The sequence below is a fragment of the Marmota flaviventris genome, chromosome 6, assembly GCF_047511675.1.
Source record: "Marmota flaviventris isolate mMarFla1 chromosome 6, mMarFla1.hap1, whole genome shotgun sequence".
Lineage (NCBI taxonomy): Eukaryota > Metazoa > Chordata > Mammalia > Rodentia > Sciuridae > Marmota > Marmota flaviventris.
Genome location: NC_092503.1, coordinates 150,264,138 through 150,336,226, shown reverse-complemented (window position 1 = coordinate 150,336,226; position 72,089 = coordinate 150,264,138). Strand labels below are relative to the sequence as shown.

The 72,089-nt window shown below is 40.6% G+C and overlaps 1 protein-coding gene across 1 annotated transcript; it reads right to left on the bottom strand.

Moving 5' to 3' along the window:
* Nucleotides 1-29,719: 29,719 nt before the first annotated feature.
* Nucleotides 29,720-49,354, bottom strand: Stmnd1 (stathmin domain containing 1). Its single transcript, XM_027948082.3, has 5 exons — nucleotides 49,274-49,354; nucleotides 42,324-42,504; nucleotides 37,757-37,908; nucleotides 30,705-30,836; nucleotides 29,720-30,004 (listed from the first exon to the last, which is right to left on the bottom strand). The coding sequence occupies exons 1-5, from the start codon at nucleotides 49,352-49,354 to the stop codon at nucleotides 29,720-29,722; spliced, it is 831 nt and encodes a 276-aa protein (XP_027803883.3).
* Between the last annotated feature and the right edge of the window lie 22,735 nt (nucleotides 49,355-72,089).

Here is a 72,089-nt window from a genome sequence, read left to right as displayed (position 1 = left end):
CAATCATAAATATATATGCCCCAAACAATGGTGCTGCTATGTTCATCAAACAAACTCTTCTCAAGTTACAAAACAAAGCAGTATATAATGTCCATCTTTATCCATTTTGATTAACCTTGGCTTGAAGTCTACTTTATTTGATATGAGTATGGAAACCCCTACTTGTTTCCGCAGTCCATATAAGTGATATGATTTTTCCCAACCTTTCACCTTCAGTCTGTGTATGTCTTTTCCTATCAGATGAGTCTCCTGGAGGCAGCATATTGTTGAGTCTTTTTTCTAAAGTCCAATCTGCTAGCCTATGTCTTTTGATTGGTGAGTTTAAGCCATTAACATTTAGGGTTACTATTGAGACATGATTTGTATTTCCAGCCATATTTGTTTATTTTTGTTATTTTACTTGAATTGGTTTTCCTCTTTGATTAGTTTTGCCTTTAGTGTACTACTTCCCTCTGCTGATTTTCATTGCTGTTTTTCATTTCCTCTTCATAAAATATTTTGCCAAGGATGTTTTGTAGTACCAGTTTTCTAGCTAAAAATTCTTTTAACTTTTGTTTATCATGGAAGGTTGTTATTTTATCTTCAAATCTAAAGCTTAATTTTGCTGGATACAAGATTCTTGGTTGGCACTCATTATCTTTCAGAGCTTGATATATGTTGTTCCAGGATCTTCTACTTTCAGGGTCAGTGTTGAAAAATCTGCCATTATCTTAATTGGTTTTCCTTTATATGTAACCTGATTCCTTTCTATTGTGGCTTTTAAAATTCTCTCCTTATTTTGTATGTTGGGCATTTTCATTATAATATGCCTTGGTGTGGGTCGGTTGTGATTTTGTACATTTGGCATCCGGTAAGGATTCTTGAATTTGGATTTCCAATTCATTCTTTATGTTTGGAAAGTTTTCTGATATTATTTTATTGAATAGATTGTTCATTCCTTTGGTTTGGACCCCTATGCCTTCCTCTATCCCAGTGACTCTTAAATTTGCTCTTTTAATGCTTCCCATATTTCTTGAATGTTCTGCTTGTGGTTTCTTATCATTTTTGCTATGTGGTCTATGTTCTTTTCAAGATGATTTATTTGATCTTCATTGTTTGATGTCCTATCTTCTAAGTGGTCTCCTCTGTTGGTAATGCTTTCATTTGAGTTTTTAATTTGGTCTATTATTTCTTTCATTGCAAGGATTTCTTTCTTTTTTTTTTTTTTAATAGAACCTCTATCTCCCTGTTGAGGTGATCTTTTGCTTCTTGGATTTGTTTATGTAGCTCATTGTCAAAGTGATCTTTCACTGCCTGTATTTGTTCTCTTACATCTTCTTTGAGATCCCAAAACATTTTAACCATGTATATCCTGAAATCCTTTTCTCTATTTTTTTCTGCTATAGCTGCCAATGCTTCTAATGATGTGTTGTCTTGATTTGTTTGTGGTACTTTCTTCCCTTGTCTTTTCATGTTGCTCGTGTGTCTTCCTTTCCAGCTCTGTGGATCTGGTGTGTTATTGTTTTTACCCTATAGATTTGTAGTGCTCTTGTAGGGTTCCAAGATCTCTCCTTTGTGGGAAAGAACAATGTTAACAGATCCCAATATCAACAATACATCAACTATGAACAAATTGTTGTTATTAAGACATATACAGTTTAGTCTCAATGTCCACAAATGTTGGATTCAATTATTATTTAAAATATAATCAGTATTTTCATAAGAAGGTTAACAGTTTCTGGTGGTGGACAATGAACTGGGGGTCAGGCATAGGGCAATATGTTGAGGGGAGAAGATGTGAGGGTATAGAATTAATATATCTTAGGAAATGTGAAGGAGAAATCTAGTGAAGAGGGTTAGTAGCAGGAGAATATATAGGAGGTAATTTGGGGTAGACAATTATGTGGGAAGATAGTAGAATTTGGGGTAGACAATTATTTGGGAAGATAGTAGAAACAGATACACATATGTTTTTTGAAAAATACAGGATGTTAAAATAATATAATTTGGAGGGTGAGGGAAGAAGAAAGAGAAAAAAGGAAAGAAAGAAAGAAAAAAGAGAAGAAAAAGAAAAAAAGCAGGGGCTATGCAATTCCTCTGTATTATATTATGCAGGTGACTCAGCCTTCAAAGTCCTATTTCATGCAAGTTCTTGGTTTTACGTATGTTGGGGATGTGAGGGCCAAAGAATAGAAGAAAAAGTAGAGAAAATAAAAATACTCTTAGAGATCCGTTTCTTTCTCTTCTCACCCAGTAGGTGTTTCTGCCCTCAGGATGGTGTAGGTGACCAGGGTGTGAAAATGGATCTGGTGTGGAGCATTGGAAAGTGGAGAGTGCCACCCACCAGTTCCAGCAGGGAAATAGTGCCTCACAGGTCTTTTTTTGTGACCACTCATCTGACTTGAGCCCCCATTATCATCTTCCTCTCTAGCCTGGATCTCTCTGTTATGCTCCAGCTTTAATCCCCTCCCCTCTCTTATTTTTCAGGTCCCAACTGCGGGACTTCTCACCCCCAGGCTCACACCAGATGGGTGGCATCAGTTTTCACTGCACTCCTGTCCAACTGAGAGCTGTTCTCGTGTTGGGTGGCCACTGTGCTGAGTTAACGCCATTGGGGAGGGGGAGGAATTGGAAATCAGGTACCTGCTCAAATGGTGATCTGATCTGATGGCCACGCCCACCACAAAATGGTGAGGAAGGTTTTCCAAGATGGAGTCAGTCTGCTTCCAGCACTGGGGTGTCTGGTGATGTGGGGGGAGCCGGGTGATGGCATTGTGTTGTGGGTAGGTAGCAGCTGAGTGACCTGCGTGGGAGAGGAGTGAAGTCTTGGCGATCTGCAGATGTGTTGAGAGGTGATTCTGCTAAGGTGCTCACCGAGTCTTGCGTGGACTGGAACTTCGGACTTTGGGTGCTGCTCCAACATCAGCGTCCTATTCAAACACTGATGCCCGGAGCCCTGCACGGGGTCACAGCTCTGGTGATTTCTGAAGAGAGCAGCTGTATAGGGGTCCTCTAAAACTCTCAGAGATGCAGTATTCTGACTAGGTGAGATCTGGATCACAGAGCAACACAGAATGCTGCCTCCCTCTGGTCTGCCATCTTGAAGTCCAATTTCCATATGTCAAACCAACCTTGCATTCCTGGGATGAACCCCACTTGATCATGGTGTACTATCTTTTTATTATGTTTTGTATGTCATTTGCCAGGATTTTATTGAGAATTTTTGCATCTATGTTCATCACGGATATTGGTCTGAACTTTTCTTTCCTTGATGTGTCTGTGTGGCTTGGAAATGACAGTGATCCTAGCTTCATAGGATGAGTTTGAAAGGGTTCCCTCCTTTTCTATTTTATGGAAGAATTTGAGAAGTATTTGTATTAATTCTTCTTTGAAGTTCTTGTAGAACTTGGCTGAGAATCTGTCTGATCCTGTGTTGTTAGGCTTTTGATAGTGTCTTCTATTTCAGATCTATTGAAATAGATCCGTTTAAATTGTGTATGTCCTATTGATTCAGTTTGGGCAGATCATATGTCTCTAGAAATTTTTTGATGTCATCAAGATTTTCTATTATATTGGAATATAAATTTTCAAACTAGATTCTAATTATCTTCTGTATTTCAATAGTGTCTGTAGTGATATTTCCTTTTTCATTGTGAATTTTAGTAATTTGAGTTTTCTCTCTCTTTTTCATTAGTGTGGCTAAGACTTCATCAATTTTCTTTATTGTTTCAAAGAACCAGCTTTTTGTTTTGTCAATTTTTTCAATTGTTTCTTTTGTTTTGATTTCATGGATTTCAGCCCTGATTTTAATTATTTCCTGTCTTCTATTACTTTTGGTGCTGATTTGTTCTTCTATTTCTAGGGCTTTGAGATATAATGTCAATATTTGTTGACTTTTTGTTCTTTTAACAAATAAGCTCAATGCAATGAAATTTTCTCTTAGCACTGCCTTTATGGTGTCCTAGAGATTTTGGTATATTATATCAGAATTCTCATTTACCTCTAGAAATTTTTTTTAATCTCCTCCCATGATGTCTTCTAACATGTTTTTGTAACTATAGGTTTGTAATGTAATTTGAAGTCAGGTATTGTGATGACTACAGCATTTTTTGTTTGTTTGTTTGTTTAGAATTGCTTTGGCTATTCTGGGTCTTTAGTCTTTAAAACTAATTTTAAGTCCATATTTCTATTTCTATGAAGAATATCATTTGTATTTTGGTGGGGATTGTATTGAATTTGTATATTGATTTTTGGTAATAGGGCCTTTTCAACAACGAAAATTCTACCTATCCATGAACATGGGAGGTCTTTCCATCTTCTATAATTTCTTTCTTCAATATTCTATAATTTTCATTTTCTAACCTTCTTGGTTAGATTCTTGGAACTCTTTGTCTGTTTTTAAGCTTCTGTGAATGGGCTTACTTTCCTTCTTTCTTTCTCAACAACTTCATAATTGGTGTATAGACAAGTTATTTATTTTTGTATGTTGATTTTTTTAAAAATCCTGTATGGACTCCCTTTCAAAACATTCAAAATGTGCTTTGCTATCCAAACCTTGTATCTTCCTGCCTTCCAGATGTGAGCTGCCTGAGGGCAGGAGTCACACTGCATGGGGCTTTGTATCCTGAGTGCCTAGCATAGGGCCCCTTAGGATGGTAAATTTAAAGCAGTGGCTCTCTACCTTGACTGCACATTGGGAAACCTCAGGTGAGCTTTCAAAATGCCCAGGTTCCATCCTCAGAGACTAATTTAATTGGTGTATAGAACATTGTGGGTATTGGGGATTTTAAAAGTTCCCTGGATGATTCTAATGTGCAGTCAGTGTTGGAAACACTTATTTCAGTACCAGTTTGCCAAGTGCAGAATGGCAGTATCACTTCTCTGAGACTTTCAAGGGCAGCAAGGAGGAGGAAGTGGGTGATGCAGAGGCACTTGGGGATTAGCCTGTGCCCACAGGGCAATGTGCACCTCCTCTGCACAGTGGCCTGGCATGGCAGAAAAGCATCATGGGAATTTTTTTGGTGCTGTTAGTCACAAATAGTTGAAATGAGTAGAAGAATGCATTTGAGGACATTAGAAAATTCCATAACTTAGGCTGGGTGTGGTGATACATGCTGGCAATCTCAGTTATTTGGGAGGCTAAGGCAGGAATATTGCAAGTTTTAGATCATCCTGAGCAACATAGCAAAGATCTCAAAACAAACACCCCTCCAGTAAAAGACAAAATCAAAAATGAAAAAGAAAAGGGAAATTCCAGAACTTAACTTCACCTCTGCCATGAGTTTCCAAATTATCATTTAAACAAACAATTCATAAAAGAGAAATTAATAAATTAATAATAAATACTATATGGAAATGTTTTACTTTATAAAAAAAATCATGAGCAAATTAGCATTTCCTGCCTCTTGATTATAATAAAATTATTTTAAGATATTCAGAGTTTACAGGGATCAATTGGAAATGATTTAAATTGATTGAATCTATTTTGCAAATCACTTGGGCAGCGTAGATCAAGGACTATAAAAATGTTCTTATCCTTTGCTTCTATAATTCCCTTTCTAAGGGAACCATTCTCAACATGGGAAAATCTACCAGGATATTCATCATGGTTGTCTCTAATAGCATAGTGTCAGAAGTGAAATATGATATTCCATGCTTGTATAATCAGATCAAAATGCATACTACTGTCATGTACAACTAAAAAGAACCAATAAAAAAGTGAGATTTTTCTGAATGTGGTAGCACGCACCTGTAATCCCAGCTTTAAAAACATGAGAAAGTTTAAAAAACACAAAATGCATCCACTGCAATCACATGAAAATGGATAAAAATGAAAATTGTGTTTTACATAGAAATATTTATGCTCTGGTGTTAAAAACACCATGATAGAACATTCTTCAGAAATCATGATGTCTATTGGATATTTCAATTCCAAAAAAAGTATTCCTCTCCTGGAAGGGTAGCTACCCTGACTTCACAGATTTGCTTGTGTGCTTGTTGGCCTACAATAGCTCACTTTGGGTTCTAGTCTTTATAAACTGTTCTTGAAAATAGCCATGATCCTTTCCATCAGACTTTTTTAATGGATAAGATGGTAAATTTAATTTTCATATGTATTTTACTAAAATTTTAAAAAAAAGTTTACTGCTAAGAGCCATAGCCGAGCAGGAATGACACATGGCATTTTTGGTTGAAAGGTGATGGCAGCAAGCCATTGAGATGATAATGATTATGTTAAGATCTGTATTCAATTGGATATTAGACCCCTGCTGTCTGCCTAGGGCCTGCTACTTTGGAGCTCTCCCGGGGACTCCCAGAGAGTTCCCATTGGTTGGGGAAGTGCGGTAGGAGGGATTTCTGGAGGAGGGATTTCCTGTTGGTGTGTGTGTCCCGGGAGAAGGCCTTGTGGCGGGGGAGGGGGTTCTTGGGAGTTTTGGAAATAAAGTTTGTTCCTGCTTGAGTGGCTCCTGATTTTGTGCCCAGCCAGACTGCGGCAGTTTACAATAGATAAACTACTTCAAACAGTACTTGAAGTATGTTCAACATTCAGCCATTGCTGAGCATTATTGTCTAATATAAGAGCTATTTCTATAGCTGAGGCTCGTAAGGCTCTGAGTGAGGTAGAAAGAGAAGATTGACTTAGGAAGTCAGTTTACTACAGTGCTGTTCAAAGAGCGGTCAAGGGGCTTGTGGCCATCTGTGATCAGCTTGCTCTTCATCCGTGATAAAGCAAGGACATATAAAGAGACTAATCACTTAGAAAAAGTTAAAGCAATGTAAAAGCATGGGAGGAGTCTAATAATAAAGAAACATGTATTTTGTATGCTTTTTCATTAGACATTTTAAAAAATCTTTGTTATCTACCTGTCTTGAATCTCTTATAGGAGTCAAATATCAATGGAAGGGGGAGGCAGTTAAATCCAGCAGAAATTCTCTCTGTACATTGAACATGAGAGAAATAGGAAACACACTCAACTTATCTTTAAGGTGATCTATTCCTGGAGTCCTGTCCCTTCAAATTGAAATTTCCTGATGTTATTAACAAAGAATCTTGCCAGCCACCTTAAAAAGCAGTTCAAGGGTGTGGCCTATTACACACAGCTCAGAATCTCCAACCTGAGTAAAGTGAAAATAGTTAAATGGGAAAGTTGGTTTCAGAAGAAGAATTGCTCTAAAGTGAATAAGAATTATTTTGAAAATTCCCCTGTGAAAATTCCAGAACATACATGGGTCCTGAAGCTTTGGCATAGACTTGGGTACAAAAGCAAAGCTGTTGTTTGATAGGGGAACACGGTTCATTTTCCTGCTAATGAACCCAGTTGACACTTTTGGACAGCAGACTGTTACAGCCAGGCCACAGTCAATTAATCAACTCTTGTTGAGAGAAGTGCAAGTTAAATTATGGTGGAATACTGGTAGCTGGTACTAACTTAATAAAAGTTGCAAGACTGTTATTTAAAAAGTTATTTAGTCCAAAGCATTTCCTATATTATAGCCTGAAGGATATAAGTCAGGCTGACCCCATAGGATTTTTTTTTTCAGTCAAAGAGGATGGAAATGATTTCCAAGCAGGTAAGCAGCGATCCCAAGAATGAGGTTATAAAAGGTAGCTATTTGGACCTTTAGACTATTTTATTTTCATTAAAAGAAAACATATACATGAATGTATGTATGTGTGCATGTGTTTATTTACCACCTTAACCATTTTTCAATGTGCTGTAGTATTAAGTATGGGTATATTCATTTGTGGTTCAGGAGATGTCTAGAACTTTTTCATCTTGCAGTTCATGGAATATCCTTTGAACCTTCCAGTTCCTCCTCCCCTCAGCCCCCATCACCTATCATGCTACTTTCTATATCTATGAGTTTGACTCCTGTAGGTAGGTACCTCATACAAGTGAAATCCTATGGTTTTTATCTTTTTTTGGTACCTGGGATTGAACTCTGGGGCTCTTAACCACTGAGCCACATCCCCAGCTCTTTTTAAAAAAAAAAAAAAAAAAAATATATATATATATATATATATATATATTTTTTTTTTTTTTTTTTTTTTTTTTTTTGAAACAGGGCCTTAATAAGTTGCTTAGGGCCTCACTAAGTGCCTGAGGCTGGCTTTGAAATTGCACTCCTCCTGCCTCTGCCTCCTGAGTCACTGGGTTTACATGTGACCGACCAGTATTTTCCTTTTTTGTGACTGGCTTATTTTACTTAGCATATTGCCCTTAAGGGTCATCCAAGTCATACTATCTGACAAATTTTCAAGTCATCTGATTAAAGACTGGGCAAACGATTTAAACAGAGACTTCTCAAAAGAAGAAATATCAATGGCCAACAAAAATTTGAAGAGCTGCTCAGTATCACCAGGTGTTGGGGTTAACAGTGGTCCGTGTCCAGGAAGGCCTGCTCCTGGCGATGCGATGAGAAGGACTCAGGGAATCAGGGAAGGGAAGGAAACAGACCCCTTGTTTCATCTCCAACCATCAGGGTGAGAACCAAAGCAGAGGGACCTTCATTGTGGAGTAGAAGAATGTCTTCACAGTGACTCAAGAAATCAACCTGCGCAGTGGGAACGCAGCCTATCCCTGCGGCTCCCATCCTGTCCTGGCTTGCCCTGCCAAAGAGTGGGTGAGTAATAAAATGCCCAAAGTGTTCCCATTGAGGACTCCAAATTCTTTCTTTGGAATTGGAAAACTGTATGCTGGGGGCTTTTGCAATCCTGGGGTTGAACATTATCCATCAGGCCAATGAAAATCAGAGCTCCGTTGAGATTCCATCCCAGTTACAATGGCTACTACACAAAACTAAACCAAAAACAAGCCAACAAAAACAAATCCTGGCAAAGATGAGGAGAAAAAGAGATTCTTTCATACTATAGATGCAAGTTCAAAGCGAGCCTCAGTATAAAAGGAATTCTTTTATATGAAGTTAGTATAGCCAATATGAAGAATAGTATGTAGAGTCCTAAAAAAATCTAAAAATAGAACTACCGTATGATCCAGCAACTGCACTCCTGGGTATAAATCCTAAGAAATGAAGTTGGTATGTTGAAGTGACAATCTACACTCCTGTGTTTATTGCCACACTGTTCAGAGTAGTCAAGATGTGGAATTAGTCTCATTGTCTATCAACAAATAAATGGATAAAGAAAATGTGGCATATATATATATATATACAGTAGAATATTATTCAGCCATCAAGAAGAATAAAATTGTCATCACAGCAAAATGGATAGAACAGGAGGACATTGGGTCAAGTGCCAGAAACAAAAATAAATATTGCATGGTCTCTCCCAAATGTGGGAGATAAAAAATATTGACCTGAAAGTAGAATAGTGATTATCAGAGGCAGGGAAAGGTGACGTGGTGCCGCAGTCTGGCTGGGCATAAATCACGAGCCACTGAAGCAGGAACAAACTTTATTTCTGAACTCCACCAGCACACTTTACACACGCTCCCCGGGAATTCTCCTGAATGCCACCCACGTGGCTCCTCCAGGAACCACCAACCGGAAATCCCTCCTCCGGCACTTCCCCAACCAATGGGAACTCTCCAGGGAATCCCCGCGAGAACTCCAAAGTAGCAGGCCGAGGCGGACAGCAGGGGTCTAATATACAATTGAATACACAGCTTAACATAACCATCATCATCTCAATGGCTTGCTGGGGTCACCTCTCAACCACTCGGTTCTGGCAAAAATGCCATGCATCAGTCATTCCCACTCGGCTATGGCTCTCAGCAACGTGGGAAGGTTGGATTTGATGAATGCTCACCATATGCGTGGATGGAAATATCACACTGAACCCAAGTCATACGTACAATTGATATATATTAATAAAAAAATTATTAATAAAAAATTTAAAGAGAATTTCTCTTTTTTTGGTTGTTTTCTTTAGACAACAATTGTCCTCAATGATTCCATCTCACAATAATAAAAAATTTAAAAAAATAATCCCTTCTCTTGTCTCAGATCAACCCTCAGACTTCAGCTTTCCTCTTTTTACTCATTAACATAATAAAGCCCCACTCAGTCCTTTACTGTCTGAGATCTGGTTTCTAACTTGCCAGTCTCCTAAAATGATTCTTTGAAGAGTATTAGACTCTCCTCAAATAATGATCAAAAACAAAGAGGTTTCCTCTGCAGCCGGTGCCCTGATGGGAGACGCCCTCCATCGCTCCTGGCTTAGCTTCTGTTTTCTTCTGGACTGGGTTTGCCGCCCACCTTTGCATGTGCTTTTCTTCTCCCTTTTTTCTTTTATTTTGCTCATGTAGTTTTCTTTTGCCCTGGAACACTTGCAGGGCTGACAGCATCTACTCGTGCTTTGCGAGGCAGCTCTGGTTGCTCTTGGTGTGGAGAATTCCGCTTGACCTGTTCCTGGCCTTACTGAGACCAGTTAGTGCATGGTGCCTGTTGGGTTTTAAGGCCAAGAGTTGCTTTCAGTTCACTTTTATGGAGGTTGGTGTTGTGACGAAGACAGAGCCAAGAGTTAAGCTTGGGCTAGAGTCTGAACCCAGAGGACAAGAGCTCCGAAATTTCCTTGAGACTCTGTCACTTGTTGTAGAGCTCACTTGGAGGGATGCGTCCAGCCCCCAAGAGGCTGGGCCATTACCCCAGCTCAGGACCATGTCTTGAGGGGGAGAGGCACTGGGTGGCTTTTGTAGTATCTTTCAGGGGCCCTGGAGAGAAGGACTTCTACTGGGGAGCTTTCCTGCAGTTTCCCCAGGGAAGCCTGTGCACACCTCAGTCCTCTTCCCTGCAAGTCGGAAGACATGAGTGAGAGGGCTCAAGATGTCTTGCTCTTCCCTTTTTTTCCTGATAGGGCTTCGGAGGAAGAGAAGGCAGCAGGAACTGTGTTAGATGAAATGCTCCAGAAAGTGCCAGTCCTTCTCTTGATACCTCAAATTCTTCTCTTTTCTTGCTTCATTGCAACGGGTAAGTTTTTATGGTTTTTCTCTTAACGTCTGGAAGTCCAACTGAATCCTCCTCATTACTAGCTTTAATGATGTTTTGTCTGTACTTCCTCCTCCCTTAAGCATTTTTTTTCATTCTTATAAATCAATTTCTTTTTTTATAAAGGTTTTTTAATTTATGCTTTCATGTATGCATAACAGTAGCATGCATACATAGAAATTTGTCATATTATACATACAAGGAGTATGCCATATTCCCCTTAAATGTCTTGATATGGCTGACTCTGCCCTTATTTGACCCGAGTTACAAGATATGTTTTTTTATCCTTGACCCTGGGTTTCTGTCTTGTTCTGACTCTTCACAAAAACAAAGGTTGTTGGGCTAGTCACCGTTCTCACTGCTAGTCGCATATGGAATCACCAAGGGAGGATTTTAGAGAAACTTCCCTCCCAGGAATTCTAATTTATTTACTCTGAGGTGGAGCCTGAGAATCCCTGTGTTTTAGTAAACCACCCCCCCCCCAATTTAATGAGATTGGAGAGCTGCAGGCCCCTGGGTAGGGACAGCCCCTCCGAGCTCTGATGACGAAGAAGGCTGATGTCTTAGCCGAGAAGGCTCCAGAAATCCCCCAAGGCAAGGAGTGGAACAATGTTAACAAAAGGAACGATTCCCAGAGTGAAAAACTCAGAAGAAAACAGAGAAGGGGAAGAGGGAGAGGGGCCCCAAACAAAGGAGCCCATTGGTAAATGGAGCGTGGGGTGAAGCGGTTGCATTCTTTGGAAGCCACCTGGGCAATTTTGGTAACTAATGAGATTTCAGAACGATTGATCGGGTGTCTCGCTTGTCTCCTGCCAAACACAAGGTTTCAGAAAGTTCTCCATCCTGTCTACCCAGATCCATGCTCCTCGTATGGATCTTCTCTCCTCAGGTTGGAGCTGTTTGGAAGGGTCTGCAGAGCTTCCCTCTGCCTTTTCTGGGTTCACCCCCCACCTCTGGTCCCAGAGCAGTGGGATTCGCAATCTTATTGACTTATTTTTATTTATCTTAATTAGGTACATGGGACAGCAGGATGCATTTTGATTCATTGTGCACAATTGCAGCACAACCTCACCTCTCTCCAGTTGTGCACGATGTAGTGTGGCACCCTGTGTGCAGTCATGCATGTACCTAGGGTAATGATGTCCATCTCATTCCAACACCTTTCCTACCCCCAGTCTTTAGTGCACATCAGAATCACCTGGAGAACCTTTGTTTCAACAGATTCCCAGGCCCTGGGAGTAGAGTTTCTGACCCTGAAGCCTGGGGAGGGTGGGGTGGGGTGAGAATTTGCATTTCTATCTGGGTTCCAGTTGATGCTGCTCCTGTAGGTCTGGGGCCACCCTTCAAGAAACACTGTGATTGTCCCCCAAACAGACAGGTGCTTCACCCGTTGCCTGAAACCCTGGAACATGTACCGGCTGGAGCGCCTACGCCTCTGCAGGAGTGTCCCTCCCCTCTGCACCCCGACAGGCCCACCCGACATATCCTCCTTCTCCCACCTGCTGTGTTCTTTCGCACCTCCAGGCTCCCAGGCACAATTCTCTCCCTGGAGTCTTTGCTCCTGTTTCTATATTGGGCCGACTCCCACTCATCAGTCAAGATTCTACTTAAATGTCACTTTCTCCATGAAACCTCCACAGAACCTTTCAGAAACACAGAGCCTGTCTCTTCTCTGCACTCCAATTTAGAGCCTGTTCTCAATGCATTTCCATTTCCTGTTTGCATATCTTTTTCCTGCCCTAGGAGATCCTGAGTCCTCATAAATAACACAAGGTTTTGTTCTCTTCATCTCGGCCTTCTCTGCACCCCCAGGACCCACCACAGTGTCCAGCATGGAACACGTGCTAAAGAAGACTTAATTTCATGAAAGATTGGTTCATCGAGGGCAAACTACATAAGCAAAGAGTTGGGGGACTTTTTCCTTAAAAAGGTACAACCACTCTTTATATGGTGTTGGGGCTTTTCAGTTTAGCTGAAGCTAGAAATTGTTTTTAGTACTGGACATTATGGAAAAGATGAAGATGTTAAAAAATATTTTCCTTAGACCACTGTCCTCTACCCAAGAATGATGCCATCATCCCCATTTCCTACACAAGCCCCCCAAAACTACTTAGCAGTTGAAATCTGATCTGTAGGAAAGAGAGTTTGAGTGTAGTCCCATCCTTCTGGGCAAATAAACTGCAAATTATTTCACCTGAAAAACAGCCAGAGGAATGACTTCAAAAACTCTTCATCTCAGAAAAACAAGACATAGTGTAGTCTGGAGGAGAAAGACAGAGTCATTCCTTTTTAATTAGGATGAAGGCAAGCTTTTTAAGGGTTAAAGACACTTGAGTGGTCACAGGAGACATTTAGCATGGCTCAAAAAGCCTAAGTTAAAGCCAGTCATTTGGAATTTTCTAGATGATTGTGAGGTTAGTTCTTTTTATCTGTCCCTATGTGGTATTTACAAAGCACATCTTCTGGGTTTGGCCTTAGAACTTCAGCCGTTAAGAGTCGTACATTCAGAAAAAAGCTGGCTAGCACAGGAGTGTTGGCAAAGCGTATGTTAAATGATTTACAAAAGCGTCTGAGCTGGTTTATTCTTAGGTTTAATCTTCTCTTTCGGTAAAACATTGGCCAAGGACTTGGAGGTCTGCCTGTGCTTGTCCCTCAGAGGAGCAAAGTGCTGTGGGTCACAAGTGACAGGTGATCCTTGTGCATTGAGGAATCTGCTGAGATTCAGCGGCTGGTTGGGTGTGGAATAATCCTTCATTTATTCCTTCACTCAACTAGTTGGCCTCAAGGGCCAGACCTGTACGGGATGCTGAGCTTGGCTCTGGGGATATAGCAAAGAGCAAAAGTCACCAGTCACTGTCCCCAGGGGTCCTGCACTCTGACTGGGGTGAGCCAGGCAATAAACCAGTGTGAACCACTATGGAGAAGACCAGGCTGGAGGAGTCTACAGGGAGATGAGCACAGGGAGATGGTGCTTTAGATCAGGGGCCGAGGGAGGGACCAGCTGAGGGACCGTGGTGGACCGGACAAGTGCTCAGTGCTGAGGAAGTGAGAGGTCAGACTGATCCACTCAAAGAACACGTGAGAGACTCGGGACAGCTTCAAGGTTTGGGGCCTGAACCGTGAGGAGGATGAGGCTGTCATTCGCTGAGATAGAAAAGTCTTTGTGGGGGGTGGAGCAAAAGATCGCTGTTTGGCACAAGTGGAGCTTGGGCATAGGGGAAGACCTATTGGGGACCATCCTCACGTGAGTGGCCTTTCAACCAGCACACTGGGGAGGCCAGCAAAGATGAGCAGGTGGAGGGAAAAGACGCCCAGTGGGAAAGGTCAGGGCGTTAGGAGGAAGGGCAGGGGAATGTGGTCTCCTGGAGGCAAAGTGAAGGGAGAATTTTGAGAAATAGGGATGGTCAGCCATGTCCAAATCCACGGTTGATCAAGCATCATAAGGATGGAAAATTGTCCCATTGTCCCACTGATTTCACCTTAATAAGAGCGGTTTTAATGAGACAGCAGGGGGAGACCATCACTGAGCTGCGTTAGAGGGACAACACACAGGAGGAAAGAAATGGGAACCATTGGCCTGGACTCCTTCAGTGCAGTCAGCGGTCAGACACAGGCTGGGACCAGGAAGGAACGTTTGGGTAAAAAGGAAAACAGGTGTTCAGGTAAGTGCAGATGTTCCAGAAGAAAGAAAGAAGAGCTACTGACATGAAGCCTGGGAGCCTATTGGACCCGGGGAGTCACGATTAATGTGAGATGAGTCAGCATGGGAAAGCACTTTGGGGGTCACCAGAGGAGAGGCAGTGAACTAGGGGACAAGGGCTGGGAAAGCATCGTCCATGTGGACATTGAAATCACCAAGAATTAGGACAGATAGAAGTGTCGGAGAGTGTACAGTGATCCAGAAGGTCTAACATGCAAATTGGTTATTACGTAATCAAGGAGAGAGACGCAAAATGCCACAAACCCAACGGATTTTGAGTCTGTTTTTAAGAGGGATAGTGATTTTCATTCACTGTCCTTTGGTGCCACCTGCTGGACGTCGATCAAAGCAGACAACCAAGAAAGATGAAGTTTCTGTCTTTGCAACTTGAGTACATTTCACCATGGGTGGGGAAACTCAGATGCACCCTTAGTGAACTGGATTAACTAGAAACATCATATTGTGACCTCATCACATGTGATCAGTTTCACAAATCTTGGTTTCTCCAAGATGTAGGGGAAAAAGGACACAGAAAGAAGGAAACAAGGGCTAGGGATATAGGATGCATGGGGTGCTGGGTTCCAGCCCTCGTAATACACACACACACACACACACACTCCAATAGGGAGAAGACTGAAAATAAGCACACAAAAGGACACGACTCATCCTTGGGGGATTATACATCCATAAGGTACCTTTCTAGGGAATCATGTGGTCATCTCTCCAAGTAAGCTCCCCTTTTCCCTAGCCAGGTACCTGATCTTAAACATGACTTGGGTCATGTGCACTCTACCTCTTATAACATAGCCATGCAGAGAGTAGATGCTTAATGTTTACTGGAGATTGAAGCTTGAGAAGCAGTTGAGGGTAAAGATAGTTTACAACAATGTGAATATCCTTAATGCTACTTAACCAGACACTTAAAAATGTCAAGAGGATAAGTTCTATGTCAGGTGCTGTTTAACCATAATTGAAAATGAAGAATAATTTTAAGAGGGCAACACGAATACCTATAGTGATGGAGATATTATGTCTTTCGATGGTACCAATGTCAATACCTTGGTTGAGACAACGGAGTACAGTTTGGTGAGACGTTAGCACTGGGAAAAACTAGAGAAAGGGGGAATGGGATGCCGCAGTCTGGCTGGGCACAAAATCATGAGCCACTCAAGCAGGAACAAACTTTATTTCCAAAACTCCTGTGAACTCCATGCACGCGGCCTTCTCCCAGGACATACCACACCAACCGGAAATCCCTCCTCCGGAAATCCCTCCTACCACACTTCCCCAACCAATGGGAACTCTCTGGGAATCCCCGTGAGAGCTCCAAAGTAGCAGGCCTAGGCAGACAGCAGGGGTCTAATCTCCAACTGAATGCACATCTTAACATAACCATTATCATCTCAATGGCTTGCTGGCGGTCACCTTTCAACCAAAAATGCCATGCGTCATTCCTACTCGGCTCTCAGCAATGGGATCTCTCTCTTAGTTTTTGTAACTTTGAAATGAAAAGTTTAATCAAAGACAAATAAATACATAAAATATGATTTGGGATTAATATAAATGAATGAAACACCAGAAGCAGAAATAAATTCTATATTGCTAGAAATGAAAGGGTAATTTCTAAAGCTTACCAGTGTAGCTGTCTCAAATTTAGAAAAGTTGAAAGCAAATTATTTGAATCCCTTGGTGATAAATAGGTAGAATATAAGAAGATGGCCAGATCCAAATCTAGTGGATTAGGGCTGCACAGCTCTAGGTCTCCAGTAGGAAATTCCCAATACACTTCTTAGGACATACCATCATGAAAAATAAAATCACATCCCAATGATGGGAGATTCAAATAAGGTACCAGCAAAATGAGCCCAGGAGCTTTATGTTCAAATAATGCCTCACAAAGTGTTCACACTGCTGCTGGCCTGTCCAGCTCCATCTGACCTTTCTATTCTCTCTGGAACACACTTTTGTTTGGCCATCCACCCCTTCCTTCCCAAATGGCTTCAGGGAAAGTCATTCTATATGCTTACTCCGAAAGGAAGTTTGATTGGCAGGTGGCTAACTCCCCTGCTTTAACCTTGACTGGTTTCAGAATTGGCAAAGATACAACTGGGCATATGGTAGGCAAGGAGGGGCTACCAGGGTCTCTTAGGAAATTTCCTCCTTGCTTTTGTGGGAAAGCTTCCTGAATGGAGTCAGGTTGTGGCCATGTCCTCCTCTTCTGGACCTCAACCATCCTGAGAAATGTACCTGGTTACTGCACTCTTGTGAAGGTAAGAAGAAGCCAAAGGAGTCCGCTAAGGCCTGCTGCCCGTCGGGTCATGAAGTGCGTGGAGCATCTTCCTCTAAGTACATCCAGGGGAGATAGGCAGCTTGGGCACGGTGACTGCTTGGATTGGAAACTTATTTGCCTCCCTCCTGAGAGTGTTGCCTTTTAGGACATTTAAACAATCTCATCCAAGTGTGCCCATCAAGCATACAACAACAACACTAAATCTCACAGCAGCCAAAGACAGGATCAGATGTAACAAATAGAATACACACCCCAGGAAATGAGGGTGCTGGAGCAGGGGGTTGGGGGGGGGTTGGGGATATCAAATAAGAGGAGTTTGGAAATGCAGAAAAGAATGTTGAGGCTAAAAAGACATAATTTTCCAGTTAAGCAATTCCAAAGTTAATTAGAAGAGACATTTACTATTAAAACCCCCATCAGTGACCTGGAAGAAGAAGTCCAGAAAACATCTAAAGACCAGAGGAAAAGAAAGTGTATCAAGACAGATGACAAGACACTTGGCCTGAATAGGCCTGAAAAGTCTAATTTTATGGTACAGCTTTGCAAGAAGTAGAGGCAATATTTTAAAAAACAATAAAATTTCGTAAGTATTAGTGGCCTGAGAGTATACTGTAGTATACTGGTTTCCAGACTGCATTCATGAGAAAAATCTCAATACAATTAGAAAAAAGAGAAAGTCATGAAACCTAAAAGAACAAGTAAGTTCTCAGAGAAAAAGAATCAAATTGGCATTGGACTTCTTGTGTGTAACAACAGATGTTAGTGGAATAGAATCTGTAGACTTGTGAGAGAAAGAACTGCAAGCCACAGTTTTATACCCAGCCAAGGGATCCCATCTCACAAGGTAAAGAAAGAAATCTGAGAGCATGCAGGAATTCAGAGATTATATTATTAAGTATCTCCTAGGGAGGGGTTTGCTCAAGGAAATACTCTAGCCACCCGGCCCACCGCAAAACCCAAATAGACAGTAAGATAGGGCCAGAGTAAGATGAGAAGAAACAGGACTGAGCTATGAAACTTGAGGTACTTACATTTTTAATACATCTATAATGATCTAATTACCTAAATGAGTATGGAAAGATTGTTAGGGAATCTGTAATATAAATGCAAATATGAACTTTAGAACTGAAAGAGCATACGTTATGGGTAATTTCACAATATAAAACCAGAAGTATTATCTCAGAAAAACTGGGAATTGAAGTGAAGGTTGATAACTGAAATCATTCTAAAGGTTTCAACTTGCAACTTGGGGGAAAAGGAGAAAACAGTGTCTTGAAAAACATGTAATAATCCTATGGGTGTGTGTGTGTGTGTGTGTGTGTGTGTGTGTGAAGAATGGAGGAGAAACAGTTAATTAGCAGCCACCTGCAGGAGGACTTACGCTGGCACATTGCTTGAAGGTCCACGGGGCACACCCAGGGTCCTGGAGTCCCCTACCTTTTTCTTGTCTCCACCCTTTCCTAAGGGTATAAAACTGAAATGCTCCTTGATCATAGGAAGTAGTTTTGATTAGGCTGAGTGACATGAAATGCCGAGGATGGCAAAATGCAATACTTTTAACCAAGTCAACCGTCCAAGGTCACCTCCGTGGACACTGCGTTTTTTCTGTGCTGTGCAGTGGTGTCCTGGAGGTGGTCATCTTTCTGGTTACTGTTTGCAGGTCAGCTGTTGTTCACCTTGCACTGAGGACTCATGTCCAGGTGCGTTTCTCCTCCTCAGCTGTGACTGGTGATGGTTTCTGTGTTTGTGTGTTTTCTGTTTATGAATTTACAATATTTAAGCTCCACAGATTTTCACCCAGTTAAAAGGACAAAGGAATAAATATTCTCTCCCCAGGGAGTTGAAACAAATGGTTCCCAGTTGTCAAGGCTAATTGAGAACCCACTCATGGTCATAGTATTTTTGTGGGAATGGCAGTCTTCTGCCATGGTTAGATTTTCTGCAATGGTAAGCACAAGATCCAAAATGAAATCTTCCATTCCATTTACCTTATGAGATGAAATTTACAATTAAGGTAGTAGCCGGCCTTTTTACATGGATAGTAGAATTATTTACTCTAATTTACCACATCGATAAATTGAAAATAATCCAAACTTCTGAATAAAGGAATTGGTTAAATAAATAATAGTAGCATTTCCTGACTTTTGAAATAGCCAATTCCTTAAAGTGGTTCTAAAAACATTTTTAGCAATTTTGAATGGCACCTGAGACAAAACTGATTTTAAACACAAATTATTTAATTTTTATCAATAAATTAAAGATCATATTAACAAATTTCTTTAATAGATAGATGCCTCTGGGTCTGGGATGTCACTAATGGATAAAAGGCAGTTCTAAAATACAGCAAGTATACATACAGGTCTCTGGCCCATTGCCTGACAGAGCTCCTTAACCCCAGGGAATTTCCTGGGTGATACAACCTTCTTTGATCTAAGTAGGTGTCTTCTTGTGGGCTCCTGGAAGGGGCTCCTCACCAGGAAGACCCAGCTGTGCTTAGAAGGTTGGAGATTTCAGATTCATCTCCGTAGACGGAGAAGATCTGGAAATGGAATTGATGATCCATCAAGCCTGTGAGAGGAGGCCTCTGTAAAACTCCTGCACTGTGGGGTTCTGAGAGCTTCCAGGTTGGTGAATACATTCACGTGCTAGATGAGTGGCACTCTCTAATTCCATGGGGACAGAGGCTCATTTCTCTCCTAGCTTTTTCTGTGCATCTTTTCCATCTGGCTCTTCGTCTGCATCCTTTGTAATAAATGGGTCAATGCAATAAAGGGTTTCTCTGAGTTCTGTGAGCCATCCTAGTAAATTAATTAAACCAGAGGAGGGGGGTCATGGTAACCCCAATTTAGAGCTAGTAGGTCAAAGGTATAAGTGACAACCTACTGTGTGCAATTGGCATTTGAAGTAGTGTTCAGCCTTGTGGGATCTAACCCAACATCCGGGTAGATAGTATCATCATTGAATGGAATTGGAGGATTCCCCACTAGCGTCCACTAGAGAACTACATTGTTGGTGGGGAGAAATGGGACACATTTTGATGACCAGAGGTGACATGTTTTTTATTGTATCAAATGTGTGAGAGTTACAAAGAGAAAAACACCTTTTTTTTTTCTGTTAATAGCCAATTAGGGAGTCTTAAAAACAATGCATAACCCTAAATATTTTAACTTAATACATTTATATGTAGTTTCATTTGAAAATACTGACACCATTTGAAAAATGTGACACCAATGCATGATTAAAATTCTCATAAACCACATGCATAATACATTATCTATAATTAATTTTAGTCTTCTTAAATTAGGGGTGAAATTTGGACATCTACAAAATGATGTGAGTGTAGAATCCTTTGAAGATTTCTTACAAACTCGTCTATTCCTTTACCAGCCACATTTAAAAAAAAGTTGTTCAAAATTAAATTTAATAGCCAGTACAAACAGCATTAATAGGTCTTAGGAGAAATCTAAGTGACTCTTGGCAAATATTCAACTTCACCCTTCAAGGAATGAGCGCTTGGGCATGCTGGAAAGTTGTCTTCTAGACAGACTTGTATGGCTTATTGTGGGCATGGCTTGGTGCGTTTATAGATTGAATGGAAAGCAAACAGAAGATCATCTGAGGGCTTGCAAAACCCTTATCACGGGGCTGATATAGAATGAGGAGGAGGCTGAGAACTTGCATTTATAACAGGTTCCCAGGTAATGAGGAGTCTGCCAGTCGGGGGGACCCCACTCTGGAAATCACAGCATGGCCCAATCCAGCAAGTTGGTAACTGCAATGGTGTTATGTGTTAGTACTCTGGAGTGTTCCTCCCACTTAACAGTGAGTCTTGATGTTTATTTTAAATTAAGGAAAAGGCTGGATTATTGTCATATGCATTTTTTCCCATGATATACAGTCAGCCCTCTGCATCGATGGGTTCTACCTTCAAGGATTCAACCAACCACAGATTGAAGATATTTGGGGGGGGGGGACCATATCTGTATTGAGCATGTAGAATTTTTGTTTTCTGGTCATTATTCTTTAAATAACCTAGTGTTAACAACTGTTTACATAGCATTTACATTGCATTAGGTATTCTAAGTAATCTGAGGATGACTTAAAATATATGAGAAGATATATTGGTTATATGTAAATATATCATTTTATATAAAGACCTTGAGCAACCTTGAATTTTTTTATTTGCAAGGTATCATGGAATGAATCCTCCATGGATACTGAGGGATGACTGTGTTATGTTTGGTTTAGGAGCTGAATTGTTATTAATAGAGAGAGGAAATTACTACTATAAATTACTGGAAGTTAAATGACTGCATTCATGACCCAGTGTTTGAAATGATTGTAATTTGTACATAAACTAGCTGGTCACTTGATTTATTCCATTTTATTTTTTGGTCACTTGATTTTTGTTGACTGTACTTTCTTGTTTCTAAATAACAGAAAAAATTTTCAGACCCTTAATTGTAAACACTTGTCTGCCAATAACACTTTACAAATGGGTCTGGTCTCTATGTCTGGCAGTGAAATCCAGCTCAGACATAAGGATATAGTAGTTGTTCCTTTTTTTCCTCTTTATTCTATGAGCTTTTGAAGCCTACCTGGGTCCTCAGTGGGCTGAATAAAAACTGCCATAAGATGAATTCAGTTTTCTGAACAGAGAAAGTCTGGAGGTAGTATTATAGTTTGCAAAGCTCCTATTAATGCAGAAATATTCAGAGGAGAAAATGATTGGATTATGAGAGCGATAACATAATCAGTCCATCCTAGTTTGAATGGACCAACTAACTGGGTGGTAATTGGGTGGGGCATGGCTGGAGGAGGTGGGTCACTGGGGGTGTGTCCTGGATGGGTGCATCTTCCCTGTGGTCCCTTCCTCCCACCTTCCCCACCCCCCCCCCACTTCCTGACCTTGCCATGAATTGAGCAACCTTCCTCCCGGGGGCTTTCAAGCAGGATGTGCTGCCTCATCTTGGGCCCAGAGTAGGGAGTTGGCCATCTATGGACTGAGACCTCTGAAAACACCCACATCATTTTACTTTTCAACATTTCCCAAACAGAAAAGGAAATATATGGTATAGCTATTTTTAACTATGGAAACCCTTCAAAATACAATAGGAAAACTAGACAACGTTGTCACAGTCTTATATGGAGGCAGATCATTAGGAATGACACTGTGGAAGTAGATTTATTTACATGAAAATCGGCAGTGGAAAAAGCAAGGACAGAATGGTTTATGTAGTATGAATCTTTTTTTGTAAGGAAAAAGCACGGAGGAGCATATCTCAAACATTTTATCAGTAGATATCCTGGGGGGAGGGGAAGGTGTGAGACTCCTGGGGTTGTTTGCTTCTTATGTTTGTCAGCATTTCCTATTAATTATTACTCATGTGATTAAAAGAAAACAAGAGAAAGCTATTATATTTTAAAAGCAGTACAAGGAACAGAACAAACTGTCATGTTGCACAGTTTATTTTAAAACAATGCCCTTCATTGACCTGCTTGGAACACAAGTTCCACTATTGCCACATGGAGGTGTTGTGGATAAGGTTACTTGGAGGCAAGTGTGATTGGTGTGCAGAGACGACTCAGCACAACACCTCTCTAGGAGGCAGCATTCACTATGTAAGTACTCCCTCGAATACTAGCTATAACAAACACAGAAACAGGCACAGTCCTAAATTACTGGTAGTTGCTATAGCAACACTCTATGATATATTCTATTTTTGTCCCAGTGATTACAAATTCATTTTAGTAACCTATGTATCTTACAACATGCATTATTTTAAGTATGAATGAAATATTTAAGATACATCCCTTAAATATTGTTTTTACATGTATTACCTCAAATATGAGTTGTTGGTAAGCTCCCCCTCCCTGACCCCACAAAGTTAGAGACTCTGTAATACCAATATATCTTTTATTAGGTACTCAAGGTCATCTTTCATAAGGAAAATGGAACATACATATACATATCTCTCCATCTATGGCTCCGTCTATAGATCCATATAGCATCTGCCCCAGTTTCATCCTTTTTAGGGTTTGAACTGGAATATTCTGGAATGGAATCTCATCAGATGGAGGGTATAGGGATTAACTCCCCTCATCAGATCAAAGATAGATGATTCTAATCCACTCACCAGTTAGAGAGCATGGGGGTCTAGTGAGTTCTACTCACCTCATTAATGGAGGGCAGGGTGATCCATTCCCCATATGAGTGGAAAGCACTGCGATCTAATTCATATATATCTTTATTCAGATTCAGATTCATTTGTACCTATTCTTGTTGGGAGTCGCCCTGGCTCCAAAGACTAACTTCCCCATCCCCCAAGAAGAGCTGTCCAATGGTGAGCCCTGCTGGCTCACACAATCCTGCCGTCCAATGTGAGCCCTGCTGGCTCACATGATCCTTACCCACCAATCAGACTATCCCTGCTGGCTCACATGATCCTTACCCACCAATCAGAATAGCCCTGCTGGCTCACCTGATCCTACCCACCAATCAGAAAGCACCCCATGCCAACTGTCAAACCACCCCTGGCTCTATAAATATGCAGCTGTTCCTCAATAAACGGGCATTTGCTCCAATGATGAGCCTTGTTCGTTCTTTTAATTCTTACATATCATATTCATATTCACATATGTATTTATGCATGTTCACACATTTGTATTCATATTCATATACATATTCACATACATATGAGTGTATATTCCTATTTATATTCATATACTTTTATGTACATGTTCATAATCATATCATGTACATTTACATATTCCTACTCCTATTAATATACTTTTAAATGTAGTATGTATTCATATTTACATACATTCATATTTATTCACATGTACATATTCACATTCATATTCATGTACATGTACATATTAATATGCACACATATTCATATTCATGCACAGATACATTCATGTCCATGTTCATATTCATATTTATACACATATTCATGCACATGTACATGTATACATTCATATTCAAATTCATGTGTACATACATGGGCATGTTCATATTCATACACATTCACATTCATGCCCATGTACATACACACATTTATATCCATGTTCATGCACATGTGCATATTCACATTTATACACATATTCACATATTTACATGTATCTTTTCATACACATATTCATGTACATGTTCATATTTGTATTAGGGTTCTCCAGAGGAACAAAATCAACAGGAAGTATAATTATAAAAAGAGGACTTATTAGGTTGTCTTTCATGACTAGAAGCTGGGTAGTCCACAATGGCCACCTACAGGCTGGAAAGCTAGAAGAACCAGTAGCATCATAGTCCAAGAGGTTGGAGCCTCAGAACAAGAGGGATCAATGGTGATACCCCAGTTTCGAGACTGAAGGCTCCTAGGGAATCACTGGCAGAGTCCACTTTGGAAGAATGAGGAAGTGATATCCCCAGATGATTACATCAGCAATCAAGAACACATTCAAGAAGAATGGAGCTTGCATCTGCTGTTTCCTTGTTCTTGAAACTTTTATTCCATCTAAGCCTGTGGTGAGCCGTTCCTATAGACCGTGGCCACCATTAGAAGATGGCGCTGGCTTCCACTGTGGCCTGTGATAAACAACTCCTTTTATGGAGAATTGGCGCGCAATCCCTTACCACCCTATGAGAAAGATCCACGTGACAGCTTGGGATTGGTATGCGGGAGGCTTTATTAGGCTGTGCTTGGGCGCTCGGCGGGGGGTCGCTAGAAGATGATACTTGAATCAAGGCCTGAATAAACTGCTGAAAGAAGAATCCTGTGTCGTGTTTTCCCTTGCTGGCGAGGGGTCACGACATAAGCCATCATCTTATAGGTCGATGCTGCCCACACTTTGGGAGGGTCTCCATTTCAGTTGGCTATCCCACATTTCTTCTAGACACACCCTCATAGACACACCCATAATCCTCTTAATCCTTGACATCTCTTAATCCCTAACCACTATAATATTCATACACATTCATATTCAGGTATCTGTACTTGTACATATTTATATTCATGTTCATGTACATATTCATATTCATATTCATTCACCTATTCATATTCATATACAAGAGCATATACATATGCATACACATATTCACGTACCAGTACATATTTATATTCAAATAAATTTTAATATTTATGTTCATGTACATGTACACATTCATATTTATGTTCATATACATATTCATGTTCAAATTCACATTAATATTCATAAGCAGTCATATTTATATGCATATTCATATATATAATATGCATATGTACATATACTAATATTCATATTCTTGTACATAGTATGTACTTATTCATATTCATCTCTAGATTCATATTCTATTCATATACATGTACATATTCATATTCATATTAACAGACACATTTGTGTTCATATATGTGTTGACAATCATATTCATATACATTTCATATTCATATTAATATACAAATATACATATTCATATTTATTTACAAATATATTCATATTCATGTTTATAGATATATTCAAGTACATACTCATGTACATATCCTCATTCATATTAATATTAATGTACATATTTATATTTGCCTATTTATTCATACACATAATCATAAACATATTCATATAAGTATTAATGCCTTCTCCATTCATAATTTTTGGGTAAAACTGGAAAAATCTGGAATGGGAAATCATCAGAAGGACTATACAGAAATAATATTCTCTGATCAGGTGGGTAATGTGTGGTTCTACGTACTAACGGTGGAGGGCATGGGGGATCTGTGCCTTTTGATGACTGAAGGACACAGGGACCTAAGCCTCCAGAGGAACTACTCTACTCTCTTATCAGATGATGGAGATCTCCACCATCTAGGGAAGGGCATGGTGTTCCATTCCCCATACTTACTGAAAGGCACGGGTATATATTTCCTTTATATATTCTGTTATAGATTCAGCTATATCATCTGTCCCAGTTCCATGATTTTAGAGTTTGAACTGGAACATTCTGGAGTGGGATCTTATCTGATGGAGGATACACGGATTAACTCCCCTGATCAGGTCAAGATAACATGATTCTAAGCAACTTATCAGGTGGAAGGCACGGGGATGTACTCCCCTCATTGGGTGCAGGACACCAGAACTGTCCTTCCAGGGGCAGCAACAGCCCTCACTGTGCTGAGGATATGGAGATCTACTCACCTAATCTGTCGGAGGGCATGGTGATCCTTCCCTGTATGAGGTAATGCACAGAGATCTAATTCATAGATATATATATCCCTAATAGTCATATACAATTAATATATATTCATGTACATATCGTTTTCATACTGATATTCATGTATATATTATGTACATATAATGTATACAATATATGTTCATGCACATGTTCAAGTTCATATTCATATACATATTCATGAATGTATTTACACACAAATTCATATTTATGTACATGGTCATGTTCACACACGTAATCCTATGCATATACATATTCAGAATCATGTTTGTGTACATATTCATATTTATACATATAACTATATCCATAAACATTCATATTCATGTATAAGTACAAATTCATATCCATACACTTAATCATAGTCATACACATATTCATATTAATATTTATGCACATGTGTGTACATATTCATGTATATTTACATTACAGATTCATATTCATGAAATATTCATATCCATATTCCTATTCATATTTATATACACATACATATTCATATTCATGTACATATTCATAGAACATAAACATTCATATACTTATTCATATACATATTCATACACCTGTTCATATTCATGTACATGTACATATTCATGTTATAATAAGACATATATTCATATTCTTGTGCATATTCATATTTATATACATATTAATGTATACACATATTCATGTTAATATTCATATACATATTAAAAATCCTTTTCATATACATACTTATATGTATGTATGCATGCATACACACCTTCATACATGTTTTCATATACATATTTCTATACATTTTAATGTCTTCTCCAATGCATACTTTGAATGTAGAACTTGAATACTGGAATAGGAAATCATCAGAAGGACTGTAGAGAGTAACTCCCCTGATCAGGTAGAGTATTATTGTTCTACACCTCTCACCAGGAGGAGGGCATGGGGGTCTGTACCTCTCCAGGTGTAAAGGACACAGAGACCTAATTTCCCCAAAGGGGAACTACTCCCCTCAACTGTCAGAGAGCGTGGAGATCTACTGCCTTCATCTAGAGGGGTGCACAGTGTTCCATTCTCCATACGGAGCAGAAGGCACTGGGATACGTTTAGAGGCATCTATAGATCTATCTACAGCATCTGCCCCAGTCTCATCCTTTTAGGGTTTGAACTGGAATATTCTGGAGTGGGATCTCATCAGATGGAGGGCATAGGGATTAACACTGGTCAGGTTGAGGATAGATGACTTTAATCCACTCACCAGGTGGAGGGCATGGGGATATAGTCCCCTCACTGGGTACAGGATGCCTGGACCTACTTCCCCCATGAGGGCCAATAGCCCTCATTGTGCTGAGGTCATGGAGAGCTACTCACCTCCTGTAGTGGAGGGCAGGGTGATCAATTCCCCATGAGAGTTAAGGCACTGGTATCTAAATCATAGATACATCACTATATATTCATACACATATTCATATACATATTAATACACATATTCATATTTATATACACATTCATGTATGTATTCATATTCATACAAATAATCATATTCATGTAATGTACTTGTTCATGTTCTTATACTAATCATATTCATTAACATATGTGTATCCATTAACATTCACATTCATGTACATATTCATATTAATGAAATATTCACAAATTCATATTCATATGCATGTACATATTCATATCAACACATATTCATGTATACTCATATTTATATACTTACTTATATACACATATTCATATTCATATATACATATCCATATTTGTTTATATTCACATTGATATCTATTCATATTCACATATATATTTATATACATTTTCATATTTCTATTTATATACATATTAACATATACATGTTCATATTCATATATACATTCATATACATATTCACATACATATTAATGTCTTTTCCTATTCGTACTTTGAGGGTGGAACTGGAATAATCCAGAATGGGAAATCCTCAGAAAGACTGTAAATAAAGTCCTCTGATGAGGTGGCATATACACAGTTCTACATCACCCCTCACCAGGTGGAGGTCTTTGGGATCTGTGCCTAACAAGTTGTGATGCACATGGGGACCTACTCATTTCAAGGGGAACTACCCCCTTTTTGTTGGAGGGTATGGAGATCTACTCCCCTCATTTAGGGGAAGACATGGCATTCAATTCCCTATACTAAGCCGAAAGCACTGGGATAGATTTCATCTGTAGGTTCTTCTGTAGCTTTCTCTATAGATTCATCTACAGATCCCAAGACAAACCACCTCATGGGGCCCCACTTCTGCTTGTGGAGGATTTAGGGGCATATTTGATCCATTTGCCAAAGCAATATTTACACAGCACTTATTCTGTACCCTCCACTTACTGAGGTACAAAAAAATGCAGCCTTGATAACAACAGATCATGGTTGTGATCTGTTCATTGTTTTGTGGGGATTGAAAATGCCTAATGATTACATGGAAATGTATCAGGCAGCTTCTTCACAGGGTGATAAGTGCAAAAATGAGTAGCCCATCTACCACAGGTGACCTGGACCAGGGTGTTGGAGAAGGTGTATCTGAATTGATACATGAAAACAAGAAGGCATCCATCAAATTGCAAGAGGGGAAAGAGGAATGAGTGAACAGCATATGCAAAAATCCACAAGTCAGGGAGAATGTGCTGAGTTTGAGGAACTAGAATTTGTTCAGTTTGCAATCCTTCAAATCTGAGATCTTTATCAACAAAAAGCAGTCTGGATTTTTATCTTGATAATAAAAGATGGTCAACAGGGGGGTCTTGGACAGACCATGGTTGTATGAAAATGGAGAGATTTGTTGTAGTAACCCAGTTGAATCATGAGGGGTGGAGTGGTCTAAACCAGAAAAGTATGGAAATGGATGCAAGAGATCTTCCCATCTGATCACTCTTAGATGCAGAGGCAAGGGAAGGGAGAACCAAGGCATGATTCCAATGAGATGAGCACAGCTTGGAGCACAGACCTTGGGCTCCTCACTTACCCTCCTATTGCCCCAGGGAAAGTGGTGTTTTCAATATGAAGAAAACTCCATGCTTTACATAATTCTAAGAAATGGATATTGTTTACCTAGTTATAAATACAGATGAAACTGTAATTCAGCTTTAAGGTAGTGCTTTATTACTTGACAGCACAATTTTAAAAAACCTAAACACATACCTAAAAAAACACACGGATTGTTAAAATACTTTATAAATGCATTCAATTTTGTTGTAAAGGACATCAGTGGACACAGCCCAAGGTCAGGAGCTAAAAAGTAAGGGTTTCATTTGGCACAGATATATTCACAATATATAAAGCTGCAAGAGATTCATAAATTAAAGACATCTAAACAACATTTAAAGACATATTGAGGGAGAATACCAACCTCATAGTAATCTAAGCTGGTCAGATCTATCGATCTTTCTCCTGTGTGTGTGCGTGCACGTGCGTGCATCCACAGTAATTTAATTAACTCAACTAATATTCAGTGCATGCAGCCCCACACCATTATTGCAAAAGCTGCACCAGAAATTCCACAGGGTGAGGTCACATGATCAAAGAATATGAGACATACTAAGACTGTCTTACTAGGGAAAATAGATTCCTTTTTATGGTGTTTACACACACACAAAATGGCTTATACAAATATATCATCCTTTTGGTTGTAGGACATGTCTGACTCTACAACCCCCAAACTTTCATAGTAGTAGTTTCCATCCATCGGGACTAAGTCACTGTTACTCTTCCTCTTCTGTGGCTCTCCTCCCTGCAGGACAGGTGGCTCAAATGTAGCAGCACTAATGGTTTGAAGTCCTTTCTCAAGTGGAACCTCAGCTCCACCCATTTCAGCCAAATTTGAATGATTGGCTGTGGGCAAAAGGCAGTCACTTCGTAGCCGCCTTCTTATTTCTTCTTCTTTAATCTGAAAAGCAATATTAAAAAAAATGAAAAGGAGTCCAAATCACCTTCTATAAGTTCTCATTATTATTGCCCATCATGAAAATTTCTGGCTTTTCTATGCCATTAACAGTCATATAACCATATTTGTTGAGGAAGTTCTATTGAAGGGGGCAGACACAGGGTCTACCCCATGAAGTACATAGCCAGTCCTTGCTCCTAGGAGGCCAAGTAGAGAGGGCAATGTCAGCTTGGACTAACACCAGGAGGCCTGTCTCCCAGCAGAGCAGCTGGTAGAGTGTTCTGAGGTCCCAGGTGCCAAAGCTGCAGGAATTCTTGTCTGTGGTCCTCAGGGCCTCCTCTCTGCTACACACATCCTGCCCTGATTCTCCTCCTACCCCACCCCCAAGTAAAGTCTTTCTTTTTTCATGTGAAGGAAACCTCATACTTGATTCAATTCTGAGAATTTAAGTATTGCTATCTTAGGCTGTATGGATGAAATTGAAATTTTCGGCCAACTTTAAGATATGTCTTCTGTTACAGCACAAAGATAATTTTGAGAAAGCAAACACTAACCATTTAGCATAAGAAGCATGCAGATCACTGAGATACTAAGTACAAATCCATGCAATTTGTCTTAAAGCTACTGATAGGAAAAGGTCTGAAGTGAACTCATTTTAGCAAGTGTTGAATGCCTCAGACTCTGAGCCTCAGAGCTCACTTACCTTCCGACGCTCCTCTGCTGCCTGCATCTTCTCTTCTATGTCCTTCATTGTGAAATCTCTTACTTCCTTTTTGATCTTAAGTTTTTTCAGTCTGGCTGGTGGCTTTCTCAGTGGCTTCTCGGTTGTGTTCATCTGGAAGAAGACATTTTTAGAAAATTGAGAAACAAGCATATTCAATGGCAGAGGAGAAAGGCAGGAGAGGTAAACACAATTTAGAAGGTAAATACTAAAGACCTAAACTTTCTAGTAGCAGATTAAAACAACAATAACAACTTAAAAGCTGGTAACAAAAGAATTAATTACTAAAGATAAAATGTGTTAGATGCCCTAAAAACAACAAGCTATTAAGAAAAAGGAGCTAAGTAAGCAACAAGTTCTGAAACTGGATAAAAGAGGACTCAGGAGGAAAAAATCTTATCAGTTATGAATTTGTAATTCAAAGTAAAAGGTCAAATTTTTACCTTGATTTATAATATTCAATGATTTCAATTCATTTTTATACATTCCACAAGTTGCAAGTTACTTTCACTTGAATAGCGATTAGATCTTACCACTTTTGATCTTGTGGCAGAGAGAGAATTAATTGCTATTGAGAAATAACTTTGTGCTGGGCTTTGCTATTGGTATTTTACAAAATATTCTCATGAGAGCAGAAACTAAAATGCCACTTCATGTGACTAACAACCTTTTCAACAGTTCAAAGAATAATGAATTTCTAATTATAATTAGTAGTAATAAAAATGTAAAATTATTATGAAGGGCTTATGAAGAAAGTTTTTTTCTTCTTTTTTTAAAAAGACATGTTTAGTTATTTGTTTTTTAAAAAAATATTTATTTTTTTTAAATTTATTTTTAAAAATAGTATTTTTTTTTTTTAGGTTTAGGTGGACACAAAATCTTTATTTTACATTTATGTGGTACTGAGGATCGAACCCAGTGCCTCATGCATGCTAGGCGAGCACTCTACCACTAGCCACAATCCCAGCCCCAGGAAAGTTTTAATTGACAGTGTTTTTCTTTTTAAAAATTAAATTTTCTTTTAAAAACGTTTTTGTAATATACATTTATTATGAAAAATTTAAAAAATACATAATTAACCCCCTAATCGTCTGTTTCATCATTTGGCCCCCAATCCCACTTGTAAACATGATTTTTTTTAAAAAAGTGTGTCTTTCCAGATGTTTTCTACGCACATGAGACATCAGGGATCTCCTTGAGAAAAAGCACCCCTTATGATTAAGGGATAAAACCTCTCAGGGGAAAATAATTCAGCCAAGTTAGCTCTCAGTCTTATGGGGTTAAGCTGTACAGGAGTTAAAAAGCGAACCAGTCTTCAAGGCTATAGGAGTAAAATAACTTGTTAGGAGATGGAAAGCTGAGAAGTCGCCTCAGCCTTTTGAGATTATGTGGTTGGCAGAAATGTCAAGGACTGGAATTAGACAAGTCCCAAAGACAAGGCCACTGAGACAGAACAACAGTCCACCCCATTCTGAAAATAACATCAGAGACTTTCTCAGACATAAGGAGTAAATTCCAAATGGTGAGAGACAAATCTATGCATAGAATAGTCACTGAAGTAACCCATAGGCACCTTTACCTTATTAGCATAGTTAAACACACACCACTAGATGGACACATAGGATGTTAATGAGACATACAATGCGTAAAGAAGCACAACGAGGAAGTGCTCAAACCCCACCTCCTCCAGGGACGGAATCAAGGTAGTCCCTCTGCCTACTCTAGATGCCATGAAACTGCACACCTTTATCATTTGTTCGAGTCAGCCTGACACTCTTGGAGAGTGCTCTCTCTGGCCACAGCAGAAGTCCCCAATAAAGAGCCTATTCCTGTTATATGGATGTGTCTGCCTCATTCTTCTGGTAGAGAGCACAGGAACCTACTAAGCCAGCAACACACATACACTTATATGCACACGTATATTTATATGCGCACATATGTGCAGAACATCTGCAATGTTAAATAAAACCTAAATGCGATTATATCCAAACACATTGTCCTGCAATTTACTTTCACTTAATTTAATATGGACATCTTTCTGGGTCAGTATATATAGATTGTTTATGACTAGGGGAAGATTTTAACGAACTCCATGTCTTCATTATAAAATGAACTGAGTCCTGTTCTAGATACTCTCTCTAAAGACTTCTTTCAAAGAGAAAAGAGCTATTAATATTCATTATAATTTCCAAATGACTCTCTCTCTTTAGACTACCACGCTGTAGATACTGAGAAAATAAATCAAGCGGCAAAGAGAAGCAATTTAGCTTAATAGGGAAAGTCACGGGCTTGGGACTTACACACACCTGGGTTTGAATCCCGACTTGGCTATGGAGTGACTTTCCATGACTTGTTCAACCTGGCTTCCTCATTTGCACAGGCCTTAACTTCCTGGGAAATGTTTTAGAGGGAGTAGAAGGGTATAACGCCAACTTGTCAACTCGGCAAACGAACTACCCGAAGGTGGGTAAGGAGACCAGAAAGGTGCTGGAACTGGAACGGAAACCCGGAACTGGAAACCACCCCAAGAACAGAACCCGGAACCGGAAGTACAATGGAACCCAGAACCCGGAACCGGAAGTAGAGCGGCAACCCTACCACTAATTCAATGCCTGACCTGAGGCCAGCACCTTTGGACTTTGGACTCTGAACTTCCAGGTAAGATAGTGAGAGGATGGAGGAAGGCTAACTTTCCTTCCAGCTTCAAAATCTAGGATGCTCAGAGCTTTTTGAAAACATTATTGTAAGGTTGGCTCCGTTTCAGCCTCCGTTTCAGCCATCAGTGTTATCTGTGGTGCAGAGTTGTTCACTGGAAGAAAACCGATTTGTTCAGTAAAGAATATTCCTCCTTCTCAGTGTGTGTGTGTGTGTGTGTATGTGTGTGTTTAATGACACTTGACTTTTAAGTTTCCTACTGGCAAAATCCATTTGCTGGAAAGAGGGACACACTTGCTGTGGTTGCTCAGCCAGAGATACTATGAAATGAATTTGAAAACCTTTCTTAGAGCTGCTCACTCAACAGAGGCTAAAAGAAAATTATATAGTAATCCAAGATCCAATAAAGAAATGCAGAGTTAGATTTTACATAGCAATCTGAACCTTGACTAACACTGTGAGATCAGTCAGTCATACTGAGAGAAGTTGGGATTTTCTGGTTTGAAAAGGCTCTTCCTGTGGCTTTATTTCAAATTGATGCCTATGAAATCATTTTCTTCCTCCTCTTGAGAAGTTAATCCTATCTGTGCAGTCTTTCTTGAGTTTGACAGTTACATAGAAACATTGAAAAAACCCTGTACAGTTATATTTTTTAAAACTGAATTTTGTGAAATCAGAATTCATCAAATGTTGGTTGGCACTTTAAAATGATAACAACAATTGTTATGCATAGACATGTTGTTAGTAGAAACTTAAAGACCACCATCTTAAGCTTAGAGAAGTTACCAGTTCAATTATTTTCCTTAAGAATACTATCAGAGGACTGCCAGTCCCAAAGATGCTGTAATAATATTTGAGCCTTGTTTCTAGCCAACTGAGCTTGTATATATTATGTCTTACATTCACTATGTATCCCTCAGAACTTTCCTAATTAATTATTGACCTATGGATGAACTTATCTTGGGTTTGTTCCGTAAAGGTATCTTGTACACAGAATAGGCCAAAGCTTCCTGCAGAACACCTGCTCATTCATGTTCTTTCATCTTTAGACCTCCTTAGGAAGATCACACTGATCATTTACTAGCATTATTTAGTCCTAACTCAGTTGACTTTCTCCTCAAAAAACTCTCCATGAAGGTCAACAAATAATGTTAGAGACTCTGATGCAATGTGAACAAACTCCCTAACCACACTAAATGTTACAGAAGTTGCACAGAGAAGAGAATAAACTTTGATCAGACAAGGCGAAATTCATAGAAAATTCACTGAGCCTCCTATAAAAATACTCAGGGCTTGCAAATAGGTATGAGAGAGAGGGGGGGGAGGGAGAGAGATATGAATTTACAATAAGATACCTAAACAATAATATTTATGTGGGTGACATATTTCTAAAGAGGTCTGTACTAACCCATACACATATTGACAAGTGCACATAAATCCAGTACTCTTTACCATATAGTCATGTTAAGACTCAGTAAAATGGTTTAAAATACACTAAAAGGCTCACTTAATGATCTAGTATTTATCTTATTAATGTTATATTTCTTACATATCATTTTAACTCTTAAATCAGCATAAAATCTATTAATATGAACATGCTTGAAAACTGGTTATGTGGAGAGTACTATGGAATTGTAGTACTCACTGGCAAGTGAATGATGAAAACAGAAAAAAGATGAAAGGAGACCTTGCAGCAGACTCAGATACTACTTTGGACCCTTAGGAAGATGGGATGGCCCTGATTCAGAAGAGGAATAGAAGACCCTCACTTTTATCACTCTAACTAAAAACTCAGTGGAAGATGATATCCTGACTAGGAATTGGGCATATCTAGTCCAGAATTCTCTTGTATTTAATAAGCTGTTAGTCCATGTAAGGAGTCGTATTTTTAAAGTATTCTCACATTTATTCTATTTTCCCATAACATTTTATTTTAAATCATTTTTCCCCTAGGAAAATGAAGAAATAATGTTTACGCATCTGATTGGATTCATCACATTGTGATAACTGCTAACACTGGTATCCTTTTATCAATCATCTTCTTTTTATTTACCTTGACTCCTTGGTTTGATTTTTAGTCAAATTTATCAGGGTTTTTCTTTTTTATAAGTATTATATATTTCAAAATATTAGCCTTCAATTACTTCTATACTTTATATGATCCCCACTCTGTCCTTCAGTGTTGATTCTTATCTTTTTATTATATATGTATAACTTTTGCCAAAACATTTAAGGCACCTGGTGTCTGGCCCAATTATGAACTGAAGCACACCTGAATTGAAGGAAGCTCTATTGGTGACACTGAGCTACTGTAGCTCTTTTTTACTTCCCTGGGCTTCTTGAGTATAATTGTAGTTGCTATTCTTGAAATGTTACATTTTCAGGAATATTTTAGAATTGTCTCTCATGATGAATGAGGAATACACTATGATTTCAATAGCTTTAATCCTTCCCATCTTGATAGTGAACTTGAAAGCTTTGTATATAGGTTTGAGGAAGTTCAGGGTATCTGGTTCTCAGCCTAGGCTGTTGACAGATGATTCTGGTAGCTTTCCAAAACATGGAAGCTGGATTCCACACCCAGGTATTAGCCCAGGGTGGAACATGGGCACTGGGAATTTTGAAAAATCCCTAAGTTACTCCAAGGTATAGTCAGGTTAAGGACCACAACATTAGGCAATAAAACAAAGAGCTATATGTTGCCACTCTGGCCTGTTGCAAACTTGGCTTATGTTGGAACATCTTGGCCCAATACCAAGGGCCAGACTGGGTGGGAATTGTGGCATTCTTACAACCTTATATTTAAATGCTTTTGAGAATGCCCTAACCATGCTCCTAATAGCCATTCTATTTCTATATAATATGTAAAAGGTCTTAACTTTTAGTTCACTTAATAGGGTTATTGAAAGTCAAGCCCATAGTTGTCATTAATATATTTCTTTCACAATGTAACTTATGCTAATTAACCTTGGCATCCTATGCAAGATGTATGTTAGAATGCATTCATCTCAAGCACATTATCACTGAGATGTTTGAATGTAATCCCCTTGGTGTCAGCACCAAGGTATCTCCAGCTTTTCCCAGTAGTAGTCATTGCTTAGCTACTGGATGTTTCCATTATCTGTCCTCCTCCACTTGATATGCTCTCCTGTCTTTTAACACAACTTTTTTTCTGTCCCCCAGAGACTCAACTATACCTAGAAAAAATTCCCTCCCCCTCCATGTTAAAGATCTGTTCTTCTAGTACTTTCTAGTAGGATCAGGTAATCCAGGATGCCTTGGGTCATGTTAGCAGTGTGCAAATGCAAATTGTCATCATGATGGCATTAGCCTTTCATTATATGACTCATTTGTACTTTGCCCTTTTACATCCTCATGTTGGTAGTCTAAGAATATTAAGTGTTGGCAATCTTTCCTCTCCCCACATACTTTCTGCAGGAATTTCCCTTTTCAAAAGAAAATGCCAACTTGGCTTCAATTATAAGTTCTCAACATTCCCTACACACAGGGAAGAAAATTAACTTAGGCACTAAGTGACTTGGTCTAGGAGCAGACTTCATTTAAATAATGAGTCTTTTATTCCCAGTTGACTGTTTTCCCTACAACACAGGGATAGGTAACAATTATGGAAACTTTGATGTCATTTCTGATCTCTATTTCCATCATTGCTATTTCTTTTCTCTTCTATTCATTTTTTCCTCAGTCTTCCTTTAATTGTGATTTCTTCTTTTACCTTCTCTGGTACTCAGTTCCTAGATACCTGAAGCATTGGCTTAAAAACAAGCAAACAAAACAAAACAACAAACACTATCCTCTTTTATAGAGAACTAATTTAAAAATTTAGAGTTCTAGACTTGGGTCAAGCAAGTTAAAAATTTTAAAAAGAGTACAATTTTACACTAAGGAAAAACTGCCAGATTGATCAAGATGAATCAACAAAGAAAAATAGCAGTTTAGTAATTTTTACAACTGTATTTCCCCATGTTTGATTCTAGGATGTGTGTATGTACACACACATAAACATATGTGTCATAGCCTTGGCATTTAGGCCTATTTTCTTAATAGGTAAATCAAATTCAGTTTTCTTATCCAAAAGTTAATGCTTAATAAAAATTGCTGAAAGGACAAAGGCATGTTATTCAGTGGGGCTTATTGTACCTCAAATTTAATATAACCCAAGAAATGTTTTATCAGATTCATTACTCAATAACAATTAGAGCAATTCCTGAATCCACAAAGGATGATGTGCAAGGGCATGAGGGAATTGATGGAAGGTAAAAACTGGCTTAGATAAATGCTGTCACCGGCAGTCACATATGTGGAAATAATGACCTGTGCTCCATCATCTCTGAGGTGACATTAATTATAGAATTACTTGCCATAACATCATATGATTCTCCGTTTCTAAATATTCTGCTGCTGCTTTGTATTATTCCTTGAACAATCAGTTCCTCCAGGATGTCTGATGACTTTTGTCGCTCTCGATTCTCCAGGGGTTGGGGCTTATTGATAAATCCATTGGTCACCGGGTCTTCCAAAGTAAAAGAGAAAGAAAAGGGAATGAGGATTTTTATCAGTCAGATGGTAATCATATTATGTCTTATGAATCATGCTACGTATTGAAATCTTAGTCTCAACACTCTGTCCTAAGAATCTGTTTCTTTTTTAAAAAGTAGACTCCTTTGCAGTTCAAATTCTTAATGTTCTCTCCAAGGAAACATGGACATATTATATTCCTAGCAGGGCTCATGTTAAGCATAACAAAAAGTCTTTCATGTGCTGCTATGTATTACTTTTTGTTGTAACAACATTTATACACTTGGGTCAGATGACATGGGTTTCTCCACTAATTATGAAGCTAAACTACAGCTAAGGCTCATTCTCCTGGTGACTCGGATGAGTTGCAGTTTGGTTTCTATGCTTTGTATACAAAAGATAAACAGCATGATGTTGCCAAGAGACGTCTAGTTCTGCAACCCTGAGTGTACAGTTACACCATCTGCTAAATCTGCAGAAGTAAAAGCATGCCTTTTTGAAAAGAGTCTTTGATCCAAATCAGAACGGGAGTTAAAAATTTGTCAGCTAAATTTTTATTAGTGATTCTAAAAATGAGCCTTGAAATCATTTCTAGGGGGACCTTATTGAACTATTCTCTTGAAAGAAGCCTCCTCATTAAAAATCACCAATTATATAAATAAACAAGTATATATTATCACATTACAAAATAAAGGTCCAGAGACAGGTTTGTTTTCTTGTCAGAAGTCCAGCAGTGTGGAGTCCTTGGGGATCAGCTCTCCTCTGGTCTGCAGTCATTGGGAAGTCCCAACTGTAACCAGGTCCATCCCCTTTAATGGATGGAGTCTTTGTATTAAAATTTCTAACCTGGTTATGAAGACAACTTTCACTAGTTTGCTGGAAAGGGAGAAAACACCCCCTGGTGCAGACACACTAATCAGATTTCTTTCACTTTGAAATATTAACCTGCCTTCTCTATGAGATTTCTCAACCTGACTGCTGCAAGCAGCTCCAACACATTCCCAACCACCTTGGCACCTTTCCACTGCTGCTTCAGCTGCCCGTGCAGGTGCTCAAAATAGAACCAATTCTCATTTGAAAGTGCTCTATCCAGATTTGCGTACAGAGTAGTAAAACACGCCATGTAGGTAGGTGAACTAAAAATTTGAATTAACAAACAAAAATGCAAAAAAAAAAAATAGGTCAAAGGTGAATCCAAGGTCATCTGGAAGGGTCAAAATAATAGTAGCTACTATTTTTTGAGCACTTATGTGCCTGCAGTATACGAAGTACTTTGTATACTGTCCCACATCTAATTCAAACATAAATAAATAATATCCCTGTGAAGGGATATTATTATCTCTATTTTGTAAGTAAACACACTAATATGATGAAGGCTAACTAACTTGCATAAAGGGATATGGGTAGCAAGAATGTTAACTAGCACTGAATCCAAGTCTGTTTGACACCAACACCCATGTCTTCACTACCTAACTGTCTCTCCCAGACCGGTCAATGTCATGTCATGTAAATGTCTCCCAAATGTGTCATGTAAATATCATGCATGGGAGAGAAAGGCTTCCTCTCTCCTGTGGTATTTCTAAAAGGGATATCATGATTGAAAGATTACTAACATAATAAAAAGTATTGTAACCATTTGAACCCATTCTTTTTTGAGTTCACTCAAGTATTCAGCTTGACCTTTGCAGTAACTAACCTACACAGAGATTCCTAGAATATGTCAGTTACTTCAACTAATTGTCTTCTTTTCTTGGGACACTGGAGAAGATTGGGGAATGTTGAAAAATAACATTGTCATTCTATTTTTATTGTAAAAATAATACATGGTTCCCACAATTAATTTAGAAAATATAAAAAAAAGAATAGAAGATAAAAGCGCCTGTATTCTCACCATTCAGAGAGAACTATTGTCAATATATAAAATTTTATTTTTATAAATTTGGCACCATATTGGACATACAGCTTTGTTTCTCATTAAACTAATATTTACATTAGCATTTTCTCATGTCATTAGAAACTCTTTATAGGCTTAAGTGTGAAAATTGGAATCACACAAGAAAACATGGGTGACATCATCTTAAACCAGGTACAGGGAAAGGCTTTTAAATTTTCTCAAAATCCAAATTCAGGAAAAGACTGATAAGTTTTACTACATTAAAAAAACCCACAAACTTTTGCAAGTCCAAGTACCAAACACAATAAGAGTCAAATGTAGGTACCATGTGCCTCCTAATCTGCTGTACTAATAAATAAATAAATAAATAAGTAAAATTGGATATTATTTCTGATGTTCTTGCCCCAAATGCATAACCTGGACACAACTGTGATGAAATCTCAGACAAACCCAAATTAAGGAACATTCTACACAGCCTCTATCTTCCAATATATCAAGGTCTAAAAGTAAAGAAAAGCCGAGGGGTTCAGGGTAAAGGAGAATAAAGCCATGTGACAAACATGTGACCCAGGGTTAGAACCCAAATCAGAAATTTATGAAGGATATTTGTGAGACAATTGACAAAATTTGAATATGGCCCATACATGAGATAATGGTACTGAAGAGCTAATAATTTCCTGATTTTGATCCTTGTACAGAGATTATGCAAAAAATGTCCTTGCTTTTAGGGAAACACATACTGGTGCATTTCCAAGTAAGGTAACATCAAGTCAGGAAAAAAAACACACTTGTATATGGGGGACATGATCATGCAAATGTGGCCATGTGGTAACACTGAGGAATCTGGATAAAAGAATATAAAGACTTTTTTTTTTCTTAAATCTGACATTATTCAAAATTAGAAGTTTTTTTTCCAAAGGAAATACAGTCTCAGACTTAATGATGGTTCAACTTATGACTTTTTTGATTCTATGATGGTACAAAAACCTTATGCATGTTGTAGAAACTGTATTTGAATTTCTGATTTGGATCTTTTCCCGGACTAGCGAAAGGTGTTTCAACCCCCTTTTGGATACTGGGTAGCAGCAGCGACTGTGACTTGCAGCCAAACACTGATCGCTGGTGACACCAGCACTATAGCATGCTGTGGCTGAGCCCAGGCGTTCAGCAGGTCAGTGCAGTCAGAGCATTTTTGACTTCTAACATTCTCGTCCTTTTTCCACTGGTGGTAGGTTTCTCAGGCCCTAACCCCATGGTAAATCAGGGAGGCATAGTTGGAAAACGTTAGTGTGAAGATTGAAACTCTGTAGATGTGAAGACCAGGAGGAAGAAGGGAGAGAGCCAAGAACTGGCAGAGAGGAAAAGTGGGCAGAGAACAAATGTAAAGTCCAAGACATTCTGTGAAAAGATGCCTTCTTGAAACTCATTTACACTGTATTTTAGAAACATCTGCTTTGAGCTGACTTCTCAAGCTGTTCTCCCTCCACACCATCCTGCTTCCCAGCTGCACTCCTCACAGTGCCTTTAACAGCGTGCAGCTGCAGGATCAGCTGTCCCAGCACACCTGTCCCAGCCACCTGAGAGCCTGAAGTCTGCTAGCCACACAGGTCTTGAGCAGGTATTTGCAGCCAGGAACTAAGTCACAACTGCATTGTCACAGAGAGAAAGTATCTGTGCTGGCCCTGCAGTCAGAGAGGAGGGGGACATCCTGCTTCCTTCTCAGAGGTCATGTGGACATCACATCAGAACCACAAGAGGGTGGCCAATATAAAATCTGTAATAATCTGAGTGTGCCAGCAAAGTCCAAGAAGAGTAACTTCATGTATGAACCCATGTACTTCCCAGCTCTAACTGGTAACTAGCGAAGAAGCTACAGAGCATTTTAAACTAGGAATGAAATGAAAGCTCCCCGCCCCCCCCCCCAAATAGAGCACTTCCCCTTGAAGTCTGTGAGGTTCAATTTATTTTGAATGCTGATCAAATATAAATAAGACATTATAAATCTACACCAGGGAGCAACTCAAGGAAACGGAAAATCTGCAAATAGTTCGCAAATAGCACACTAGCTCATGACTACTTGAAAGATCCTTTTATTGCACATTTGCTGATAACTTTGGATGGGGAGACACAGGGAAAGCAGTTGGATGAAGGTTTTATTTATTTTTTTGCAAATGTAGACCTTTCCCTTAGAACGAGGTTAACCTAGTGGATGTTTAAATGCTTTTAAATTGAGCAACTTGTATTCTTAAATTCTGTTTCCAATTCTCAATAAAGGCCGAGAATGTTAAAAAAAGAGAGAGATGACTTTAATTATCTCACGGACAATAAGATGAATATTTGGCATTATTTACTGACATAATGAAGACCTAAGGTTAACTTTTAAGTTTTGTCACTGAAAATACTTCATGATCCACAAAGCAGAGATAAAAGGCCACTGAATATACATTGTATTTAGAGAATCAGTATTTTTGTAGAGATCAACATGAACCCACAAAACCCAAGGAGTGGTGGCTTACCTGAATTTACTTTTCTATTTCTGTCACTAGGAGATGGAGAACTTTCTGGAATAGTTCCGGGTAAGCTTCTTATCTGAGCTTGTTGTTCCAGGCCTTCTACCTTGTCCACAGTGTCCTTGGGTGGTGTGGCATCGATCTGGGGCCTGCAGTTCTCCTCGGAGTGAGTTATTTGGGCATCAGCCTGTGAAGAGGGAATACTCAATGGGAGTCCAGATTTCTTGGAAAATGAAAAGTGTTGTGGGTCTGCTGTGTGAGTATTTATCCAACCAGTATCCATGGTAGGCTGAAACCTGTAGATGTTATGTTACATGGCAGGGCTACCAGTTGATGTGATTAACTGAATGGCAAGATTGTCCTAAAGGACCAAGGGGGCCCTATGTGTAGTCACAGTGTCCCTAGAAGAGAGGCAGCAGGAGATTTGACTGCAGGAGGCAAAGCTGATGCGAGGATGAGAGCAGGGACAGCTTGAAGATGCTAAAGTGCTGGAGGTGAAGAAGGAGAAAGGGACACTAGCCACGGGCTCTGAGGACCACTGCTATAGATGCTGCAAAGGGAAAGGACTTTCTCCTTCAAGTGACAGTGACTAGCCCTGCCAGCACCTCGACTTTGCCCAGCGTGACTAACTTTGGGCTTCTGACTTCCAGAGCTCTAAGAGAATACATTTGTATTTTTAAAAAATTTTTATTTGTTCTACTTAGTTGTACATGACAACAGAATGCATTTCAATTCATTGTACACAAATGGAGTGCAACATTTCAATTCTCTAGTTGTACATGGCATAGAGACGCACTACTTGTGCAATCATACATGTACCTAGGGTAATGATGTCCATCTCATTCCACCATCTTTCCCATTCTGATAACATTTGTATGGCTCTAAGCCACTAAACTTGGGTTAATTTGTTAAAACAGCAATAGAAAAATGCATACAGTTTTATTAATTTATGTTAGAAGGGATCTGTCAGATACAAGTTGCTGTACTGAACTTTTTATTAAGACAGACAAATTCATAATCAAGTGTGAAAGTAGAGATACTACTACATAAAAAGGAATATTTTTTAAAAAATGAAATATACATTGTTTTTGCTGATTAAAATGTAAGTCAGACTTCTTTTTAAAAGACTTAAATAACAGTGAAGGAAATTACAGTCAGTTTTATGTGTCAACTAGGCTAGGCTACAGTAGTCAGTCAAACATTAATTCTAGGTTTTTCTGTAAGGTGTTTTGTAGATGTGATTTATATCTACCAATCAATTGACTTTAAGTAAAACATTATCCTAGGTGGGTCTCATACACTCAGTTGAAAGGCTTCAAGAGCAGACTAGGGGTCTCCCTCAGGAAGAAGAAATTCTGCTGTGGACTGTGCCTTCAGCTCCAGACCACATTTTATGACCACTTGCCCTGTCCTGTGGATTTTGGATTTGTCTGGCAGCTCTGTGATTGCATAAGCATTTTCCTTGCAGTACATTTATTCATCCATCCATTCAACCATCCAACCAGCCATCCATTCATCCATCCAACTATTCATCTAACCAACCATCCATCCATCCAGCCAACCATCTGGACCTGTTCCTCTAGTAGAATCCTGACTAATACAGAAACATAGTAGAAAATAAGAAGTACCAACCCCTAGATAGAAGCACCATCAATATCTTGGTATATCACTTCCCAAATGTATTTACTCATATAAATAGTCTTTAAAAATAAGTTGTAATTAGCTGTTAAGCCCATGAAAAGATCTTCAATATTATACAGATCAAAACCACAATGAGTTGCTTCATATCCACTAAAAGGACTAAAATAAAAAAGAGAATAACAAATGTTGGTGAGGGTATAGAGAACTGGAACCCTCCTCCATTATTGTGGGAATACAAAATGGGGAGATACTTTGGAAAACAGCTTGAGATCTCTTCAAAGTTAAATGTAGGGTTACTGTATGACCTGGGAATTCTAATCCCAAGTAAACAACCAAGACAGTGAAAATACATATTCACCCAAAAAGCTTGCATAAAAATGTTCATAATGATTATTAATAATATTAACAAACGGGAAACAACCAAATGTCCATCAGTTGATGAATGGGGAAATAAAATGTGCTATATTCATGCAAAGGAATATTATTTGGAAATAAAAAGAAATTAAATATTGATACAATACAAAATAGCCAACTCTTGAAAACACAATGATAAAAATTTTTAGGCATGCTAGATCATTTTATAATACCATTTTATAATACATTTCCAGAAGGCCCTCTATAAATTCTGCACCAAAGTGTGTGTAGTCCCACTTCTTTTCAGTGGACCATACTTCCATTGCTGGTAAAAGTGCATTGGGCCAGGCATGATGGTGCATGCCTGTAATCCCAGTGGCTCCCAGGAGGCTGAGGCAGGAGGATCTCAAGTTCAAAGCCAGGCTCAGCAACTTAGTGAGGTCCTGCCCCAAAATAAAAAATAAAAAGCGCTAGGGATGTCACTCAGTCTCTGCAGAGTAAGTGGACCTTCAGCGTACAGCACGTCTCATGTCACATACATCATGTACCACACACATACATTTATATTTGATACATATAACAAAGGAAAAAGAGCCCCATTCAGATGCTCTTGTCTCTGAGGCTGAAGGTAAAGATGCAAATCATGTTGTACATTCTTCCTCTTATTTCTAAATAAACTGTGAAGAGCCAGGATCTGCAATGGTCATGACACAAGTGTTTTTACAAGTTCATTTCATTCTGTAAATTCATCATTTTTTGAAACCAGTGAGTTACACACAAGGACTAATTTTTAATTTTATCATTTAATATTTCCAAGTGGAGATCCTGAAAACATTCAGTTGATTTAATGAAAACAAAGGCAGCACCAACAATGATGATAAGAAGCTCACACTGGAATTGAGTGTAAATTTGAGCATTTTTGGTCTAAAAGGATGACTTTTCACAAAGACATTCAGTAAACTATAGCTTGGCATCTATTTAAACACCATTACTGCAAATGACCTCACCATGGCTTCATCAGCGCTACTATAGCCACTTGGATTTGGAATCCAGATCCTAGCGAGGATCTCTTCCCATGTGTACTTAGAGACACTCTGCACCGGAGTGCTGTTACTGACCAACACTTAGGCTGTAGCAGACAAAACACAGTCTTTAAGCATCAAATAATTCATACAAGCCTTTAGTTTCCACAGTAGAAATGTAAAGTTCTTCTTTTTTGAAACTAAGAACATCTTTCAAATAACTTATCAATGTGTGACATATTCTGAGGATTTTAACCCAATTCTATAATCTGGACTTGAAAACAGACACAATTCAAAGACCAGAGATACTGACAAGTTAATTAAATCTGTGCCTCTTGTGGATATGGCTAGTAGTGTTCTTGTTCCATCTATGCATGAAGAGTTTAAATTTTCACTCCAATAAGAAAACCTTCTATATTATATAAGAAATAGTAACTGGAAGAGTTGGCTGGAAGGTTTTATCTTTTCCTTGAGATGAAGTAAGAGAAGTACAGATTAAATGCATTTTTACATTTTGATAATTTTTAAAACTTTTTTTTTGTACCAGGGATTGAACCCAAGGGTATTAACCACTGAGCAACATCTCCAGTCCTTTTTTATATTATATTTAGAGACAGGGTCTCACAGAGTTACTTAGGGCCTCATTAAGTTGCTGAGGCTGGCTTTGAATTTGAAATCCTCCTGCTTCAGCCTCTGGAGTTGCTGGGATTACAGGATTTTAGACACTCTAGAGCTGTCTGAATAGTAATGCCACCACACCTAGCTATAATTTTGTATCAATTTTATTTTATACTTCAGTTCCTTGAGGATAAAATTTTATCAGTTTTAGACAGAATTTTAAAAATTGTGAATTCTAAGGTGATCTCTATGCATGAGAATTACCAGAATTTTAAAAAAAATTGCTTTTAACTCTAGATGTGTTTTTTTGTTTGTTTTGGCTGAGAAGTGTTATATGTGTCATACAGCTTTGGGGAAACATGTTTGCCAAACAGTTTGGAGGAACTAATTTGTTGAGGCTCCCCAGAGCTGAAATCTTCTTAAATTATTAGCAGATATATTTTATAAATATATTTGTAGACATAGAGGAAGAATTTGTTCTTCAAAAATATGATTTTTTCTAGTTACTTCTAGAAAAATCACAATAATATCTCTCCAAATCTTATTATTTAAAAAGTTGAGCTTTAAGTAGCCACTTAGGCCTTTTCAGAAACAATAAGCAAGGGTATTTTTAAAAATCAGATGTTGGAGGGAGGCTGTGAAGGACCCTTGGCGATCACTCACTGCAAGCTAACCATTCCCTGTTTGTAACAGGCAAGAAACTAAGTTATTCATGTAGAATAACTCCAAGTAAGCATTTCTCCAACTAAGAAGTTTCCCAGGCTTTTCTTATGAATTATTTTATTATGGTGTCTTCTTGCCACTTTAAGGCAAAAGGGAAGAGAAAGTCTGTAGACAGTTCTCAAAACATTTAATTCAGAATATTTTAAAGTCATGCCACTAAGAAACAAATATTTCATTCCAGCAAATACTTTCATCTCATTTTGAAGACATTTCTGAACTACTGAACTCTGAATCCTCTGCCTTTATGCATAGTAGAGGCATTACTATTCAGACAGCTCTAGAGTGTCTAATTAATAATAATCATACCCTTCCCAGATCAGATTTCCAAAGTCAAGTGTTTTGGGCACACACATAAAGAGAAGGTATATGCGTGAGTAGACTCTCAGTCTATTTTCAGGTTATTATAATATTGAATTTTTTTCCTTGCAGACTGTCATTAGTCTGGTTATGCTACATGGAGACAAGGACACACTAAGGAATCTGGGGACTTGGGTGCGTGGGGAGGACATTCAGTCACTCAAGAAAAATGCATTAGTGCTAGGTCTGCATGAGACACTGCAGTTAGCACCAGAGATACAAAGATAAAAACAGTTCCTGTACCCAAGGAGGTGACAGCTCAGGATGGGAGGCAAAAATGGAAACAAATATGATAAAATGCATTGCTATTTGATAGGAGGAGGTAGAAGATCAACCTGGCAGCATGGTGGCAGGGTCAGGGGTTGGCCAGATGAGCACGGGGAGGAGTGACCGTAAGTTGTCTTAAAAGATGTGCACAATTTGACCAGTGGCCTTGGAGAAGGGGAAGAACCTGAAGGAGAGAAAGCAGCAGGTGCAAGGTCATGGAACTAGGGGCAGATGGGTGTGGGGAACAAGAAGCGAGGCCTGCGCAGAATATGCACATGGGGAGAGAGCAAACCCAGAGTCAGCAGTCAGTTCAAGGTTATGCCAAGGATGTAGGGTTTTATCTTACAACCATCGCCATCATTATAATAACTTACATTGAGTTTTAGTCTGTGGCAGGCATATGAGCACTTTCATGTGAATTGTCTTATTTAATCCTTATAACAACTCTGTGAAGTAAGTATTGTGATTACCCTCATTCCCCAGATAACACTGGGGCAGAGAGGTTAAGACCTTGACCAAGGTCACACAACTAATAGAAATGAACACAAAAATCAAACCCTGGTTGTCGTCTTGACCATTGGTTTGTGTGCTCACTTAATGGAATGGTGACATTTTTCTGTAGAGGACTGACATATCCAATTTTATTATATAGAGGTCATTCTGGAGGTCATGTGGAAGATTAAAGCAGAAGGCAGATGATGGTGGAAATGGAAAAAGTATCCAAGCAGGCGATGACTTAACTGTGAAATTCAAGAAGCTACGTAGGAAACCTTGCAGGCTTGGGGTAGCTTGACCTAAAGGACCTGATATGTTTGACACATGGAGGGAACTTCTTTTTACTCCCTCCTGATCTATTCAACAAAGTTATTTTCAGTGCATCCCTGTTATCCTTGTGAGGGGAGGGGAGGTATTGGAGATGGAACCCAGGGTGTCTCCATGGGCAGGTGCTCTACCACTGAGCTACACTCCCAGCCCCAATCCGGGGTAATTCCTCTGGAGGCATTAAGGGTATTTTTTCCCCCAGAATAGGTCATGGAGGGGATGGGTTGGTTGTGACCAAAATTAGGTCCAAAATTTCTTCCCATCCTTTTTGCCCTCCAGATTCCATAGACAGAACTAGGAACCCTCAAGGGTCCATTCCAGAGGAGTTTAATTTAATTTTCCATCAGAATCTGACTTTCAGAGTGAAAGGGAGTTCTCCTGATATATTTCCCAGCCAGTCTGGCTGAAGCCCAGCCCAGCACAGCCAGAGTTATAGCCACCCTTCCTAAAAGGCCTTTGCAGAGTGCTGTTTAAAGAGCCCAGGCTTTGTCCCAGCAGGTTATGTGGGACACTGTGGGGTGCCAGTTACAGCACCTGCGACATAGAAGGCATGGAGACACCCTGGGTTCCATCTCCAATACCTCCCCTCCCCTCACAAGGATAACAGGGATGCAACTTTGAGGGATTGGAATGAGACTAGATTCTACCCCAAACAAGCTGTGCAGTTTCAGGCAAGTCTTCCACTTCTCTGGACCCCAGGGTCCCCCCTAGCTATGAAGCTAGAGGATGCAGCCAGGTGGTTCCTGAGAGCCCCTCCCATTCCAAGTGACTTCCGAAGAGCCCATTTTCCAGAAGCCAACCATACCTGGCAGCTCCAGGGACTCCCACCTTCCCCATGTCACCTCCAGTCACAGTCCCGCCCAGCTCTGGCAGACCACAGGGATCATTCCAACTTCCCCTTTGCCCTGGGCCTTTAAACACCAAAACCTCCCCAAACTGGTCCCACGCCCTGCCTGGTTAAGGCAGCAGCTAAGCACTGGCAGAACAGGGCTGTCCCGCCTCATTCACCCTATTCTCCATCACGAGGCGGCCTGGGAACTTTGGTCCAGCCCATTCCAGCTGTCCCCAAGCTTGAGAATCGCGAGGCTTCCGGAGCAAAGGCTCTAGGTCTGTCTGATTCATTTTATTACTTTTTTTTTTTTTTTCTTTTACCTGGACTCCCTCTTCCCATCCCTTCCTGGGCGCGGGCACGCGTCTCTGGTCCTCGGCGGGCTGGGACGCGCTGCAGCCCATGCTGCCCGAGCTCCGCCGCCCCTCGCCGCCCCTCGCCGCGAGTCCTCCAGCGCTCGCGCCGCGCCACCTCCCGCCCTTCAAGCTCGGGCAGGAGACACTCGGTGTCTGGGCAGTTGCCGGGAACTGTTGCCACAATAAACTGCGTCAGGAGGACCTGGGACTGTGCTGCTATGGGGCTCTGTAACGGAGAACTCGAGGTTGGAGGCGTCTAAATTCCAACTAGGATGCAAATCGCAGCTCCCTCCAGGGTCAGGGAAAGGCAGGGTCCGCTGCCTGGCCGAGTTTACCAGGTACTGGAGTCTCAGCATCCTGCAAGGAACTTTTATTGATTTTCTTTATAAAGCACCGTGGGACACGCCCACCCCGTGCCTGATCCACCCTCAGCTGCTTTGCGACGCTGTGGGGGTGGTGTAGAAGGCGATTGTGTGGAAGGCGACGCAGATGGTCAGTCGGTACAGACCCCTCTTTTGTGCAGGTGGCCAGGACAGCCCCAGAAGGCAGTGTCATAATGTGACCTCACAGAGGGCTGTTCACACAAACAGAAAGCCACACACTGAAGGAAACCAGACGTTGGGACCTTAAACAGTTCATCAGATTCCACAAGGGTCATGCAAGTCATTTTAATGGGAGGTGCATTTTATGAGCTGTAAGGAAAGAGCACGGGTGTGGGTATCTGACAGAGAACCAAGACTGTGAGATCCACCAAGAGAGGTCTGCTAGGACGACTGCTCCAAGGAGCAGCAAGTTTGTCTTTCCTGACTTTTTAATTTTTATCCTACTTAATTATATATTAGAGATGATTAAAAAGGAACTGAAGGGGATTTTAGAGATCTCCCAACCTTTCGTTTTGCAAATTTAAGCCAGAGAAGCTGGGTAACTTTCTAGAGTCCGGGAGGCAGCCAGTTGTGGTTGAACCAGGTGGCCTGACTCAGTCCTTCCCTGGGTCCAAACAACAGGAAAACACAACTAAGGATTCTTGGAAGAGTAAAAATCCTGGATTCTTCCAAGGAAATTAGTGGTCAGTTCTGTCCTAAGGAACTGGTTATACACTTCCTAGCACTTACACTCATTCCTTTCTCCCTCTCCCTGTTCTAATGATGCTGCCTGTCAATTTCCTTTTTTTAAAATCCAGGAACAGGAAATGAAACTCTTGTCAAAGTACTGCAATTATGGAGCCACAGACATTGAAAGTGCGTGAATGAAGATCTGAACCGAGGCTAAAATGGTGTTTGGGGAACATCTCTGACAGCATTGCCTCGTGGGTGCAATAATTCAGATTAAATGCCCCAACTCGAAACTGGAAATTTCTTAGCTAGAAAAACTCAGTGCAAAGGACACCTATAAAAATGTTCTTGGAGAAGTTTAATAGGTATTTGAGTGAAATACTGCACAGTTTTTTTTTCTTTTAAGGCCATCTATGAACAAGGGGTGGTACTAAAATGTGTTTTACAGGTGTCTTTTGGAGCATCCTAGGACTACAACCCAAAGTTGTGAAAATATCTTTTTCTAAGAGTGTGGTAGGGCCAGCTAGTTCTGTCTCACAAGAGCCAATTATCAGGAATATTTAGACCCAAGTGTTAAACACAGCCATTATTTAAATTAAATTCTGTAAAGTTACAATTAAATCAATCATATTGAAAGCAAAGATAATAAATATAACAATACCCTGCGTAGCAAGAGTGTATGTTGACCATCTATGAATATTAAATCACTACATCAAAAGACAAAGGAAAAACAAAGATGGAAGGAAGGAGAATGAAGTGAGGAGGAAATAAGATTAAGTCTGTTATAGCTGGGTGCAGAGGAAAAGAAAACTGGCCTCATATGATCGAGGTGTTTTCAGTCTGGGAGGACCTCTACACAGAAAGTTGCAACTAGAAGCCTAGATGCTCTGTCACCTTCTGTTCCCTCTTCCCTGGTAGAGAAGGGATCTCTGTAAGTCAGGGCAAAGGAGGAAAGGAAAACCGTACTTGCCATTACCCAAGCTCTGGGGACAATTTCCCCCTTTCCTTCTACTCTGGTGGGAAGGTAACTACGTAGGAAGGAAAGTCAACTGGACAGTGGAGACCTGTCCCTGAACTCTCAGTGCCTCCATATGTCAGGGCAGGGTCAGTCAGATGTGGACCAGGGATTTCAAATTCCACACGAAAAATTTTCAACTTTCATTCGGACTCAACTTTTCTAAGAAGTGGAAATTCACACAGAGAACTCAATTCTGATTCCAATCTCAAATCACTGAGTTTATAGCCTTCTTTTTGTGAATAGAAAAATTGTGTGCTGATTCTCATTCCTAAATAGTCCCAACTGTCCAATGAGTACAGTCATAGGTGACATCTTGAGTGCTTGCTAAGATGTCAACGAGGGAAGCTGTTGGCTAGGTCGGCATTTCTACATTATCAGTCCTTTATTGGTTTAAAGCAAGGGTTAGGAAACAATGACCCATGGCTGAATCGGGCCCACTGTCTGTTTTTGTATGATATATGGCCTAAGAATGGATTTTATGTTTTCAAATGATTGAAAAAAACTCAAATGGAAAATAATATTTAGTGATTTGTAAAAAAGTACATGAAATTCAAATCTCAGTGTTTATATAGAAAGTGTTATTGAAACACTGACCCTCTGAGTTACTTATGGTTGCTTTTGTGTTACCACGGGCAGAGTTCAGTAGTTGTGACATGGCCTGCAAAACTTGAAATATTTATTGTATAGCATTTTCTGAAGAATATTTGCTGATTCTTTGTTTTAAATGATAAATTGATAAGGATATCAAATAACTACATAGGACCCAAATGACTTGAAAGAGTTGTGGAACTTCCAGATAGGGTAGGAGAAGAACATATCCCAGGGAACAGCAGCCACAATGGGGATGAGGCGGGAGGTAGCTCATGAAGTAGCAGAACTCTCAGGCCTGTAAGACATTTTAAGTGGCTTCATTTGGCTGATCAAACCCTCCAAGGCCTGACTGGAGCACCCTGTTCAACAGGATACTGTGGAGCGTGAACAAAAAAACCTCACTGTGTGCTCATCTATTTTGCATCAGAGACATCTTTGTACCTGGGGCATGGTAGATTCTGCAAAAAGAAAAGAAAGCACCAGATTGTAAGAAGTGGGTGGCATTTCGAGTATCATCTTTAATTCAAAAGACCTAATTTTAAAGTCCCACGTTGTTCCTGGTTCTTCATGGCCCTTTGTCAGGCATTTCAACCCAATTATTGGATTTTTGGAGAACAGCCTCCCCCACCCACCAATCGTATATACATTGTTTTGCTCAGATGTGGAGTTTCTATCTCAGCAATCCAATATACTATGCGCATTGAGAAAGTTCACTAATCCGTCTATGAAGAGTTGTGTGGCAAAAGAAACTACTACTGCTACAGAAAAGCTATACCAGAATATTGTCATTAAAATACACACACACTATCAACTCATTTGCATATTAAGATTTTTGGAAAGTATGTGCCAACACCCACGTTGAAACTGGCAATGACTTAGTGGAGCTACCCCAAACTGCTGAGTGCAACTGTATTTGGGTATCTCTTTAAGGGACTTGATATGACAGATTCTTGTAGAGAGCAAGCAGAAATAAATAAGTAGGCCCGCAAACAGGGGAACAATTGTTTGCTCAACCTTGGCATTAGGCCAACAATCTAGATGTTTGCTCATTCAATGCAAACTGGGTAAATACAGAGAGAAAACCCCAGTCTCTAGGGTAATCACTCAGAGAAAGGCAGCTTAACAGTAAATTTAGCTGCAATAAAATCCCTTGGAATTATAAGACTTGCACTGACACCCAACCTTAAGAATCAGTTCCCAACTGCATTTAGATATTATAGAGGTCTAATCGTGTGCTGGGGGCTTTAATGGAGATGTGTAAAGAGAGAAGTGATCCTTCCTGAATGGCGTTTGGAAAGGCAAGTTTGATTTTTAGAAAACTGTAACAACTCTTAAGGTTACACATGGCAATTTTCACACGCTGATATTCTCACAATTAAAGAAAAGTAATATTTAAACGATTTTCACTGCTTCCAATTTTGGCAGTACGTGGGCACAAAGCACGAAGACTTTTTGAATTAGTGGTGTGATTTTTCCGTGCTGGCCTTGAACATATTGTTTGACGCTCCAGGGGAGTTTGGCTGCTTGAAGAACTGAAAAAATGAGGGGAAGAACAAAGTCCTCTAAGAGACTTCAATTTTTTCTCTGCTGGAATGTGGTGGAGAGAATGCTGGGCCAGCTGGCATGATTCTGATTCCAGCCCTGCTCTGGGCCTGGGGACCAGCTGCAAGGAAGTCATTTAATCTCTGTGGGCTGGCCCCTACCTCTTCAGGTGAGGGGCGGGACAAGGAGAGGCGACATTTCACAGCTCCTGGAGATCTGGTTCTCAAAGTTATGGGATACTTTCTGCTGCTGTCATAAAGGCATAGTCCACAGATGCGTAGAATCAGAATCTTCAGGAGGTACATTCCAGTTTTTTTGTTTTTTTGGTACTGGGGATTGAACTCAGGGGCACTCAATCACTGAGCCAAATCCCCAGCCATATTTTGTATTTTATTTAGAGACAGGGTCTCATTGACTTGCTTAGCACCTCACTTTTACTGAGGCTGGCTTTGAACTTGAGATCTCCTGCCTCAGTCTTCCAAGCCACTGGGATTACAGATGTGTGCCACTGCACCTGGTCAGGATGTATCCTCCAGAATCTGCATTTTTTTTTTTAAAGAGAGAGAGAGAGAGAGAGAGAGAGAGAATTTTTTAATATTTATTTTTTAGTTTTTTTCGGCAGACACAACATCTGTGTTTGTATTTGGTGCTGAGGATCGAACCTGGGCCGCACTCATGCCAGGCTAGCGCACTACCACTTGAGCCACATCCCCAGCCCCTGCATTTTCCTTTTTCCCTTTGTTTGTGGTCTGGGGATGTTGCATGCTTGGCAAGGGCTCTACTACTGAGCTATGCAACCCCCTAACCCTGGAATCTGTATTTTTTATATCAGGTTATTTGAGTGCAAAGTGTGCTTGAAACATTCATTACAGAGAGCAGAGAAGAACTGGGCCTTTAGAGACAGATTGACTGGTTTCGCCTTTGACTTTGGGAAGTTAATTCACTTTTTGGGGGGCTCAATTTATTCTTCTTAAAGATAGGGCATAGCAATATCACTTACCTCCTAGAGTTATTGGAGAAATTAAATTTGGAAAAATAAAAAAGACCTGGATGGTTCTTCCCACATAGTAAATGTCCACTATATGGCAGTTGAGATTATTTAGACTTTAGGGCTGATATATTTTTTTATTGTGAGGTAGGTCAAATTTGACAGAATGCTTAAAAATCTATCAAATTAGCCTTTTGTAAATCAACTAAGCTTTTTTTTTTTTTTTTTAAGAAGAGGATTTAGCTTTATTTTAAACTCATGAGGTTGATTACAGCTCAATTTTATACCAACATAGGTCAAATGTCCCCCTGTCAAAATGTATTAGGCTAAAGCCTTTAAGAAGATCTGCTGCCCCCATACCCGTGTGGGCAGCTGAACTTAAGTTCGCTCCTTAGAATTTCCAGGGACACCAAATAAAACGCAGACACACACTTTACCTTTAAACAAGCGTCAGGACGGCTTCTCCGCTTTCGGCGTCAGGCTCCCCAAATGGGAGGGCAAGAGAAAGTCACAGAGGCTGGGAGAGGGAGCAAGCACGTTTGGAACTGGATTTTACTGGGGGGGACCCTTATGCTTAGAAAGTTCCATCCAAAAAAGGCCAAGAAGGGGCAGGGATACAAGGGACAGGAGTGTAATTCAACCCACGGGGCGTCGCCTACATCTGAAGACAAACCCTCAACTTCCTGAACCTGGACAACCCCAGAGCACTAGGAAATGGAAAGGTAGTGCTGGTCAAAGCCTCTCCTTCAGGATGGAAGGCGTGAGTCATTCAGAGTGGCTCCCCACAAAGATCAAAAACATGCCATCCCTTTGCGTCACAACCCCCTGATGGGACTCAAGCCAGCCCTCCTCTCCTCTGGAGCACCCTCCTGTCCTGAGGTCCTGCTGCTTCTGCCAAGCCTTCCCCCTCCATCTTCTCTTCATTGGCTCTGCCATCTTGGCAGACAGCGTGAGCTGCCTGTTCTCTGTTCTTCAAAATCAGCTGCAGGAAGGCCTGAGAGTCAAAATCCCTTGGAGGAAAATTCTCCAAGGAGAATCTAACAGGGAGGCTGCAGTGTATCTTTCTGTGAGGTCTGGGGTGCAGGAGTCTGTGGGGTGGGAGAGAGAGGGAGAAAGAGACAGAGACACAAGGTACCATGGACTAAGATAGGAGAGAGGGAGGGAGAGGGACGGGGAGAGATGAGAATCAAAGATGGAGAGAGAAAGAGTAAGGGAGATAGATGAATAATATAGATAGATAGATGATTGACTGATAGAAAGGCAGAAATGGATTGTTCATGAAGGGAAAGCCTTGGGTCATCTTTCTCAGTTAAGAATACATGGGGATGTCTAGACCAACTTCTACTGGAAAAGAAGTAGTGTCTCAGCCTCTCTGTGTCTGAATTGGATTTACACACACCAGGTGGCTACAGTGTCACTGCTTGCAGAAATGGCTCTGTTACATTTAAGTCCTCAAACATTTATTGGGCACCTACTAACTGCTCTGTGGGACTCATTTTTGCCCACATTAACTTCAGGCTCACTTTTTGGCTGTGTGTCAGCTGGCAGAATGCTCTTAATGACAATCATTAAGGGAGTGGGAGGGGCTAGGCAGACATTGAGGGACCAAGAATAAGAAGACATTCATTCTTTATTTAAAAAACAAAACAAAACAAAAAAAAAGTAGGTGCTAACTTGGAAGTGGAATTTGCCAATGCAAAACTCCAGCTCGGTTTTATAAATGGCCCCGAGTGTCTGCCCATGGTTAGTGGTTAGGAACATTGTGTCCACACTTTCAGGTGCTAATATTGAATAACTGTGTGGATCAAAAAAGCTGCTCTACAGACTGAGGGTATGGTCGGTCTCAAGGCCCTTAGGTCTACCTCGCCTGAGTGGATGTTAACAGAACTTCCTGGCACTCAGCATTTGATAACTCTGCATTGCATCACAAAAAGCCTCTCCATTTTTTTCTAAATGCATTTTGGTAGTGACCAGATGCTGCTCTGACATCTATGCGCTCCAGCGAGTGCTACAGCTGGGAGCAGTCCTCTCCCTTAGCAGGTTTTGTAGCTAACAGCACCCTTGGTACTTTTCAGCACAGAGTCTCTAAAGACTTAAAGGAGCAATTGAAGAAATATCCATAGTAGGCAGGCCTGGAACTTTCCTGCTGAGTTTATTCTTGTTCCCTTCTAGAGTTAATCTCGACAGACTAGTAATTAGACTGAATATTTACCAAATAAGTGCTCTAAGGGCAAATGTGACAGATATTCACAGTGATATTAACAAAGATATTAACCTGGCAGGAAGAATCTTAATATGAAAGGACTCCGCTCACCGTTGTAAGATTGTACTTTCCATTGTTCAGAGCAGGTGTGCTGGAGATCACCTGAGACTGCAAGAGGTAAACTTCCAGCTTGTTATTTCCTTATGCTTTTAGTATGGGATGAATTAAATTCAGCAACAATTTTTAAATTCTTTCACTTTCCACAGCACTCTGTGCTGAAAAGTATCAAGGGTGCTGTTAGCTACAAATCCAGGGAAAAGGTTAAGAAATACTTCTAGTTGCCACAAGAGGAAAAAAAAAAATCTCACCTGTCCCCTTTCCTCAATTTGTTTTATAAAAAGAAACAGAGGGTGACACAGAAAAATCATCTCAATTGCATTATTATCAAACATCTAGACAGCCGCAGGAAATTCAGCAAAATAATGCTTCCCGCTGGGCCCTTTCTCCTACTGCAAACTGGTCCAGCTAGACGTCTGCTTCTAGTCCAGGAGGAGAAACAGGCATCAGATTCACCCTTCCACTGAAAACAATTAACAAACAAAATATGTGAAATAATGACTGTCAAGACATTGGGCATCTGGCAGGGGAGGACAGTGATCCCTGAGAGAGGGAAAGCAACTTGGTGGGCTGGGTCATCAGGATGCCTTGCAGAGCCCTATGGGTGGCCTGAATTGAGGAGGAGGAGTTGAGCATCCAGGGAGGAAAAAGGTGGTCAGAATTTGCAGGGTAAAGTAACTCAGAGGTGACAGGATTCTGGAGAGCTGCAGTGTCCCCTTGAGCACTCAGCAGAAGACTGGTCAATACTTTCACCGACAGAAAGTTTACCAAGCTGGAGAAGGAGCCACCAGGAAGGAGGACTAGAGGAAAGGACTCAGCACGCAGTGACTGTTTCACCAACCAAAGCAGGAAGACCCCAGGGCAGAGGTCAGAGTCCTTGGGCTCAATGGTAGGGAGTTACACCGTGCTAAGTGTCCCTATGGTCCCACCTAACACACTGTAAAAGCAAGACCTGACACTCTGTCCAAGTAAAAGAGCTGCATCCAAAAACAGCACTCAGGAATATTTATAGGAACACAAAACTATCTGGCACCAAGCAAGGTAAATTGATAATGTTTCTTACATGTAGTAAGAAAACTACCAGGCACACAAAGAGGCAGGAAACTATGACCCACGATTAGGAGAAGAGAGGACCAATCAAAACCAAACTAGAGGTTAGACACAGATGTTAAGATCAGCAGACGAGGGCATTAAAACTTGTTATTATTGTACTCCTTGAGTTCAAAGAGCTAGAGCAAAAAATGGGCATGTTAACTAGAGACATAAAAGGTATTAAAAAGACCCAAACTGAACTTTTAGAGATGAAAACTGCAATGTGTGAGATTTTATTTTTTAAAAAAGTGCATTGAATGGCATTAATCACCAATTAGACATTTTACACACATGCTTGCGCGCGCGCGCACACACACACACACACACAGAAACAGTGAACTACAAGTTAACAGTGAATGTATAAACTATGACACAATAATAGAAACCACCCCAAAAGAAAATCAGAGGAAAAGAAGCCAAAAATGGACATAGGATCACAGAACTGAGGATCACATAGGATCACACTTCACGCAACCTAATATACACACCAGTGGAGCCTCCAAAAAAAGAAGAGAGAAGGAGACGGGGATGGGGAAAATATTTAAAATATTTTAATAATATTAAAAATTCCAAATTTGAGGAAAACGCTGAGTTCACAGATTCAAGATACTCAAGGGACCTCCTGCCACAAGAAACAACAATGCCAAGGAACATCTTCATTAAATTTTCTCAAAACTAAATGATAAGGAGAGATATCCTAAAGGGAGACAGAGAAAGAAGCCATGCCAATATACTAAAAGAAAAATGTGGTAACCTATGGGTTTTTATACCCTGTGAAAATATCTATCAGAACCAAGGGATGTCTTCCAGACATACAGAAGCTGAAAGAACTCGTCACCTGTTCCGTACATAGGAAGCACTAAAGGAAATCCTTCAGGTAGCAGGGAAATGACACGAGGTAGAAATATGGACTTGCACAGGGTTGGAGGAACAGGGGGCACACTAACCACATGTGCAAGTATGAGTTTTTCTTACTACTTACATATATTGAAAGATAATTAATTGTTGAAACCAACATAATAACAATTGTGTGGGAGGTTTATGACATGTGAATGTATAAACTATGACAGAAAAATCATACCCGAGGCTGGGAGGGGAGAGATGGGAATATACTAGATTAAATGAAAAAAACAACCACCACAAACCAATGACACAATCTCTTTCTAAGTTCCCAAATATATGGGAACCAAGAAATAAGAATCTCTGTGGCTGGGTTCTTTCCGCAGTTATTTGGGAAATTAAGACACTAGTGAGCATTGTGTCACTGTTTTTGGATTTATTTGGATGGAGAACGTATTAGTTTTTTAAAGCTATGTAACAAATTTCCACCAATGTATGGCTTAAATTGACACGTGTATGATCTCACGGTTCCCATGGATCAGGGGTTCAGGCATGACTTAGCTGGGGTTTCTGTTCTGGCTCTCACACAGGGGCCATCAAGGCTTGGCAGGGGTCTCTCGGTCCTCTTCCAAGCTCATGTAGTTATGGTTAGAATTCATTTCCATGGCAGTTTGCTTCCTCAAGGCCAGTGGGAGACAGTCTGCAGCTTCTTTTTTCTTTGACCTCTAGAGCCTTCTTTAAAGGTCTTACCTGATTAGGCCAGCCCCACCTGGATGATCTCTTTTTGATTAATTTAAACTCAACCAATGTGGATGCTTCTATTTGAGTAATACCTTTGCTTTTTCATATAATATAATCTGCTCATGATTGAGACATCCCATCAGTCACACACTCCATCCACATTCAAAGGGACAGGATTATTCAAGGGTGTACACAAAAGGCCCGGGATTTTAAGAGTCATGCCATAGAGAAACAGAAAAGAATGAGAGCTAAGAAAGGAAATTATTTGTGAGTTTTTTTTGTTATTCATGACCTCTTCTAAGCTACTAAGTATTGTTCCTGATTACAAACAATGAGCTTTGATCGACTTTGTTATTTTCTCCCTTAAGACCATTTATAAGGTCTTAAATAGCCATAAGAGTAATTATATTAAGTTAACAGCTACTGTTTCTTGAATGTTAGTAGGTCCATAACACATTGCAGAGTCCTGTACATATATTGTATTATCATATTAGATCTTTACAACAAGCACATGAGCTAGGTATAATTAAACCCATTTTGTGGATGAATATTTTGGCTCAGAAACCATAAGCAATGTACCTTCCACAGTAGGAAGGAAGACTCAGTGCTGATTCATCCTTAATCCTGTGCTACAGAGGAAAAAAAAATGGAAATGCGGGTACAGAGAAAACTGTTTCCTCTGCTAGCTGGGCTTTCTTTGGGAGCAGATAGTCTTTTAACTGAATTATCTCCATAGAGGATAAAAGCTAACTCTCTGTTGGAAAGAACATGCAGCAAAAAACTTGGCCACATTATTTTCTAGCAATTGGAATCACGGATACCCACATCCACCTTTCCCTTATTTTATCTTAAAGGCTAGAATCAAATTTGAGCCTTATTGTAAGTGGTTAGATTTTGTCTCATGTACAGATTTCCTATTTGGAAGTGCATGTGCATTTGGGATATGGAAACATGTACAGGTGACCCTTCTTAAGAGTGCCAAGCAATTATTATACGTAGCTCCACATGTCTAATTACTGGTGATGCTTCTGTGATTTTATAGATTCAACATTTTTGCTGCCTGAAAAATCCAAGCCATAGAAATGCTGGCTCCTATCATTCTGAATTTGCATGGATGTTCTCTAAAACTCAGGTCCCAACCACTTGTCCTTAGACGACAGAAAGTTTCATGGCTCTGGCAGGTGCCTGGCTGGACAGTCCTGAGGGGACTCATGGAGATACCTTCAGGGAACCAGAGTATGATGGTCAGATCATACTCTGTAAGGAAAAGGTGCTGGTGAGGCTGACATGGGAAATGGCCTCATACTTTTTTTGTCCCTAGTTTCACTTGAAAATACATTAACACCACAATTTCCTGGGAAAGTCCTTGAACCCCAGCTGTTTGAACAACCTCATTTCCAACCCATTCAGGACTAATAATTAGCACAGCCACTAGGGGGCGACAATACCACAGCAATGCTGGAATACTAAACCGCTTGCTTTAATTATTGAGTCCAAATCACCTACAAGAATTATCTGAGGTGAATGGATTTTGTGCTACTAATAGTCTACTATACAATTAAGTACTAATACACTAATTACATTTCCACTGTAAAGTAACAATGGGAACCAGCTTATGCAGCCTGAAGGTGGGGCAGAGTCTGTGGGGAAAATGTTTACTCCCTCTCCTGTCTTCCCGCTTACAGTGAAATCCTAGTCTTAAAAGGGAGTGTGGTGGGAATCACAAGGTGAGGGGTCGGAATGCACAGGATCAGGGAAAGGGGAGGCTTTCAGAAAAGGCAAAGGTGACCCAGAGACATGAATGAGTCCTCCAAATCATTCCCCTAGGAACAGGATTGGAACCTGGAGATCCTGAGTCCCTCCTGTTAAGAACACTGCAGGGCCATGTGGCCTCTCACGGAGCAGAGGGCCATGGTCTCCTCCACGAGCCCTCAACACTGAACATGGGCTTGTTAAGTTCTGACTCTGGTCTGGGTACTGTACTAGGCCCGTCTGAAGGGATGATGATGGTGATGATGATGATGATAGTAGTAACAAATACATCGGCCCCCAGGAAGGCAAGATCTGGTAGGGATATAGACAGTGAGATAATTATCAGATAAACATCTAGTCACAAATAATATTAGATCATATGGAGGAAAGTGCAAATTGCTGGAGATCTTGTAATGCTGGAGGGTATTCAGAATCAGACACGTAACCTAAGGCTGGTGGGGGGAGAGACAAACAAAAACCACTTGGCAAAATATTTCAGGTTGCCCCTAAGAGACTCTGGACTATTTAGAGAGAGGTGGTATTGTTGGATGTGAGGTGCCCGCTAGGCCATGTAGAGCATTTGAGATTTTTAACCTAAGTGCAATACTAAGTTTTGAATACAGAAGATTGATGAGGATCCAATTAAGTTTTGGTAAACTCAATCTGGCTTCCATTTGGGGAAGTATTTAAAGGGAATATGAGGCAAAGTAGGGATGATTCAGAGGTTGTAACAGTCTTGGAGAATAAACAATGGCTGCTTAGTAGTGAAGATGGAGAGAAGTAACAGATTCCAGGTGTGTTTGGGTGAGAGCAGGTAAGACTTGTGTTGGATGTTGGGAGTCAAGGGAGAGGGTGCCAGGGATGACCCTTCAGATATATGACCTATGACATCATGGAGGGAGGTGATGCTTACCAAATTGAGGAAGACAGAAAGATGGACAGAAGATCCAGGGTTCAGTTTTAGACAGGACGATTGTGGATGCCAGGAGACAGCTGATAGGGCATAAGGGTAAAGCTCAGGGGTCAGAGATAGGCTAGGCATTCCATGTCAGGGACATCAGCACGAAGGCTGGAGCACAGATGAGACTGCTTTGGAAACAATATAGATAAAGGAGAATGAAGGGGCATGGTCTCCTCCATGGGCCCTCAACACTTAACATGGGATTATTAAGCTCTGACCCTGATCTGGGCACTGTGTAGGCCCCTGTCTTATGGGAAGATGATGATGTGACAATGAACTAGTTCCAGGAGGACACAGACACTTAGAGGTCAGGCAGAAAATGGACACATGCAAAGGTGGTTGTGAAGGAGCTTTCAGACATGAAAAAACAAGACATGTGGTGTCATGGGAAGCAAGGACAGAGGGTCTTTCAAGAGGAGGAAGTAGTCAGCTGTGTCAAAGTTACCAAAGGTTTGTGCAGGACAGGGCCTGGAAAGGAGAATTAGGTTCTGCAACATGGCGGCCATTGACTACCTTCCTGAGGACGACTGTCAGCTGAGTAGAGGAAGCAGGAGCCAGGTTAGAGGGGCCGAAGGAGAAGTGCACACAGGGCACCCAGAAGTAACTCCTAGGGCGCGAAGAGCGAAACCTAGTCATTTCTAGAACATGGAAGAATATTTTTATAACTTTAGAGTGGTAAAAATCTTTTTAATATGCAATAAGGGCAAACTGTAAAAGAGAAGACTGATAAATCTTCATATATATATTTATTTAGTTGTTGATGGACATTTTATTTATTTATATGCAGTGCTAAGAATCAAACTCAGTGCCTCACACGTGTTGAGAGGCAAGTGCTCCACCATGGAGCCATAATTCAAACCCCAAGAAGACTGATAAATTTGACCCTTTTAATATCAATTTAATATTAATAACTTTTGTTTTATAAAGAAAGTTAAAAAATGCAGGATGTGTGTTAAGGTCTGTAAACAAGTCTGGATGGCGCCTGGCATTTTGCCAGAGGGAGTGGTTAATGTTAAGGTCTGTAAACAAGTCTGGATGGCGCCTGGCATTCTGCCAGAGGGAGTGGTTTGTGAAGTAACGCCAGCAAGCCATTAAGTGTGGAGATTCCTTATTGGTTGACTGCTGTATCGAGTTTATGTTAATTAGATAAGCTATGTGAAATGTATAAATACCTCTGTTGTCCTACAATAAACGGCTCCCACTCCTGCTGTATCAATCTACACAAGTTGCTCGTCACCCCCCAATTATTTTGCTGCAGCTGGATTGCTGCAGATATGCATACTAGTAATCCTCTTAATTCACATGTAGGAATGGTAGAAGAAATCTTTCATATCTGCCCAAAGATGTGTATAGGAATGTTCATAGTAACATTGTTTACAATAAAAAAAAATACCTGGAAACAGCTCAGATGACCAATCTCCAGAGAATGGATAAATAACACTGTGGTATGTTATTGAACTGAATGTTATACCACATGTAAGGAAAATGAAGTACACAGCTGTCTCTTACACCATAACATTGAACAAAAAATTCAATGTGCAGAAGATTACACACTGCATGTCTGGTGACATAACATTCAAGAATATTATTTATAAATATGAGTATAAATATCTAAAGAAAAAGCTAAAAAAATTGTCAGCAGACTTGGACATAAGGGTTAGAGAGATGTATGTTCCCTATAAGCACCATTAAGTAATATTTGAATTTTTAAAACTTTGTATGTGCATCTTTTTAAAATTTCTTTAAATGTGGAAATAAATTTGGATGCAGGTAACACAAGGACCAGCTCTGAACAACTTTGATTCTGAATGCAAATATAGAGAGAGTCGTTAGCTGATAAGACATATAGGGTCAAGGGGGATTGTGTGTTTTCCAACTACTTTTTTTTTTTTTTCTTTTTTGAGATGGAGTCTCACCGTGCTTTCAGGCTGAACTTGAGTCCCTGGGCTCAAGTGACCCTCCTTCCTTGGCCTCCAGGGTGCTGGGAGTCTAGGCACACACCTCTGTGCCAAGTTAACTGCTTCATCTTCAATGGAAGATTCTAAAAGAAAATTGATCCCATTGGGAAGAATCTGTTGGAGAAGAGGAAGGATGCAGAAGATAAGAAGATGACCCAGGTGGTTCCTGAGAAGGCAAGACGGAGTAGGGGCTAGGACCCAACCTGAGAGGACAGACACTTTGCATGTGGAAACAGGAAGGACGAAGGAGACTGAATCAGTCAGGCCCTCTAGAGGAGCAAAAGCAGCAGAATGTGTACAATTAGGAGAGGGCGTGTTTAGAGTGTACACAGTTGGAGTCCGGATGGCCTGACAGTGGCCCTCTGTAGGCTGGAGAGACAGAGGAACCAGTAGCTGCTCAGTCCAGGAAGGTGGCCCTGGTTTGAGGCTAAAGGTCACTCAAGAGGATTGCTGGTGCAAGTCTGATGTCTGCAGATGACGGAAGCCAAAACGGAACAAAATAAAACAAACAAACAAAAAAAAACAACAAACCACATCTGCTCAAGAAGAATGAAGCTTGGCAGCTGTGAGCTTCTCCTTTTGGCACTTTCATTCCCCCAAAGCCCCAGCCCTTTGGATGGTGCTCCTGCATTCAAGGTGGGTCTTCCCTCTTAGTGTGTTGGTCCACATGCCAGTTGTCTCTGGAAACACCCTCACAGAGACACCCAGTAGTGTGCTTGACCAGTTTCCTAGATGGCTCTCAATCCAGCCACGTCAACAATCAAGACAGGGACAGACGCAGACGCAGGTGGGTGGGTGGGGATTGTGTAGACGGATACCAGGAAGCTCCTATCTCATGGCCTCATTTTCTCTTCTATGGGTAAGACAACTAACTTCATTTGCTCCAGAGGGTGATTAGGCAGAGGGAGTCTGAGCCGTGAAAGTCAGAGCTGTTTAGAGTAGATGCAGGTGCTTTTCAACCACTGATGGCGCTGCCTTGTGGGAACCCATCGTAAGCTGAAAATATCATAAGTGGAAATACAATTAGTAACCTGCCTCAGGAACGTTCTAGCTCAGCAACCCAGCTCACTGCAGAGAGTTGCCTGTCCACCCTCATGATTGGGTGACTGATGGGAGGCAGTGGCTGACTGCCCATGCCCAGCATAGCAAGAGCATCTTCCCATATATAAGTAGCCCAGGAAAAGTCCCACATTCAGAAGATGAAGTGCAGTATCTGCTGACTGTGTATCACTCTTGCATCATTGTAAGTCAGACTATCATTAAGTGGAGCCATCACAATTTGGGCCCCCCAACCTCCCCCCACTGAGATACATAGTGATGTACCAATAGAAACCAAGCCATTGGATACAGTGGCGCACGCCTATAAACCCAGCAACTCCAGAAGCGGAGGCAGGAGGATCTCAAGTTCAAAGTCAGTCTCAGCAACATAGCAAGGCCCTAAGCAACTTAATGAGTTTCTGTCTTAAAAAGGGTTGGGGATGTGGCTCAGTGGTTAAGAGCCCCTGGGTTCAATCCACAGCACCAAAAAAAAAAAAAAAAAAAAGAAAGAAAGAAAGAAACTTCAATCCATCGGCATGATACAACTTCAACTTCTGGAGGGTAAATTTTATACAATAATAATAAAGTTAAAACATTTTACTTAAAAATTACGAACACATAAAAATAGATACAAAATACAAAGTTCAAATTGATTTTTACAATTAATCAGAGTATTTTATTTTTTGGTTCTGGGAATTGAACTCTGGGTACTCGATCACTGAGCCACATCCCCCACCCTATTTTGAGTTTTATTTAGAGACAGGGTCTCACTGAATTGCTTAGTGCCTCGCTGTTGCTGAGGCTGGCTTTGAACTCAGGATCCTCCTGCCTCAGCCTCCTGAGCTGCAGGGATTACAGGCATGTGCCACTGCACCTGGCTTCAATCAGAGTATTTTAAATGGGATGTTATCTACAAGAGGTGGCTTCTGGGTGCCCCCTGAATTCCTGGGCATAGGACTTTTTGCTCCTCTTTGCAGAGAGGGGTACCTGTGTGAAAAGTTTGGGAACTAATGACTTAGGCTGTTGTAGGCGTGGAGAGTCACACAGAGCCAAGCAGAGAATAGGAACCATATTTTTGGACTCCAAAGTGTACAGATTTTCTACCTTCCCACATAGCATTGAAGTCTTAAAGACTGTTCATTTCTGTGTTAGAATGTTCAACTGTACTCTACATGGTGCATATAATAATGATGCATTTTTATCTAACAGACAATTGCGAATGTGGCTCCAGAAATCTGTCTATAAATAGGACTTTATTAAAACCCATGGCAATCTCTGCCTGCCATTTGGCTGGCGGTCGACTCCACTATATTAGGCCGTTCCTTGGGTAAAATTCAGAGGTTGTACAAATTGGATGCAACGTTGTGCTAATTCTGGCCTCTGTTTAGAGAACTGCATGTGCATCTATAGCATCCTTTTCCTTTTGACAGATGAGTTAAAGGAGTCACAGAGGTGTTGCTTTCTCGAGATCCTTAAACTCACAAGCAGAAGCTGCCTGCTTCCTATTCTGTCAGAGTAAATGGTGCTACTATTTTTGGTTCGGTGTTCTTTTCCATTTGTGGTTATCATGATCAGAGAGAGAGAGAGAGAGAGAGAGAGAAATCGTCTTTGTTTCTAAGATACTCTCTGATCTCTTTCAGGCAACTCGGGAGCCAGGCAACCTCACATGAACTCTCACACAGTAGGTTCCTTGGTGGCTGCAGTGTGGGGGTTGTGCAGCAAAGCCCCATGTAACAAAGCGAACGTGAAATGTTACCCCAAACTCTGTGCCAGGAAACACACGAACTCTGTAGACTTAACCCTTCTTTAATACCTTGTCAAAACCTGTTATCCTCAGTGCTATGCCCTTTGCTAAGAGCCAGAAGGGAATAAATCTCACCCGTAATGAGTCACACTCATTGAAAAAGCATTTAAAGGGTGTTTAACAGGGTAAAAATTATTTTAAGTCTTTAGAAAAAAACCTGAAAATTCCATCTATATGCTAAAAAGGATAATGTAAAATAGCGTCTGATAATAGAGTGTTAATCAGATTAGGGGGAAATTTGCCATTGACAGGAAATAGGAGATTGGGAGCCCGCACCCCTGTTATCCAGGGGTTTGGTTTCATGGGTACAAGGGAGATGTACACATTTCTTGTAGTGACTCAGAAGACAGAAAAAAATTGAATCCGGAGACGGTTAGGGACAGAGCCAGAATTTTGTGTTGTGATTTTTTTAACTGGAGGGAAGCGACATATAAAGCAGGAGAGACAGGGAAAGTTTCTGGTCCCCTCCAGCCTCCATCCTCTGCCACTGACCTGTCACCATCTATCCCAAGTGGGAATAAACAGAAAACCATAGCGTGACCGTGACCCTCAGGGGACCACCTTACATGTGCATGGGTTCCAGGCTTCCCTGTCATTGCCCAGAGTCCCTCTGTCGGCACTGTCCTCCCCCCTCCTCCACGCGGCAGGCTCTGGTCTGCACTAGTCAGCTGGGGCTCTCCTCTCTGAGACTCTCCCTTCTGTTCTGTCCTGGCTCCTTTGGCCTTTCGTCATGGTCGCCGTGTGGCCTGAGTTCATAGATGATTGTTGCCTAGACTGTGAGTTCCTGGAGGGCAGGGGCCGCACCTCTTCCTCTCATCCTCCAGCCTCTGCACTGCATGTACCCGGCAGAGGTTCAGTAACACCCGAGAGAGCGTTTCCAAGGTTGATATGTGCCAGTCGACTCCACAGCTTCTGGAAGACAACTCAGATCTTGCCTGCGTGAATGTGCTGAGGACGCACAAAACACGCTCCTGTGATTCTCCTGTGGAAACCTAAGTAAGGAGGAGATTGCCCACTTTGTGCTGGGAGCCCTCCCATCTTGAAGCCACACCCATGGTGATCCACTGCATGGATGTTTCAGCATAGACCTGAGATACTGGGATCATTTGTTGCCAGGAAATGTTATTTCCATGACACAGAATGGATTGGGATGCTTCAAACACTGCCCTGAATTCCAACCTTTCCAGATTGTTACCCACTTTGGGTTCATTTCCTGTGGCTCCCCCTTCCACCACTCTCCTTCCATCACCATCTTTTGTTCTTCTATCATTCAACCATCTTCAGCCATGGCCTCCGTGTGCCTCTAGAATCATTGGTGGGGATCTAGGTAGCCAAGGTGGCTTCTTTACCCTCCCTGGGGCCATGGCGAAGTTGTAATCTGTGGACATCTGCACAACATCTCTTGCAGCACTTGTGTCTGGGAGAGCTGCGTGCTGGGTTTTCCTTGGCTTGGCAGCAACAAGCAGCTGCACAGCATCACAGTGGCACACGGGGTTGTCTTATAGCTGGGAGGTTAAGTATGTGGGCTCCGTTTAAGTCGCTTGGTTCAAATCTACTGCTTCCATTCACTAGCATGACTCCTTGGGCAAGCTCGTTGCTTTTGATTGGGCAGCTAGGGCAGAGCATCATAGTCTGGGTGGCTTAAACAACAGACAATTATGTCCTCACAGTTCTGGAGGCTGTGAGTCCATGATCCAATGCCAGTTGACTCAGCACTTGTTGAGTCCCTCTTTCTGTCTTGTAGGATAGCTGTATCCTTGTGTGCTGAAGAGAAAGAGAGAGGGTTGCGGGGGAGGGAGAGAAAGACTGACGTTCATGTCTCTTCTTATCAAGACATAAATCTCATTCATAAGGGTCTTCACCTTATGACCCAATTACTTCCAATGGCCTCAGTTCCAAATATCATCACACTACTGAGGGTCACAACCTCCAAACCTCCACATATGAATTCTGGGGACACACCATTCTGTCTATAGCACCCCCTTTCTCTGCTTCAGTTTCCTTATCAGTAAGTGGGGTGATAGTGATCATGCTTAGCATGCATAGAATGGTTTTAAGAGGAGGAAGGGGATTTAATATGTCTTCAAAGCTCTTGAAATAGTCCCTGGTCCACAGTAAGCACTGTATAACTCCTTGCTTCTGTTGAAGCTTCTGAAGTTTGCTAAAGAATGAGAACTCTACAAAAGGGGTGGGGTGGTCTGTGTAAGTTATGGCTAAGCAAAAGCCATAGAAACCTCACCCAGAAGACACTCAGTATTCTGCCCTGAACAAGTCTGGTTTGCATTAAAGGAGGCGGTTACTCAGGCCCAGAGGCCTCACGCCCCACTTTTCGTGTCCTTTCTATTTGATGGGTAGGATGAGGCTCTTCCTTCAGATGTCTCTGTATCCCAGCACCCTCATCTCAAAGATCTTGGTCATTATCCCCCGCTAGTTAATGGTAAGCTATGAGACACGACATCGTGACCTCCCTTTTTTCAAATGGGAAAATCTGAAGCCCTAAATATACATATAAATAATATGGGCTTATTCGTACACTTGGGCCTTCATTTATTTAAATCCTTTTAGGGTTGGGCTTTCCAGTAGAATCCTCATTAATGATGGCACTCCTCTTTCTAGGGCCTATAACATATCCATCAATGTATTACACACTCTTTTTTGGTACCATTTCATGGCTATTAGTTATATTACAGTAAAGATAGTGAAAACTTACTAGAGACTATATATTGCACATTTATTTTCATCCCTCATTTGTAACACTGGATGCTGAACTCCTAGAAACAGATACTAAGGAAGGTAATAGTTGAAAGAAGATTCTGTGTCCAGGATAAGGGGCAGGCCCTCATGCTGGCAGTTAGGGGGCTTTTCCTAGCAAGCTCTGTCCACTAAACTTATGCAACTTCCACAGCTCTGGCCCCTGGTAATTTGGGTGAGGGAGTTAATGGTGATTCTACCAAGAAACAGAGTTCTGTGTCTTGCTGAACAGGATAGACACAGGGTCTGGCCTTGGATGAGTCCTGGGCCTGGTAGTTATTGTGGATCTGTGGCAAATAAAAGCTTGTGCTTTCCTCCCTAGAGTTCTGGGCTAAAGAATGCTTCATTGTTGGAGCTCACCCTGACTCAATAGAAGTTAAGATAAAACTTCAGGAAAGTTTGCATTCTTACTTTCCAAAACTATGGTATCAAGCGGAGGAGCACTCGATGACTTTAGCATAGGACCTCACAATGAGCAGTGAGGATTGTGTTTTATTCCTAACTTCTGATTAGTCCAGCAGCATGCACCACTACCTACCCACTCACGCCCACCAATGACTCATAAATGTCTTGTTCTGGTGGAATGTATGCTACCTACTTGATTATGGTGACTCTTGATAGGCTCCAATTTGCCTTTACTTCATCCAAAAGCCTCTGCTTGTTTTGCAACATAGAGTTCAGATTCATTTCTAAATTTCCTTTCCCATGTGGTTGCAGTGAGCTTAAGCCCATTGTACATACCTGATCTACTTCCCCTTTCCAGAACTCATTTTGACTCTTGCTTCAACTTTTCTTTTCTGCATGAATGCCGCAATGTGAGAGATGATCTCTCTATTTAACAACCTCTGCTCTTCACATTGCCTGAGCCCATGTAATGCAAGGGTTAAGGATGAACTTCCAGTGGTTGCAGATCATTGTGCCATTGGTCAAGTCATTTATTCCCAAACTTCACTTGCCTCATCTTTAAAACAGTAATAATTCCCATAATCCCAGTGACTTGAGAGGCTGAGGCAGGAGGATCACAAGTTCAAAGTCAGCCTCAGCAAATTAGTAAGGCCCTAAGCAACTTAGCGAGACCCTGTCTCAAAATAAAACACAAAAAGGGCTGGGGATGTGGCTCAGTGGTTAAGTGCCCCTGGGTTCAATCTCTGGTACCAAAAAACAACAACAATAACAACAACAACAAAAAAAACAGTTCCTCCATAGAGGCACAGTGAGGATCAAATCTTTAGTACAATGGTGGAATATGCTAGCTATTCATAACTGTCAGTCATGATTATCCACCTCTCCTCTGTTCATTGTCAGCTCTTTTATCTGCATCTAGGAATTCATCTTCTCCCTCCCAAGGCAGCCAGCCCAATAGCATCTCACTGAAGTAACAGTATGGGAACAAATGGACTATGAACCCAGGACTCTTGGACTAATCTTCTGCAATGTTAGTGCATAAATGACATTGGTCCACACTTGAGTCTAAGAGAGGAATTGTAATTGCCTCCTTATGCTGTGTCCACTTCTTCAAGATGCTCCGAACTGGATTGTTTATACTGCTAGTAAATTCCTGACTTTGCTTGGCATTAGCTTTTCTTTGTCACCAATCTTTGGCTTCTGCAATAGCTAGTAATTCTAGACTTCAGTCTCCCAGATGTTAGACCTCAAGGAGGCTGCCAGGTCTTCTTTGGCCACCTGCACCCTGCCCCAACCTCTTTCAGGAACTTCAGCCTCAATGCTGCAACAGGGAGCCTGCTATTTGTCCCTTAACTCCTCCAGGAAGCCCACCAGGATTTATAAAGAGAAGGCAGGTTCAAGCACTCAGCTACTTAATCTTCAGATATTTAATGACTGAATGGTAACCATATTAAAACTTGCAAATTCACTGACAATTCAGGAGTGGGAATAGAGATGTCAATGTCTATGGAATGGGGAAGAGATTACCTGTTACAGTGCCTGGTCTCCCTGGAGCCAAATAGGAAAACCCCTGTATCAGGCCCTACCCCATGGACTCCAGATTTGGGGCCATCTCTCCTTGTGTAGTTACAGACCACTTCTTCCATGTTCTTCATTCTGGGATTTTTTTTTCCAGTCACTTGATCTATACCTCAGGTTCAGTATTCAATGAAGTCTCTTATCCTAGAGAGCTACTCAGACTTACTTTTCTGCCTCATCTTCTTGCATTGATAACTGCTTTATTGAGGATGATCCTCACACCATAATGTGTCTCTTTTTAAAAGAGTCAAATCCATGTTATTTAGCAGAGAGTTGTACATTTATCACCACTCTATCTAATTCCTGATCATTTTCATCACCCCAAAGAAACCTCGTATCAACTGTCAATCAC

Bases quoted from the DNA above. Each gene is read 5' to 3' on its own strand.
- Stmnd1 (XM_027948082.3), bottom strand. From the start codon at position 49,354: ATGGGCTGCAGCGCGTCCCAGCCCGCCGAGGACCAGAGACGCGTGCCC. The intron at 37,909-42,323 runs GTAAGCCACCAC...TTACTTTGGAAG, and splicing joins AAATAGAAAAGTAAATTCAG to ACCCGGTGACCAATGGATTT. The intron at 30,005-30,704 runs GTAAGTGAGCTC...ATTGCTTTTCAG, and splicing joins CAGCAGAGGAGCGTCGGAAG to ATTAAAGAAGAAGAAATAAG.